The 71892-nt window shown below is 42.7% G+C and overlaps 2 protein-coding genes across 4 annotated transcripts in view; one reads left to right on the forward strand and one right to left on the reverse strand.

Annotated features, from left to right (window-relative positions):
- Positions 1–4474, forward strand: part of DPP8 (dipeptidyl peptidase 8) — a 30595-nt gene extending 26121 nt beyond the window's left edge. For all 3 annotated transcript variants that reach the window (XM_087941852.1, XM_087941850.1, XM_087941851.1), the window contains 4 exons: positions 130–282; positions 754–896; positions 2057–2168; positions 4125–4474. In XM_087941852.1, the coding sequence (XP_087797978.1) occupies positions 130–282; positions 754–896; positions 2057–2168; positions 4125–4250 (534 nt within the window). In that variant the 3' untranslated portion in view covers positions 4251–4474. The remainder of the gene's footprint in view (positions 1–129; positions 283–753; positions 897–2056; positions 2169–4124) is intronic.
- A 15818-nt stretch (positions 4475–20292) lies between these two features.
- Positions 20293–47823, reverse strand: SYNM (synemin). The gene is made up of 4 exons (XM_026709285.2): positions 46888–47823; positions 37536–37660; positions 28619–28692; positions 20293–28141 (listed from the first exon to the last, which is right to left on the reverse strand). The coding sequence occupies exons 1-4, from the start codon at positions 47656–47658 to the stop codon at positions 24375–24377; spliced, it is 4737 nt and encodes a 1578-aa protein (XP_026565070.2). The 5' UTR covers positions 47659–47823; the 3' UTR covers positions 20293–24374.
- Between the last annotated feature and the right edge of the window lie 24069 nt (positions 47824–71892).

The following is a 71892-nucleotide window of genomic DNA, read 5'->3' on the forward strand; positions in this document are numbered from 1 at the left end:
TGCTTGAGCAAGGGGTTTGGATTAGAAGAACTCTCAAGGTCCCTCCTAACGCTATTATTCTGTCATTTATACACTTGGTGATATTTTCTTCCATGCCTGCTTTTATTTTTTTTCTCTCCCTCCCAACAGGGACAAATTGAAATCAGTGACCAAGTGGAGGGCTTGCAGTATTTGGCTTCCCAATACGAGTTCATTGATTTAGACCGGGTTGGCATTCATGGTTGGTCCTATGGTGGATTTCTTTCACTGATGGCCTTGCTTCAGAAGCCGGAGATCTTCAAGGTTGGTTCCCCTGCCACGGCCCATTCACTTCCTTTGGGCACGTGTGTGACGTGGATGTACAGAAGAATCAGGGGGTGACACAAGAGCAATATTCCAGTATTTGAGGGGCTGCCACAAAGACGAGGGAGGATCCCCCTGTTTTCCAAAACACCAGAAGGCCGGGACAAGAAGCAATAGATACGGTTAGGCTTTGATCAGGGGTGGGATGCAAATATTTTTACTACCAGTTCTGTGGGCATGGCTAGGTGGGCGTGGCTAGGTGGGTGTGGCCATGTGACAGGGGGTGGAGAGGGGTGAGGCCAGCCAGGGGCACGGTTTGCCAATTCTTCGAACTGGGCAGAATCGTAACAACCGGTTCTACAGAACCAGTCTGAACCGGTAGAATAACCACCCCTGGCTTTGATCTAGTCGAGATAATTCTGCCCAAGGCTTACAGCCAATTTGCCTTTGTGTGTGTGTGTGTGTGTGTAGGTTGCAGTTGCGGGTGCTCCAGTCACATTGTGGCTTTTCTACGACACGGGTTACACCGAGCGTTACATGGGACACCCAGACAACAACGAACAGGCCTATTATTTGGGCTCCGTAGCTATGCAGGCAGAGAAATTCCCTTCACAGTAAGTAGACGTGACACTTAAATAAAGAATATAAAAATGTTTTTCTTATTACAAAAAAAAAAAAAGGAAACATACGGTATATATCTCTAATAAAGGTAGTCTTCAACTTACAACGGTTCACAGTGACCATTCAAAATTACAACAGCACTGAAAAAAGTGACTTATGACCATTTTTCACACTTATGACCATTACAGCTTCCCCATCAGAGGGGGTGAATTCAGCCGGTTCTTTCCAGCTCTGGAGAAATTTTGAGTCATTTGGAGAACCGGCAAATCCCACCTCTGACTGGCCCCGCCAATCCCAATCTCTTCTCTGCCTCCTGAGTCCCAGCTTATTGGCTGGGTCTCCTTTGGTCGCCCTGCCCAGGAGAACGGAGCTGGAAAGCAGGTTAGCGGGGTGGGGAGGGGAGGAGGATTTTGCAGTAACCTTCCCCTGCCACACCCACCAAGCCACGCCCACCAAACCACGCCACGCCCACCAAGCCATGCCCACAGAACTGGGAGTAAAAAAAATTTGAATCCCACCACTGATTCCTGTGGTCACATGGTCAAAATTCAGGTGCTTGGCCATTGGTTCATCTTTATGACGGTAAAAGTTGCAGTGTCCCAGGGTCATCTGATCCACTTTTGCGACCTTCTGAAAGCAAAGTCAATGGGAAACTTAACAATTGTGCTCCTAACTTAACAGCTATAATGATTCACTTAACACCTGTGGCAAGGAAGGTCGTAAAATGAGACAAAGCTGACTTAACAAATGTTTCACTTAGCAAAATAAAGTTTGGGCTCAGTTGTGGCTGTAAGTTGAGGACTACCTGAAATGAGATATATATATATATATATATATATTTAAGTGATGGCTTTGACAAATGATTAATCTGAGTATGCCTTAGAAGCTGAGGCCCAAATATATGTGCTTGAGCAATGAAATTATTGGAAAAGAACCAGTTCTACTGTTATTGCTGGATTTAGCTTTTTTTATTTTCATCCCAGTTGCTAACTTTGAGTAGCTTTTGTTTGTTTTTTGGGTCATTCAGTGGTTTTATAAAATACTGCATTCCTGGAGCGGATGAAAAATTCTGCAGGAAAATCTAATAGTTAATTTCTATGAAGGATTGTCTTTCTAATTACATTTTTTCTCCTTTTTTTGTCGGTTTCTTCAGGCCCAACCGATTATTGCTACTACATGGATTCCTGGATGAAAATGTTCATTTTGCACATACTAGTATTTTGCTGAGCTTCCTGGTCAGGGCTGGAAAACCCTACGACCTCCAGGTAGCAGAGAAATTTGTGCAGCTCTAAAATGCAAGGGCTAAAAAGGCAGTTGGGTCTGGTTTGGGCTGGGTGTCACAGAGGGAGCAAGGCTGAGGCAGGATCAGGACCATGGAGAGCTCCTGGCTAACTCTCAAGAGAGATGTTGTTCTTCTACCCCCGATAAAATGAATCCAGCCAGGTCAACCTTTTTCCTCCTGCGGCTCTTTCAGACTCTCAGAATCTTGTAGAACTGAGAAATTACAAAAGGAATTTAGGATGAATAAAGTTGTTGTACAGTGGTAGTCCTTACCGCTGTTTCTTAGCAACTTTTTGAAGTTGCGATGTACCTGGAACAAGGGAGTTACCACCCAGCTCTGAGGGTTATTTCCTCATGGTCACGCGACCACTCTTTTTACGTCCCTGTTCTGACCTCGGCTTCCCCCAATGGCACAAAGCTGAGCCTTCGTCCCAATAAACCCCTTTTATTTAATTTACAATGAATTCCTCTCCAGCAATGTTTGTTGGCCAATAGTCTTTCAAGATAGTTCCCAATTGCAGACTTTTTTTATATAATTTTTTTTTGTTTTTCAAGACAAACTTATACAGACAAAACATAAAACCATCTTCCAGTTATATACATACAGTGTGTCAGTTGGTTACAGATCTTTTGTGCTATCCTTTCATAGTCCTTACAGACTTTTATCAAGCTTGGAAAGTGGCCAGGCCGATATCTTTCATAAGCGCAATACTTGGCAAGAATGCAGGAATGAAGTAATTGTCTCCTACAAACACCCCTCCCCTTTCGTGCCTTTTTGTATTCCCTAGGGGAGGCGCCATTCACCGTCGACTCCCAAGTCGACCCTTGTTCCTTAGCTGTTCCCTTCGTCTGGCAGCTCTGCGCCTGCACACACTGGGAACAGGCTCCAGCTGTTCTTCTGCCTCACTGATCTCCGACTCTGAGGGCAGCTGATAACTGTCAGGCGGCCCTGGCCCCATCTCTGCCTCAGACGCAGAGCCCTCGTCAACGCCTTCCCTAGACTCCAGGACTGGCCCATGCGCCTCCCCAACCTCCTCACTGTCCACTCAGCTAGCTGCTGATGGTCCACAACAGTGTCTCAGGGGTCACATGACCACACTTCAAGTGCTAGGCAGCACAGCCGTGTTTAGTGGCATTTGCAGAGTCCCTCGGTGTTCTGACCCAAAACCTCTTCCAATAAAACAAACACGAACCAAAGGGAACAAACCTTTTATTGATTCTTACGAATCCCCAGTTAAAAGACTGCTGCAAATGAATAAACTTTGATAAGCACGAGCCTCGCCAAAACTGTGCGTGGCTGCCAAGAATAACAGATTAGGTTACCTAGAAATATTTCCCAACACAAGAGTCTTCAAATACCAACTAAGATACTGCAATGTCCACGAGGCTGAGTTTCAAAACTTCTTTGCTTCCTGCAAAGAACGTCCTATTCACAGCTGGCTTTTATCTTCTTGAGGGAGGGGCCATTACTTTGCAGCCTTACTCCCGAGTCACCCGTGCTGCTGCAGCTGCTCTTGCCTGTGAGCAATCCTGCATGCACACGCACTTGACACAGGCTCCTCAGGAACCTCCTCATCATTGCTGCCAGCCCCCACAATCTCTGAAGGCAGCAGTCCGCTCCCTAATGGTCCTGGCCCCTCATCCGAGTTCTCGCTTTCCTCAGCCGTCCGCACCTGCTGCCGGCTAACCACACCACTCGGTCATGTAACCAGATTTTACAACAGTTTGAGGGGGGGAAAGCGGGCCTTGTTTTCCCTTCTTTTCAAAAATTGGCCTCCAACCACGCGGCTTTCCTTAGCTCCAGGTGGAAAGAAACAGTCTAAATTTCCTTGAGGTGGGTGAACACCTGACACCCTCTTCCCCAGAGATCCTGAGGATTGGATCCCATCCTTCTGCATCCCAGTCACAGCTGGATTTCTTTCGCTTTCTTCCTCCCCCAGATTTATCCGCAGGAGAGGCACAGTATCCGGGTCCCTGAATCCGGAGAACACTACGAACTCCACCTCTTGTACTACCTCCAGGAGAATCTGGGATCGCGCATGGCCACGCTGAAGGCAATGCCCTGATGGCGTCTCAGCACGATGCGCCCACAGCTGCTTAACCAAATACGAGTGTTTGAATGGTGCCTTCCTTCCTGGGGCCTGCTTTTAACCGAGAGAGGAATCAATTCGCTGCCCGGCTGGATTGGTGATCATCCTCCTTTTTCACCCCGGTCCGGCCATACAGGAGATTGCTGTACAGCAAATGAATAATTTTAAATGTAAATAATAAAACGGATTGTTGTACGGTCTCTTGGATTCTGGGTTTCCTCCCTAAACGGTGTAATATTGCTTACAGAACAATAGCAATAGCCCTTAGTGCTTATAAGCAGATTACAGAGTCAGAGCCTGTTGCCCCGCCAATTATCGGGGTCTTCATTTAACCGATTTCAGAGTGATTAAAGGTTGAGTCAACCTTGTGCCAGTCAGGATCGAACTGCTGGCAGTGAGCAGAGTCAGCCTGAAGTACCGCATTCTGATAGATGGTAGAGATAGATGATGGACAGACAAGACAGACACAGTGGGAGACAGAGAGATAAAAACTGAGAGAGCGCCAGCACTTAGACTTATATACCACTTCACAGTGCTTTTACAGACCTCTTCTAAGCGGTTTACAGAGTCAGAGCTCGGAAGGATGGAAGGCTGAGTCCACCTTGAGCTGGTCGGGATCGAACTCCTGGCAGTCAGCAGAATTAGCCTGCAAAATACTGCATTCTTACCGCTGCGCCACCACAGCAACAAAGGTTAACTGAGGTTACATTGAACGATGAACGATTGGGAGAATTTGGCATGTCTGGCCTATCGAAGAGAAGGCATAGGGGCAAGGGGGGAATTCTCCAGGTTTAATAACCAGTTCAGTCATCGCGCGATTCAGGGGACCCTACACCATTTCTGACAAACGGCAGTCCAATCTCTTCTTGAAAGCCACCAGGGAGGAAGGTCCATGTATCGTAATTGAATGCCACTTTCAAACGAGATTGTATAACAACAAGAACATGACCAGTACTTGTTTCTTTTATTGTCTCGTTGTCAGTACAGCTAGTATTACAATTAGTCATATCCAAGAGCTTTTGCACACAGTGAAAATGAGATAATCTTAAGTACACACATTGGTGCTTACACTGTGACTGAAATCAAGCCAAGGTCAACAAACACATCCGATCCGAGTTCTCGTATCAGTTAAGTCACTTCTCGCCCTAATTCAGAAGCTGGTTGGCTGAAATAGGTATGGAGCAGTTGATTTCCAGCAGAGTACCAACTCATAAAATATTTCTTTGGTCTTTTTAGAGTTGCCAACAGAAAGGGAGGGGGGAGCAGTGAGCCGCTTGCAATCCATAAATGCTTTCAAAGATAGTTTCTTGGTGGCTGAGGTTTCTGCTGGCGAAATTCTAACTGGAAAGCACGATTGATGACTCTGGACTATGGATGTGTCCCATTGGAGAATATGAATTACGAAACACCCAGAGGGTGGGGGTAAAACCAGTGTCAGGGCTCCAACAAATCCACCCTCATTCAAATCGAAAGTTTATAACCACATCTCAGAAAAAGTAAATTGGTTTATTAGAAATTGCGATGTTGGGGTTAGATGGGTGCAGCCGATACTACATCACATCATACATTTCCGCCTTGACCCTGGTCTTTCCCCCAGCTCCTAGATGTGACTTCTCCAATGGGACACATCCGTCTCCAAGAGTCATCCATCATGCTTCCAAAAACCTTCCTATGCTCTGACAACTATGGGCTGCCAAGTTGATTATCTAGGCATTTCAAGAATGCCTTGTTTTCCCTCACTCCCTTTTTCTGGCAGCCTAAAAGACCAAAGGAGTATCTCTTTAGTTGACAACCAGGGTCAAGGGTGACAATGAATGATGTGTCTCAGGGTAGGCTACACCCAGGCAGTGCCAGCATGTTTACTCCTAATAAATCTTTAAGTTTTGTAAGTTCGGCAAGAGACTCATGATTTAAAAAGGGGTAACTGCCGGAACACTGACACGGACCTTTTGGAGTTTTCCTAAAAATTATGGGAAAAGTACAGGTACTCCTCGACCTAAAACCACAACTGAGCCCAAAATTTATGCTGCTAAGGGAGACATTTTGCTCCATTTTACAGCCTTTCTTGCCACTGTTGTTAAGTGAATCACTACAAGCATCACTGAGATTACATCTGTACGGAGATGTGATAACCTGGAATCATGCTGCTCTCAAAAAAGATATTTTATTTGTATTATGTTTTGTGAATAAAACTTTTACAAAAAAAATTGCAAGGGGGCCATTTCATTTAAACAACAAGAAACTGGTGTTACTTTATGAAGAGCCCTAATAGTATTTCCTAACTGAGCATGTGAAGACGAAGTGTAATTAAAGGCTTTGGGAATGTTCCACTCCATCGTACAATCTGGTTTTAAAAGACTTATGACTTCCAAAATAGTTCTGGAATGGGGCACAACTTCTCTTTGGTGCCTGGAACGATTTACGAGGTGCTCTGGATCTTGACGTATAAGGTAGTCCTTGACATATGACCATAATTGGAACTGGAATCTAGATTGTAAGTGGTGTGGTCATCCGGAAGCCATAGTTAGATTGGAGAAGGAATCCGTATGATTCCCCAGGAAAGAAAACATGAAGACAGTATTGGAATAAGAATGTATTGTGGCCTGTCAGCCACCGGCCCCTCCAGCAACCAAATCAGAGGAGGAGGAGGAGGAGGAGGAGGGGGAGGAGGAGGAGGAGGTGGTGGTAGTGTGGGAGTCAGAGCTAAGAGCAAGGCAACCTGGGAGCTCCGAGGAGGAAGAGGGAATGGAGCCGTCAGAGAGAGAGAGAGAGAGACAGAGGCAGAGACTGGATCATCCGTCCATCAGCCCTCAGATGGAGAGTCAACAGCCCCCAGGTCTGGAGGTGGCTGATGAGGAAGAGGAGGAACACCTGGTCACAGTGTTCCTCCACGCACGGATGAACAGAAGGCAGAGGAGAGGAGAGCACTGGAAATCTATGGGCCGGTCTTTGGGACAGAAGAGCTACTGCTGCTAGCAAAGCCCCACCCAAGCTCATCTCCCAGCTGGATGGACTTGTTAGCCTGTGGTAAGAGAGGGACCTTTTGCCCAGGGCTGTTGGCGCTCCTAATAAAGGCATCTTTTGAGTTCACTTCAAAGGGTTGGTCGTGTTTGAGGAGCTGGGTCAGAACAGAATGCATGTTTTGGCTCTTGACACTGAAGGAGGAAAGATTTAAATTTGCTGAAAAGGGAATCTCATCACACACGGGTTGGGCAATCTATTGTGGCACTCTTCGATGGGCTTCTGCTTCTATTACTCCTAGTTCTCTTCACTTGGTACCTTCGTATGTATTTGTCACATCCAGATTATTTTGTTTATCAATGCAAGATGGCTGAAGTGTACATAAAAGCATCAAACTATCAAAGCGGGTGTTTCCACTGATTCTTGCATGTCTTTCTTACAGGTTCAGAAAGCACTTGAGGCTGTCCAGGAGAGGGTGCTCTTGTATATCTAATCGCCAGCATCCAGCATTTGGAGCGCACTTGCAGTGTTGTCGGTCTCCACAACTTAAAGCTGAGTGGACTTCAACTCCCAGAATTCCATAGCTTGCTTTCTAGGGAATCTTGGGAGTTGAAGCCCAAATAGCTTTAAAGCTGCTAAGATGGAGAAACTGTAGGGTTGACAGTCAGACGAAAACCTTGAAGAACCATTAGATATAAGGATATGTGGGATAGGGATTAGATAGGAGGACTATGGGAGACATGATAGCAGGGTTCCAATATTTGAGGTGCTATCGCAAAGAAAAGGGGGGTCAACCTATTTTCAAAGACGGCAAGACAAGAAGCAACGGATGGACGCTAATCAAGGAGAGAAGCAACCTGGAATTAAGAAGGAACTTCCTAACTGTGAGAACAATTGGCCAGTGGAAGTTGTGGGTGCTTCATCACTGGAGGCTTTTAAGAAGACATCGAACAACCATTTGTCTGAGACCATTTGTCTCCTGCTTGACCAGGGGTTTGGACTCAAAAACCTTCAAGGTCCTTTCCAACTCTTATCATATAATATGATCGTGCTTGTTATAAAATAGAATAACAGAGTTGGAAGGGACCTTGGAGGTCTTCTAGTCCAACCCTCTGCTTTAGGCAGGAAACCCTACAGCATTTCGGACAAATGTTGTCCAATCTCTTCTTCAAAACTTCCATGACAAAGCACCCACAACTTGTGGAGAAAAGTTGTTTCAATGATTAACTGTTCCAACTGTCAGGAAATTTCTCCTTCGTTCTAAGTTGATTCTCTCCTTGATTAGTTTTCATCCATTGCTTCTTATCCTGCTTTGGAGGCGCTTTGGAGAATAAGTTCTCCCTTCTTCTTTGTGGCAGTCCCTGAGATATTGGAAGATGATATTATGTCTCCTCTGGCTCTTCTCTTCCCTGGACTAGCCATGGCCAGTTCCTGCAACCATTCATCGTATGTTTTAGCCTCCAGCCCCCTAATCCTCTTCGTTGCTCTTCTCTGCACTCTTTCCAGAGCCTCAACATCTTTTTTACATCGTGGGGACCAAAACTGGATGCAGTATTCCAAGTGTGGCCTTACCAAGGCCTCATAAAATGGTATTAACGCTTCACGTAAACTTGATTCTATCTCTCTGTTTAATAGAGTAACACGTATTATGGTAGTAACAGTATTAGAACCTCTTATATACCTTCTAGTAAACTAGGGATTTGTCCAGGAAGCCTCTAAGAATCAGACAAGATTGAATGGAAGAAGAAGAAGAAGAAGAAGAAGAAGAAGAAGAAGAAGAAGAAGAAGAAGAAGAAGAAGAAGAAGAAGAAGAAGAAGAAGAAGAAGAAGAAGAAGAAGAAGAAGAAGAAGAAGAAGAAGAAGAAGAAGAAGAAGAAGAAGAAGAAGAAGAAGAAGAAGAAGAAGAAGAAGAAGAACCTTATAGACACTTCCTTAAAGATTCACACTCTAGTAGATCCCTCTTTCTCAATCAATTTGAAGATATGTGGGCTTCGAGTCCCAGAATTCCCCAGCCAGCATCATTCTGGGGGTCAGAAGCCACTACACCTGAGTCCTTCCACCTGGTCATCCTCTTCTTTTTCCTTCTACCTTTTCCCAGAGTTCTGGGTCTTTGCATAATATGTCCAAAGTTTAGATAATTTAAGCCAGGTCATTTGTGTAACAGTGAACATGCTGAGTTGTCAAATGGTAAAATTAGTTTGTTTTCTTGGCTGTCCCCAGTCTTCTCAGGTAGTCTTCCCCGACATCAAAATTCAAAGAGATCAATAATCTTCCTGTCCTACTTCTCGGATCAACACAGGAATCTCCAAATGTAGCAACTTTAAGACTTGTGGACTTCAACTCCCAGAATTCCCCAGCCAGCCATGCATGGCTGGCTGGGGAATTCTGGGAGTTGAAGTCCACAAGTCTTAAAGTTGTCACATTTGAAGGCCCCTGGATTAACACATAGCAAATGCGACTTCTGATAATATTTCTGAAGAAAGAAAAAAAATGCTAAGTGTTTCTGTAGTTTGCCCTTTGATACAGTTGATATTTTTCTCAGGTTGCCTACTCAAACTTCCTAAAAATATTCTGTCCGCGCCATTCTCACGTTCTAAAGGGAGTGGTGTGGTGGCCTAGAGGCGGACCTCCCACCTCAGAATCAGGAGGCTGAGTTTGATCCCAGATAGAGGCAAATATTTCTTTCTCTCTGGGCACACTGAGAATATTATCTGCCGAACAAAACTCCGCACTGGTGACCAGAAGGGCATCTGGCCATTAAAACACGCTCCATTCAGTTGTCCAGACTCCACCTTTCAACGGATGCAGAGGTGGTATACAACAGGTTTTCTTTGGTTGCCCTGCACAGGAGAACGGAGCTGGAAAGCAGGTTAGTGGGGTGGGGAGCGAATGCAGATTTTGCAGCAACCTTCCTCTGCCACACCCACCCAGCCACGCCCACCCAGCCACGCCCACAGAACCGGTGGTAAACAATTTTGAATCCCACCACTGTAAGGATGGGGTCATTAAAGGGAGATGGTTCTCATGCTCTAAATTTTAAAAACTTATTCATATGATTCGGTCATTCTTTTCCTACTTGATCCTTTCCTACTTTCAAGTCTACTTTGTACAATCTATTATTGCCTCTAGTTATAATAAACCACAGTTTATTTGATTTCCACTAAGGAATGTAAAGTGTTATTAGCAAACTGCACTAGTTAGATTCAGAGATCACACTAAGAGCCACGATCAACATGTTTGAACAACATGTATAAATGCAATCCATGGAATTTACTTATTAAAACGGTTTGCATTAAGAATGCATTCCAGGGTCCCTTCAATAATTCCTTCTTAACTTGTTGGCTGCAAAAGGAAAATAATTTTTCAAGCTCCGTGAACTTGAAAAAACAGTTACTTTCGGTCCTATGCTAACATTTTCCCCCAGCACAGAAGCATGTGAGGCATTCAGTTTTGTTTACAGATGGTGCATAAATTATATTCCGTCAGAATCTCTTTGAACGGCAGCAGTGTAAACCTTTAAAGGGCAACATGTAAAAAGGGATGGAAATTGGCAGCCTTGTTAGGAATTGTTTTGCTCTCTGCAGTCCACGGCTTTCATGGCTGACTGCTATTAAAAATATCTGAATATGAACTCCACAGTGAAAACTAGAAGGGTCTTTATCTAACAGTGCATTCCTGCCACCCTTTGCAGGAGTAATAATAGAGTTGACAATAAATTATTATTCTAAATACTTTATATTTATTTTCTAGGACTCATTTTGCCACTGCCAAAGAGTAGTTCTTGATTGGTCCAGATGTAAGACCAATTTCCGGATTAATTTTTATCTCTTTTTTTTCTTTCTTTCTTTCTTTCTTTCTTTCTTTCTTTCTTTCTTTCTTTCTTTCTTTCTTTCTTTCTTTCTCTTTCTTCCTTCCTTCCTTTTTCTTTATTTCTTTTCTTTCTTTCTTTCTTTCTTTCTTTCTTTCTTTCTTTCTTTCTTTCTTTCTTTCTTTCTTTCTTTCTTCTTTCTCTCTCCTTCCTTCCTTTCTTTCTATTTCTTTCTTGCCTTTATTATTTTTATAAATAACTCAAGGCAATGGATATACGAGCTGCGGCAGCGCAGTGGTTAGAATGCAGTACTACAGGCTACTTCTGCTGCCTGCCGGCTGCCTGCAATTTGGCAGTTCAAATCTCAGAGGCTCAAGGTTGACTCAGCCTTCCATCCTCCAAAGATCAGTAAAATGAGGACCCAGATTGTTGGGGGAAAGAAGCTGACTCTGTAAACCATTCAGAGAGAGTTATAAAGCACTGTGAAGCAGTATATAAGTCTAAGTGCTATTGCTAGTCCTATATTCAACACAACTTCCTCCTTTCTTTTCCCCATAACAACAACCCTGTGAGGTGGGTTGGGCTGAGAGGGTGTGACTGGCCTCAAATCACCCAGGAGATTTTCCTGCCTAAGGCGGGACTAGAACTCACCGACTCTGTCTGATTGGCCCCAAATCACCCTATTGTCTTTCATAGTAAAGTCAGGACTTGAACTCACGTTCTCTTGTTTTCTAGCCTGGTCCAGTGGTGGGCTTCCAATTTTTTTCCTACTGGTTCTATGCGCGTGTGCGCTTAGTCTGGTCAAAATTTCCGCAAAGCCACCCTCCATTTCTGGTAATAAGTTCCAAGAATGTTATCTCTCATAGAAGAATATTTCTATAATATTTCTATAAAAGAATATTTTTATAATGAGCAATTAATTCTGTTCTGCAGGATGGATGATGTACATTTTTCCCATGTCCTTTCAAAAACAAAAAAAAAGCACAGTGACACAAACATTACAGTTGTGTTAGAAGAGGGCAGCTTGTGATACAGCATAAACTTTGCAGCTGAAAATTTTACACGTACCACAAAATATAACATTATCTCAAAGGCCAGATGGCGTCTTTGATGTACAGAGACCCCAACTGTAAAACGTGAAGAGGCTGCTGTATCAGCTCCATTACACTTCTATTTTGAGGGCAATGTTAGCAATTTCTTATTAAATGGGATACCCTGGATGTATTAAATGAAATGTGCTAATTGTCCTTGCTTGGATCTTTCAGTTACTAAATTAACCCATGACCTTTTAGTGAAAATATGGAGCAACAGATGGAAGCTCTTAAATGAAACTGTCCTAAAGACCAGAGTCCGACACTGTGTTCATTTTGTGCCGATTTACAAGCTAAAGATGACAGCAAAGTTATGCTTTGCATACAGTGAGTGGAATTAAATTAAATAACAGGATAACAGAGTTGGAAGGGACCTTGGAGGTCTTCTAGTCCAACCTCTTGCTCATGCAGGAGATCCTATACTATTCCAGACAAATCAAACATCACACATCCACATCAGCCTGGGAAAGACTCGATAGGTGAATAAAAATGACAAATCCAGTTTAAACATTTTGCTGACTGTGTGACCAAGCATAATAATATTTATCTATCACCTATTTGTCATCTATCAATCATCTATCATCTATCTTAGATACATATTATCTACCTTCCTATCATCTCTGTCTGTTTATCTCTATCTCCATCTATCTATCTATCTATCTATCTATCTATCTATCTATCTATCTATCTATCTATCTATCCATCCAGCTATCATCAACTATATCTATCTACTATCTGTCATCTATATCTATCTATCATCTACTCTATCTATCTATCTATCTATCTATCTATCTACCATCTTTCTATTATCTATTTAGCTATCTACTATCTCTATCTACCATCTATCTATCTATCTTTCTATCTATTTATCTATCTATCTATCTATCATCTATCTATCATCTATCTATCATCTATCATCTATTTAGCTATCTACTATATTTATCTACCATCTATCATATCTGTCTGTCTGTCTGTCTGTCTGTCTGTCTTGTCTGTCTGTCTGTCTGTCTATCTATCTATCTATCTATCTATCTATCTATCTACCTATCATCATCATCCAGCTAGCTATCATCTAGCTAGCTAGCTATCATCTCACTAGCTAGCTGTCATCAACTATATTTATCTTCTATCTATCTATCTATCTATCTATCTATCTATCTATCTATCTATCTATCTATCTATCTATCTATCTATCTATCTATCTATCTATCTATCTATCTATCTATCTATCTATCATCTATCTATCTATCATATCTAGTTAGCTACCGGTAGCTATCATCTACTATATCTAAGACTTTAAGTCCACAAGTCTTAAAGCTGTCAAGTTTGAAGACCTCTGGACTAGAGATTTACCGGTTACAGAAAGGGGAAAAGGTTGCTGTTAGATGCAAATGTTGGTGCCCAAGATATTTAATCTCCACCTATGCCTGGCAGAACTGGGTGGAAAACATCTTTATGGAGATAAATTACATTCAGAGAGAGTTGCTTGGTGAGTAGAAGCACTTCTATAAAATGAGGCAAGTGAGGGAATATCCCAAATTCCCAGAAGTGATGTGCCTGAAAACATTGAATTGTGTCACTTCAAAATTCCTCTTCCCGATGTTAGAAAAGTGTTTAGCATTTAATGCTTCAGCTGTTCTTAAAACATGTCTGAAAACCAGTTAAATCCCTCATTATCCATTGAGTCCCATGAGATTTGTTTTTAAAAAAACTAATTATATGTATGCCTGTTTAAAAAAACCAGAAGATTGAGGAAAATTCAAAATAGACACTTCTTGACTTGTAACTATTCCTTTAGTGAATGTTTGAAGGTACAACATCCCTGATAAAAGTGACTTATGACCACTATTCACACTTATGACCGTTGCAGCATCCCCACAGTCACATCTTCAAAATCCAAATGGCTCATATTTATGATGGTCGCAGTGATTCCTTTTTGCAACTTTCTGACAAGCAAAAATCAACGGGGAAGCCAGATTCAACTTAACCATCGTGTTACGAACTTAACAACTGTGGCAAGAAAGGTCATAAAATGAGGCAAAACTAACCGAACAATTGTTTCACTTAGGAGCAGAAATGTTGGGCTCAATTGTAAGTCGAGGGCTTCTTGTACTTGGGAGTCAGCTGTAAAACTAAATTTGTGCAAGACAGCTACCGTTCCAGTGGTATTTTTGAAGCCTGCCCTTATCTAGTAGTTCAAAAATGTTGCCTCGCGTTGCTTCTCATAAGAAAAGAGAGGGCGGAATTTGCAGGGCAGTTTGCCTAAAGCGGAGTAAACTTGGTTGCTTGGAAAGCCTTTTAAAGTATTAAGCTGTCTGTGCAGCTCCCTTGTCAAAGTTTACTCTTCTGGAGCTGCGTGTCTATTTTTATATTTTTCTCCTCATTTCCCATCCTAAAAACTTCTGCAAAATGAAGTTAGGCCTCTTTCTGCTGCTTAAGGGTAAGAATTTGGGGTGGTACAATTTATTTTATTTTATTTTATTTATTTATTTACGTGTCAAGCAAGTATTAGATAACAGGTATAAGTATAAATGAATACATGAAATGGATATGAATAAAAAAAAAAGAAACAATAGGACCTCTTAGGGAAGGGGTAAGGTCAATAGTAGACAGTCTAAGGTTAAAGTTTTTGGGGTTTGGGGAATAGGAAATTAGGAATAGAAATAATAGGAATAATAATATAAATAATAGCAATAAATAAGAAAAGAGACATGATTTCTAAAGTGCATTGCATATTAAAATTGCCCCTCCTTTTTTTTATAATAATATACTATGTTTTTTTTAAAGCATTGGTTTTTTAAAAAAAAAGCTTTTCAAAAGTGCATTGCATATTAAAATTGCCCTTTTCTAAAATAATAATATACTCTGTTTTTAAAAAAAAGCAGATGGAAGTTGAAGTGAACTGCTTTATCCTCATTTTGACTTAGGGTTTTCTCCTTAAGCTGGTCTATCCTCATCATAAAAGTTTTGATAGGATTAATCCCTGCATTATGTATACCGACCCCTGCAATTTCTCCAAATGCGATGATCTCAAATTGCTTTCTGTGGCAAGCCCTTGGTTCTAATTTTAATCACCCAAGGTCTCAATTCACACCCAAAACAGATCGGTTCTAGTAAGCCTCTTTTGCCACGAAACTGGCTTTGGCGTCAAGAAAAGGAATCTTTTCCAATAGGAGTCGCTTTGGACATTAGAACCCTTCCCAACATACATATTAGTCCTATAACCACAAGCGAGCTCCAAATTTGTTGTTAAGCAAGATGCTTGTTCGTTGAGCTTTGCCTCCTTTTGCCACCTTTCTTGCCACACTGCAGTTGTTAAGTGAGTCATTTGGTCATTAAGTGGATCTGGCTTCCCCCATTGACTTTGCTCGTCAGAAACTAGCTGGGAAGGTAACCAATGGGGATCACGTGACCTTGGGACAGTGCAACTTTCATAAGGACATGTCAGTTGCCAAGCATCCGAATTTGGATCCCATGACAACAGGGGATGCGGCAAGGGTTATAATGGTTGTAAGCCAAGGACTATATGTATGGATCATATTGCTCCTAGGTAATTGATCAAATCCGCAAAAGAAACTTCATTTAATGTTGCAATGTGTAGGACATAATTGGAGGAACAGTTGAAGGAACTGGTGCTGGCTTGTCTAGTGAAGAGAAGTACCGCGGAGACATGATAGCAGTCTTCCAATATTTGAGGGGCTGCCCCAGAGAGGAAGCTATTCTCCAAGGTGCCTGAAGGGCAGGCAAGGAACAATTGGATGGAAACTGATCCAGGAGAGATTCAACTTGGAAATGAGGAGGAATTTTCTGGCAGTGAGAATAATCAACCCGTGGAGCAGAAGTTGCCTTCGGAAGTTGTGGGAGCTTCATCACTCGAAGCTGTGATGACCCGGAGCGTGGCACAAAGACAACAAGTCAGATACGCAATAATAGTCCCTTTATTATCTCCACGTTTGCCCCAATGTCCAGGTTACCTTCTGCCTGGAGAAAAACTCTCCCAGGAACAGCCTTTGACTACAAACAATCAAGTCCAAAACATGGTCAACACAAACTGTAATTATAAGTCCAAACAAGCCAAACTGAAGTAATTAGTTTGGCAGGGCAAGAGCGAGAATTTCAGACTTGCAGGCATGGCAAAGCTCACACGGTTGGGAAGATGCCAGGAGCACAGATAAGCCACGACAACACAAGATAAAATCATGTTTGCTTCCAGCAGCCTGCCGCACGCAGTCTGCCTTTCTTATCAACTGTCTTCCCAGCTGTGGCTAATGAAGGGAATCAGAGCCCTTTCCTCCCCCGTAAGCCACGCAACCCACGTTGCTCTCTTCCCTGTTCCTGTTTGCCCTAGGATGAAGAGGGGGTGGGCCTGGGTCTTTCTCTGAACCCCCTCTCCCTTGTTCTACCTCTTCCCTGCTCTGCCCAGCCGGACTTTGCCCTTCCCCAGTTTCTTCCACAGCCAACGGAGCCACACTCCCACTCTCTGTCAGGTGTTTGGCTTCCTCCTCAGATTCAGATTCAGGGGCATGACGGAACCTTTCAAAAAGAAGCTGGACTGCCATCTGTCAAAAATGGTGTAGGGTCTCCTGCTTGGGCGGGGGTGGGCAGTCTAGATGACCTACAAGAACACTTCCAATTCTGTTAATTTTGTGGTCTGTGGAAGCGTAAATGCAACAGAGACCAAGAAGGGGTTTGTTTGTTTTTGACATCTTGCTGTACAGTTGTCCCTGTCAATTTAAGATGTTCCTAAACAAGAGTGACAGGCAACTTATGTCACAAAACCACTGTACGAAATATACATGAGTCATGGTCCTGAAATCAGTCCAAGGTTACCAACTTGTACCGTAATAGATAACTTTTGGATTTTCCCTTTCTCCAACGGCGGCACTGATCTTCTAATTCTGGCCTTGGTGACATTTGAAGAGTCCCTGGGTAGTTTGACACTTGATAGTATTATCACTCTTACCAAAAGCTGAGATGTAAATAATAAGAGGCAAAATGAGCCAATTGTCCAGTTTGCCAAAAACACATCAGAATATTCTGTGTCAGGATTCCAGCAATCACCCTAATTAAAGCATGTTTCTTGAGCCAAACTTCAGAGGACTCACTAGAGGTGACCTACTGACACTGCCCTATATGAAGCCAACTCTGGCACACGTCATTTACACTCACCTGTCACTCTGTTTCCCTCCTCCCCCTCAACACTCCTTCAGGGCAGGTATAAGAAAACACCAGTAGCAGAACGGGTATGTAGATGTGGTAAAGGAGAAATCGAAGATATCTCACATATTTTATTGTACTGGGAGTTGTACAGAGTTTATAGGTCATTGTATATTCTCCCCTTACTAGAGAGATTGCCAGGGAGGGCAGACCATTTTTATGGAGGCTTTCTCCTCCAGGACTCAGACCCAGCTGTTACGCGTGCAGTGGCAAAATTCTGTGTTGCTGAAATGTATGCAAGGAAAAAAAAATTGGTTACAGAATTATAGCTGTCAACGTGTGCCCATTTTTGGAGATAGAACAATCTTTGGAAAATGATATTTACACACACACTTATTGGCTCTCCACTCATATAAACCAGGGAGTGACCCTAACAGTCTGAGAACATGTATTTCCTTAGCAGGGATGTTATTATCCACTATTAATATACTATAATGTGTCAGTACTGTTTTTTAATGTACTGCAAATAGTGATGTCTATTGATGGTCTAAGATCATAATAAAGTTCTATTCTATTCTATTCTATTCTATTCTACTCTACTCTACTCTACTCTACTCTACTCTACTCTACTCTATTCCTTCCAATATTCTATTCTATTCTATTCCATTCCATTCCATTCTATTCTTATTCTATTTTATTCTTATTCTGTTCTATTCTTATTCTATTCCTTCCAATATTCTATTATCTTCCTTCCAATATTCCATTCCATTCCATTCCATTCCAGCTCTGTTCTGTTCCGTTCCGTTCCGTTCCGTTCCGTTCCATTCCATTCCATTCCATTCTATTCTATTCTGCATTCTATTCTATTCCTGAATTATTCTATTCTATTCTATTCTATTCTATTCTATTCTATTCTATTCTATTCTATTCTATTCTATTCTATTCTATTCTCTTCTATTCTTCCCCTCTCCCCCCTGGGCGTCTTATAAACCAGATTCTCCAATTGAGCACGTTCACAGGCTGGGTGTCATCATTCACGTTCTCCAATTAAATATATTCCCGGGCAAAAGCTCTGGTAGTTTAGTTACAATCTTTTAAAGGTTAAGAGTTGGAATGTATTTTCGATTTCAAGCTGCTGCACTGCTCGCCTAGGCTTCCTTCCTTCGCCCTCCCTTTTTTATGGCAACGACTAAAACAGGCATAAAACGGTTTTATGAGTTGACACAGAGGATTATATAGGCAGTCCTTGACTTATGACAGTTCATTTAGTGACTGCTTTTAAGTTACAATGGCACTGAACAAAGGGACGTAGAACCAATTTTCACATTTTTCCCAGCCTCCCTCTGGTCACGCGATCAAAATTCACATGCTTGGCAACAGACTCATATTTATGACGGTGGCAATGTCCTGGGGTCATGTGATCCCTTTTTTGCCTCCTTCAGACGAGCAAAGTCAATGGTGGGAAGCCTGATTCACTTCATGTTACTAACCTTCCAACTGCATTGATTTAGTTAACAATGGTGGCAAGAAAAAGTTGCAAGATGGTGCAAAATTCAATAGTTTGGATTCCAGCTAGTCCTCAACATACAACAGTTCATTTAATGACAGCTTGAAGTGACAATGGCCTTATCAAAACTGACTTACGACCTATACTCACATGTAAGACTGTTGCATCACCCTCATAATCGTGTGACCGCAATTTGGGCACATGGTAACTGGCTCAAACTTGTGAGCATCTGGAGCATCCTGCTGTGCACGATTGCAATTGGTTACCTCTTTTGGGGAAGACAATTTCCAGCAAAAAGAGCCCATGGGATGAACTGGATTCCTTTAACAGCGGATTTGCTTCACAACTATTGTAAAAATTGCTGTAAAATCAGGTCTACCTCACCTTACGTCTTCCATGACCTAAAATGGAATCCAAGAGCCAACTGTGGTCATCAGTTGAGAACTACCCGAGTATGGTTTTGCAGCTGAATCCAATCACCATAGATGAAACCCACTCCACTGCTTCCAGTGGGTCCAAATTAAGAAGAAAGTTAAGGTTTGAAAAATATTTCTGGGGTGTTTTCTTGTTCCACAGCAGACCTTTGGCAATAGAATAGAATAGAATAGAATAGAATAGAATAGAATAGAATAGAATAGAATAGAATAGAATAGAATAAGGAATGGGACAGAATAGAATAGAGAAAGAAGGAAGGAGAATAGAATAGAATGGAATAGGAATAGAATGGAATGGAATGGAATGGAATGAATGGAAATAGAATAAGGAATGGGATGGAATGGAATAGAAAAGAAGGAAGGAAATAGAATAGAATGGAATAGAATAGAAGGAAGGAATAGAATAGAATAGAATAGGATAGAATGGAATGGAATGAGAATGGAATGGAACAGAATGGAATAGGAAAGAATGGAAGGAAATAGAATAAAGAATGGAATGGATAGAATGGAATGAGAAAGAAGGAATGGAGAATAGAATAAAATAGAATAGAATGGAGAATGGAATAGAAAGAAGGAAGGAGAATAGAATAGAATAGAATAGAATAGAATAGAATGAATGAATAGAATAGAATAGAATAGAATGGAATGGAATGAATAGAATAGAACGGAATAGGGTGGGATGGGATGGGATGGGATGGGGATTGGGAATGGAAATGGAAATGGAAATAGGAACAGAATACCATTTTAGATAGGTGACTGTCCAGTCTCTTCTTAAAAACTTCAAGTAATGGAGCACCCACGCTTTCTGGTGGCCAGCTGTTCCACTGGTTCATTGTCCTCACTGTTACGAAGCTTCTCCTTATTCCCAGGTTGCTTCTCTCCTTGGTTAATTTCCATCTGTTGCTTCTTCTCCTGCCTTCTGGTGCTTTGGAGAATAATTTGACCCCCTCTTCTTTGTGGCAGCCCCTCAAATACTGTAGTACTTCTATCCTGTCACCCCTAATTCTTCTTTTCTTCAGACTAGCCAAACTAGCCAAATTAAAAAGGAGAAAGAGACACGTTCTTTTTCAATGTTTAATGCTCAACAGAAAAAAATAGTGTGAAGTTGTAACACTGCTAAACCATCACCAACATTACAATTGTGATTATTTTCAGGGCAAAATGGACCATCAAATCCCATCTGACATTACACACTAGTTAAAACATCTACTACAGCCTTTGTGATCACTTACTACAGCCTTTGTCAGCCTACAATTGTACAGAGCTCTCACTGTAGCTCAAATGTGTTTTCCTCTTAATTTCACTGATGTAACTACAACAACAACCTTACTAGAGTTAAAACAGATGAAACAATTTAGTTACAAGTGCCTCTATTCTTATTGTTTTCAATTAACTTAAATCCTGGCACATTTCTTAGTTTCAGATCCTGCATTTTATTGAGAAGTAAATGCATTCTTATGTGAAAACTTGTGTTAAAAATAAATTTGCTTCCAAATTATGTTTGCAGTTATTATAAAAGTGGAAGACTCTTCCACCCTTTGGAAAAAAAATAAGCAAGCCTATATTTGTATTAAATAAAATATTCCCCTCCAAAACATCATATTGCATACTTTCTTCTGAATAAGACTTACTACTGGTGGAGAAATAGTAATATTTTCTTTAGTGATCAAAGTACACTTTTCAATGGAATAGATTTGTCCTAAGTGCATATTTATTATAAAGATAATTAATAAACTTTCTTCTGTTTTGCTCTTTGTGGACAAAAACTCAAACATCAACCCAAATCTAATTCAGCTGTTGATGTACAAAAAGAAGTGAAATCAGATTAAATTATAAGTGCAATTCCATTCATTTGTGTCTCAATGTAAGCATTCATTAAAAAAAATCTGACGGGAAAAAAAAACTGTCAAATCAGCGTTGAAAAAAAAACGGGGTTAAAATCCTGGCAATGCCACCAACAGATACCCAATACGTCTTTCTAAGATAGCACAAAAAATGACCTAAAGCTTGTACACATTAAGCTTGTACACAAATATTCAAAAATAATTACTGTGACTTGGAGAAATCGTGTCTATCGTATCATGATGGCAAGACTGTGGTTGGTGAGCTATGTGTCTAGCCTCTGAATCCATTTCTCAACCTTGGCAACTTTAACATGGATGGATTTCAACTCCCAGAATTCCCCACACCATGTATAAAGACCAATAGGGGCTCTGCATGGCTGGCTGGAGAATTCTGGGAGTTGAAGTCCACCCATCTTAAAGTTGCCACGGTTGAGAAGCACTGCTCTAGATTCCTACAGTAGATGGACAACATTGGGTGTCTCTACACTTCCTTCTTAAGGTTCTTTTCCTATAAACCCAACTTGAATTATGTCTAAAGTTAAGACCACAAGACTCTTTTATTAATGCAGGCAGTCCTCGACTTACAACAGTTCATTTAGTGACCGTACAGCGGCACTGAAGCAGGAGACTTATGACCGTTTTTCACACTTATGACAGTTGCAGCATCCTCTTGGTCACAAGATCAACAGTCGGATGCTTGGCAACTGGTTCATATTTATGACGGTTGAGTGTCCTGAGGTCATGTGGTTCCCTTTTGTGACCTACTGCCAAGGGGGAAGCCAGATTCATTTAACAACTGCAGTGATTCACTTAACAACAGTGGCAAGACAGAGCGTTAAATGAGGCAAAACTCAATTAGCAAATGTTTCCGTCAGCAACAGAAATGTTGGGCTCATTTGTGATTGTAAGTTGAGGACTACCTGTATATTGTGATTTTATTCTTCTGGTGGATTTCATAATCTGCCCCCATCTAGGGAGGTGTCTGTGTCATAGTATTATCTGCAGCAAGGAGATTATTTTGATCCTGAGCTTGTGGGTTCAGGCATTGGGTTGGTCGCTATTAAAATAAGCATTGTGGGTTGATGGACACTTCTTAATTTAGATCCAAAGCTGTAGGAGTGCTGGCTTTTCTCCACACGGCACAAATTGTAAATCATGTAACTGAATCCATTCTAAGTCATCCATAGCTTATGCTAGGAACATATCTCGATATCGTCTGCATTGCTAGTAGAAAATCGTCTCCTTTTAATGCAGTTTCTCTCTTCATATTTACCTGCCAGCACCCTAGGCTGATACTTTAATTTAAAGTGTTCAACCATAGTCCAACCTCTAGCACCTTTATTTTTTATTTTATTTTTAAAAAGAGGTTAGGGTCACTGGCTCCCAAAACTTTGCAGTCCAGATTCAAGGTGATTTCCTTCTTCTTTGGGACCCAGCCAGTTCCAAAGAACTGCAGTGGGGCAAAAATGGTGCTCCGGGGTAGATCCTGTGAAACACAATAGGGATCTGCTCTGGTGGATTTAATTAAAGCACAACACGTTAATTTAGCAACTGAAGCTTCCCTCATGCTTGTTACCCCATTAAATATGGCAAGGCATCAAAGGTGAGAACCTAATTCCTTACAAAACTGGCATCATTACTAACGTAGCCTCACTGCATTTTCCACTTGCAACAAGAGTGTAGAGTGTGACTGTGTGTGTTTGTGTATGTTTCTCTGTGTGTAAGACAAGAGAGAGAGAGGAAGAGAGGGAGGGAGGGAGTGGGAAAGAGGAAGAGGAGAGGGAAGGAGGGAGAGGAGAGAGAGTGGGAGGGAGAGAGAGGAGGGAGGGGGGAGAAAGAGAGGGAGAAGGAGAGAGAGGGAGAGAAAGAGAGATAACAAACAGCAATGAACTGAAAAGGCCAATGATCTGATATAATATTAGCAGGTCTCTTTTGTTCCTATTTGGTCACTTATTTTTGAAAAATGTAGCTGGATAAGAGTTTAGAATGAGATTATCTGGCAAATTAGCCACAGGTTTTTTGCTAATAGTGTACACAATTTAGACGTGTTTTCCATAAACTGCGATCATAACAAGCTTTCTTCCTTAGATTGTTAATACAGGTAGACCTTGCCATTTGTTGAACGATAGTTCAGAATTACAGCAGGACTGAAAAAAAGTGACTTGTCCTTAGGAGAGTAATACCACACCCGTGATCTGGTGATCACAAGTCCTTCCCAACTTCCAACAAGCAGACCCAACAGGGGGAAAGCTAGATTCACTTAATCACCACAGTAAAAACGGTCATAAAATCAAATGTTATCAAGTAATGCCTCACTTAAAACAAACCGTCCCGCTGAACGAGGAATTTTTTCAGTCCTAGTTGTGATTATAAGTCAGGGACTATCTGTATGTTTCTTCGGAGCCATCCATGTCAATCAGTATGATTTTGACTTAAATGTCATTTTTTTTTAAAAAAATATGGCTACTCTTTTTAAATGGAGTGAAAATGGTATTTTTCCTATATATCCCATTAAATCCTTTCTCAAACAGAAACAAGGAAGCTACAAAAAAAAATAATCGCTTTGAGAGTCCACAGCATCAGTACAATGAAACCTTACATAATATAAGCGAAGACCGGTGCTAAAATATTACTGCATCAGAAAATGTACTCAGTTCCTTGTTTAGGGCAAAACGATGAGATATCATCCCAAGGTTTAAAACTCAATGATGCAGCCATTAAGTATCAGGGTATATAAAGTGTATTTTAGTGTCGGCTGGCTGTCAGGGCTCCAACAAATCCGCCCCCATTCAAATCATAAGTCTCTAGCCACATCTCTCAGAATTAAAAAAAATGATTTATGAGGAGTGGTCATGTTGGCATTAGCTGGGTGCTGCTGACACTAAAATACATCATTCATTTCCCCCTTGACCCTGATCTTCTCCTCATCCCGCAGATGTATATTCTCCAATGGGACACACCCATAGCCAAGAGTCATCAATCAAGCTCTCCCGTAATATTCTTGCACGCTGACAGCTTTGGGCTGCTAAGGCGATTATCTAAGGCATTTGAGGAATGCACTGCTTTTCCCCACTCCCTTTCTGCTGGCAACTAAAAAGACCAAAGGAGTATTTTCTTTTTAGTTGACATTAAGCTTCTGGGCCAGGGATCCCCAAACTTGGCAACTTTAAGATTTGTGGACTTCAACTCCCACAATTCCTCAGGAATTCTGGGAGTTGAAGTCCACAAGTCTTAAAGTTGCCAAGTTTGGGGTCCTCTGTTCTAAGCTTTTAAAAACCATACTTGGAAATGTTACTTTTTAAAACCAGGGTCCCTCATCTTCCTCTTCCCCCTCGTTTTCGTTCAGGTAGAGAAGGGCGATTTTCTTTTCGTCCGAAATCACCGATCGTTGGTCAACCATCCTTTGCAGTTGCACGGTTCGGTCAAACGTGGACTCCTCTGACTTCTGTTCACTTTCTGGGTTCTTCCAAAGCTCTTCCATGCTGCCTTCAGGTTGACCGTTGCCTGCTTCTTGCCTACCTGATACCACTAAGGTAGCTTGTGGTTCTCTCCCACCAGTTTTGCTAATGTCCATCTGGAAGGTAAAGGATGTTTCTTTTTGTCCGATTCGGATTTGCCCAACAGATTTGCTGTTTTCTGAGGGCCCATCTGTGTGGGAAAATTCCATACCGCTGAAGAGTTGAGCATCAGGACTATGGAGCCCTTGCCCAATCTGAATGTGATGTGTTGACCGGCTGGTCTCTGCAGGACTTATTTTTTCCAAGGTGTCTTCTTGTGAAGAACTGATTCCTGGAGATTCCAAAACAATATCTTGGGACATGAAGTCATGGCTCTGGACTTCTTTCTGGCCTAATGTAATACGATGGACTGACCCTTCAGAAGAAAACATCTGCCCCAATTCACTGACCTTTTGGTGCTGTTCAGAAATGGGCTCTGTAAAAACAATTTGCTCACTTACAAACTCCTTCGGGCTTAATTTGATATGTCTGATTGTGGTGTTAACATCCTCACCAAGCTTGACTGAACCATCATCTGATGTCTTGGGGAAGGAACCTTCATAAATGTTTTGGTCGGATGTTGGCGTGTCCTTCTGTCCGAAGGTCATCTTTTTGACTGCTTCTTCAAACAGATCATGGTCTCCAGGGGAAAAAGGCACTTCATATATTTCTCTTTCAACATGTATCTCTTTGGGATCTATTTGGATGTGTCTTATTGATGTACTGATTGCTGTGGGATCTTTCATCTGTGAAAAGATATCCCTTCTATTATCTGATGACAATTCTGAAGCTCCCTCAAACGTGATTTCTTCAACAGTTTGTTTTGAATCCAATGTGATATGTTTGGAAGATCTAATATCACCCGAAACCTGGATCTGAGTAGAATTTTCAGGATTACTCACTTCTTCAAATGTGTAGATAGGACTTCTATAAATTAGTTTTTCTGTGGTTTCTGTCGTTTCGGGACTTGACTTCATTTCCTTCAGGAATTGACCTGCATCTGCTGATACTCCTGTTGTAAAGTCCACTGTTCCAAACTCCAGAGTAGGACCTTCATAAAAGACATGTTCCGTCTTGCGAATTTCAGTTGGACCAACTACAACATGACGGATGTGTCTGTTAATATCAAATGACTCCTTAGCGGGATAGGCATCTTCTCTCTTGTTGGTTTCTTCCATGGTCCAATGTGTGGAGGAAACATCTGTGTGATGTTTTTCATCCTGCCAAGTTTCTGGTTGTTGTTTTATGTATTGATCAAAGCCACCTTCATTTGGCGACTGTTTGGATAATTTTACCTGATCGGTCACAGCTTTCCCAAGCCATTCTGTACCCAGCTGGTCAGAGTCTATTGTCTGGGATAAATTAACTTCTGCAACAATAGTAAATACACCTTCTTTTTCAGGTTGCTCTACTTTTTTAATGTCCACCTCCAAAGTACTAGAGTCAGTTTTGTCCTCTTTGGTGAGTTCACTGAGTTCCTGTTTCACAAGTTCTGGAAGGGTTGCTTCAAGCTTTCCTAGTGCCTCTTTCAACTGGTCTTTAGGGTCCTTTGACTGGTGAGAAAAAACCTCCTTTATTGACTCCTGAAATTCGTGTGGGATTTTAATTTCCTTCTCAATAACTACAGATTCAGCACGGGCCACCTGTTCTTTGGGGGGTTCAGCCTTTGAAATAAAGGGCCCAGCGTCTTCACCCATTACTTGATAAATCAATTCTGGTGAAGCCAGACCCTCCTTTATGTTGGTTTGAGACCCTTCCAGAAATTCATCTTGCCAAGAATATTTCACTGTTGATTCTTCCTCAAAATGGATTTGACCGTAGGTGGAACCTTCTCCTTCCTCATATCCAAACGGGTATTCATCTGGAGTGGAAACAAAGTACTTTTCTTCATCCACAACGTCATCTCCCTCAGATACTTCTTCCACACGAGACACAGTCTCATCAAGTTGTTTTTCCTTAAGGTCTCCAGCAACACCTGTGGTGGCTTTCTCTTTATCACTGTAATACGGATGTTCTTTCATGTTGAGAAACGTATCTTCTGCTTCCTCTACTTCGAATGGGGTTGAAAACTCCACCCTTTCGTCAACTATAGTTGCAGGTTCTTCAATGATCTCAACTTTAATAGTCCTACTCGCCTTGTCTTCCATACCTTTTATCCCAGCATGAATTATATTGTCTAGGACATTTTCATCTAAACTTCCTTTCGTATCCTCCAATACCTTTTTAATATCTTTCTCTAAGAAACTTCCCAATTCAGATTTATTAGACACATCAAGGTCATCTTTTTGAACTGTGGACTGTATGCTGATCTCAGTTTTCACTTTTCCATCCTCAGAGATTTCCTTCTTTTCAAAGGAAGTTATTTTAGCTTCGGGAGGAATACCTTCCCCCGAAGACTTTTGTACGAAACCTTTGAGGATATCAGAAATGATGTTCTCTGCTATGCTCTCCGTGAGCGAAGCATCTCTTTCAGAATTCTCTTCTTTGCTTTTATTACCTTGAGTCATTTCATTGCTGAGTTTAAATTCAGCTTCACCTTTTGACTTTTCTGCAGAAGTTCTGAAGTCTTGCAATGTTATCTCTATGTTGTGATTCTTCTGTAGGATGTCGCCCTCAGTATGTCCTGAAGGAATGGGGATTTCAATAGTTCCTTGGCTTTTTGAAGACGTGCTCACAATTTTCTCCCTTTCAAATATTGCTGGAGGTTTTGGAATTGTCTTCCCTTCTGCCTCCACTTTAATCTGTTCCTCCCATCCTCTAGAAGGCATCTTATCTTTCATTAATTCCTCTTCCTTTCTCTTATATTTAAAGAGACTCTCTTCCACCGTATCCTCTTTGTTCTCCATGCCTTCCTTCATTTCAGTCTTCTTTCGAACAGTTTTTTCTACCCCGTACAATTTCTCAAAGTTCTTCACAGAAGAATCTGTTGCTTCGTTGGCCAATTTTTCCTTCTGCTCAACTCCTTCAACCAAAACGTGTTTTTCTTCTTTTCTTGGTTTGCCTTCTTTGATTAGTTTGTTGGTGTCACCCAAAATTCCTTCCCTCACCTCATATTGGCTTCCTTTAGAAGAAGACGTTGAGCTGTAAGATAGTGGTGGAGAGATAATCATCGTGGCTCTGATGCCTTCAGAACTCATTGGCCTTTTCGTCTGCTTCTGAAGGATGGCGGACTCTTTCAAAGCAGATGCCATACTTCCCATTTTGGTTGTCTCCCTTTCAGGCCTTGGCTGACCGTCACCTTCTCTGCTCATCCGATAAGGTGACGTAAAGCTAGGTCTTTCTCTCTGTCCTATCAGGCTTCTTTCATGAGTCACGTACCTTTCGGTAGCAGTTGAAGGACGCTGCCCCAACCTGAAGGGTTCTTTTGGTAGTGGTTTTTTCTCAGGGAGAACTGTTGGCCTTCCAGCACTTTCTCTCCTAGACGAAGAAACCACAGAGCGGCTAATGTTTGTTTGTGGGAATTTATATCTTAGGTCAACATTTGGGATTGCGGGAAGAGCTCTCTTTCCTTTCTCCTGTTGATAAGCGGAGTATCGGTTGCTATACTCGTAACGCAGATTTCGGCTACCTGCCAGGAGATAAACAAAAATGGCTATTAATTCCATGTACTTATTTATTTATTCATTTATTTCATAACACACTCATTTATTATTTTTAGAAATAACTCAAGGCAGCAAACATATCTAACACACCTTCCTCCTGTTATTTTCCCCACAACAACAATCCTGTGAGGTGAGTCGGGCAGAGAGAGAGAGAGAGAGAGAGAGAGAGAGAGACTGGTTAAAATTCCCCAACTGGTTCTGATGGCTAAGGCGGAACTAGAACTCTCAGTCTCCTGTGAATGGCCCAAAGTCACCCAGTTGTCTTTCATAGTTAAGGCAGAATTAGTGTTGTGTCTTATCATTCTTGATGAATGTATTTTATTTTCCTTTTATGTACACTGAGAGCTTATGCGCTGAAGACAAATTCCTTGTGTGTCCAATCATACTTGGCCAATAAAAGAATTCTATTCTATAAAGAATTCTATTCCATTCATCTTTCGTACCTCGGGGTAATCTTCTTCCATGTTCTTCATTCCACATGAGAATCCATTGGTTGTTCTCTGCTTCTAGCAAAGCTCTGCCATACAGAAAAAACAAAATTGAATTAATAACAAATTTAATTGAGTAGGTCCAGTCCTAATTAAAACATATATATGTTCAGTGCAGTGTTTCTCAATCAGAAATATGAACATGAACCAAGCAACCATCCCAGCAGTGTTTCTCAACTGTTTGCCACTTTAAGATGATGGACTTCAACTCCCAGAATTCCCCAGCCAGCCGTGCTGCCATGTTAAAGTGGCTGAGGTAAGGGCAACAGCCACTTTCCTTAATTTTCACATTAATACTTGAAAGCAAGACTGCTACGAGCTCATATTTCTACTTCATATTTCTTACACTTCCTTCCTCACCTAAAATTTTTCATCTCTTTTCCCTTTTGGAAATTATTATTTTTTTGCCTCGCCCATGAATAGAATCAGTCTTGATTAACTTTAACCAAGCTCTCTAAATAACTTTGGCTAATTGCATTTTTTAAACTGATTTAAATCAAGAACATTCAAGTTAAAGCTTTCACACTATAACATTTGCAAAACCAAGAGGGAACGCATATCACATACAGGGGTGGGATTTAAATTTTTTAACAACTGGTTCTGTGGGTGTGGCTTAGTTGGTGGGCGTGACTTGGTGGTCATGTTATTGGCTGGGTGTGACCAACTCAATATCACTCACATCGAGGCACGCATCTCCTCGCCTGGCCTCTCATGACTGTGGGGATGCTGCAACAGTCGTAAGTGTGAAAAATGGTCATAAGTCACTTTTTTCAGTGCCACTGTAACTTTGAATGGTCACTCCACACAAGCAAAGTACCAGCAAAGGAGGGGAAAACAACTCCAGAGAAGTTCCTGAGACAGGAAGTCTAGTCCTGCCAAGAATGTAATAAGGGTTAACAGAGAGGCAGTTTCTGTAAGCAACACCAGAATGTTTCCTTCCTGCCTTCCTTACAGGATTAGGCCAGTAATTTCTTCTAACAACCAGTTCTCCGAACTGCTTATAAGGTTAACGACCGGTTCTAGCGAATAGGTGCGAACCGGTAGAATCCCACCTCTGATTACATCTCTCTCTATTGACTGAATTAATATGGCATGTAATTGAAATTCAATCTTCTATGTTCAATTTTTTAAAAATAGAATTGGAAAGATAGGAGAATTTTGCATATCGGGATAATAACATTGAAAAAAAGATTGAATACTCTATGGCAGTGATGGCTAACCTTTTTGTTGTTGCGTGCACCCATAATGCAATGCAATGCGTGACCCCCCCGTGCTCCTCCCACCCCCTGCACGTGTGCACTCCCATCCCCCTTCCTGCGCATGCACGCGTGACCCCCATGCTCCCCTGCCCCCCTGCTCATGCATCTCCCGCATGTGCCCTGCTCCCCATGCATGTGCAGCAGATACCCAACAGCTAGCTAGCTGGCGGGAGGTATGCGCGCATGCGCAGTGGAAGTGAGCTGGGGCAACCGCTCGCGTGCTGGCAGAGATGGTTCTGCATGCCACTTTTGGCATGCGTGCCATAGGTTCGCCATCATGGCTCTATGGCATGCAAATTAAGCTTCATGTCATTATTGCAAACTTGGTTAATTCTTGACTTAAGACCATTACTGAGTTCAGAATTTCTGATGATAAGGTGGTTAAGTAAGTTGTACCTGTTTTTAATGACCATTTTTTGCTACCATTGTAAAGGAAATCAATGCAATTTTAAAGAGAATCATATGGCTGTTAAGAGGACACTGCAATTGTCATAAATACACCCAAAGCTTGATCACATGACTGTAGAGAATGCTGTGACGGTCGTATTTTGGGCACTGGTCATAAGTCCCTTTATTCAGTGCCACTGTGACTTCAAACGGTTGCTAAACAAATGATTGTGAGGACTATCAGTATAGGAATTGCCACATGGACTCTATGGAAGGCTTCCTGTTCAATCTACTGCATCTTCAAAGTAGGTGTAGGAGATGACCAGGCTGAGCTGGAGGGAGGGGTCAAATGCATCATCAGTCATGAGTCTCTGCGCCCAAGCAAGAGATCTAAATCCAACCCAGCTTGAATGTCTCTGTTATCTCCCGCTCATTTCCCTTAAGCGTTAGTAGGCCAGATTCTTGTACAGAGCTTCGGCCTGCAATAAATCTTTATATCCATATGAGCTGCCTGGATCTCCTGTTTTTCCCTGGCACATGACAGTAGAATTGGAAAAAGTCACCGGATTCTTCAAGCAATTCAGGTGATTGGTAATGTTAAATAAGAAAATTCAATCGCTCTAATTGACCTAACTCTATTGTTAGGATATCCTTTTCAGTATAATTGTTAACTGACAATTGGCTCCTACTCTGAAACAGAATTTTTGAAAAATATATCCTTTGAGACTTTTTAAAAAATATATTAAATAGCTAATATAGATATAAATAATATCTATATAATCATTAATAAAGATATAAAAGGGTGTTTAACATAGTTAAGGTACAATAAATCAGTTTTAATTGCTGGTAAAAACCTCTTGGTAAGAAATGCTAAAGTTAAAATCATACCAGTAACAATATGGACATTATCCTACAGCTACTATTAAATGCTGGGTTTAAACTGTGTAATCTCTCAAAACAACATTTTCAGTTTTACTCTGCCAACTGCTTTCAGCTGATAATGCAGGACGACTATCTACCCTCTATAAGGAGTTTATTTGGAAACATTTGATAGCAAAGATTCCTGGAAAGCAATGTGAAATTTAAGTCATTTGCCTTAAAAGACCTACAATATTTAAACACTGAGGAAATCTTACTTATTCTGTTCATTCTGAGTTATAAAACAGTAATGCAGACAAGGAATTCCAGAGATTTGTAATCAGTTTAAGTATTGCTACACGAATTGAAATGTCCCATAAGTAAAATAATGCAGTGAATGTAAATAAATGAATAGATATAATTCTGTGTTGAATACAGTGCTTAATTTTATTTGTCCTCTGTGAATTTATATATATTATAGTGCACTTATTTTTAAAGCATTGTAACTGAACTTTTTTTTTTAAAAAAATATTTATTTAGAAGCATTATGATCATTGAAAATAATTCTTTATTCTGTTCCAATCAGACTGCATCCGATATATTATGAGAACTGCTAATAGCCAAGGACTTAGACAAACTATACTGCAAGACTTATAAAAATATTTGGAGGAAAATGTAAAATGTGGAACAGATGTGATCTCTGTTGCTCTAGAATCAGTGGATGAAAATGGCGGGGAAGTAGCGTTTGATTAAATGTTAGGAGCAAATTCTCAGTATTTTAAAAAATGGCCAATAATGAAACAACATCTTGGACAATAAACCTTTACTCTCTGGACATGATTCAGAATGTAAGAGCTTGCTTCCAACAGAAGCTTGCAAACAGGACAAAAACCAACTAAGTTGATTTATTGCAGACAAGGCAGAAGCTGTATAAACACCGATCTACCAAAATTATAACACAGAAATGAATTCCTGTGTGTGTGTGTGTTGGTTGCAGGGTTTAAATTTTAGGCCTTTTCCTCCTGGCTTTTCTAATTAAAGAATAATTTCTTTTCACTTCACAGGCTTTGAGAAAATTACCCGTGTAATGTAGGCATAATCATTTTATCTGCCCTGGGAATCACTAGGACCAGCCTTGGACCAGCTCGTATTTGAGATGTGATGGATTTCCCTCCCATTTCTCCATGTAAGAAGTATTACAATCCAGAAAAACAAATCCGAAGGTCTTCTCTAACTCCTTTAACTATGATGACAGACAGCAGGAATGCAGGAAGTTTGACTAATGATTGTTGGCTACTGATAAAGCAACAGTTTGCAGCAGTTTCCAGAGCAACACTGAAGTCACTAAAAATAAAACCCAAGCTGAAGCACTCACTGTATATGGCAAAAGGCACTTCTTTAAATGTGAGATCTCAGCATGAACTGCTAGAAACAAGCCATTAAATATTGCAAATGAAAACCACTTGATCAACAGAGAAAAGATAAAAGCAGCGGCTGAATTGCTTCTGATCTGTCTTTGGTCCAATTTATGAAACGGACAATTTTAACAGTTATAATCTTGGAGAAAAGCACAAAAGAAATCAGCAGGGGTTTTGGGGTGGCTTGAAGCAACGTTTTGAATCATCGTCTAGTTTTTGGGGCGTGTAAGAAAGAGTGCAAAGAAGAGCAAAAAGATGATAAGGAGTCCAGAGGTGAAACCATACGGTTGTGGGAACTAAGCGTATCTAGCCTAATGAAGAGAAGGACTAGGGTTGGCATGACAGCAGTCTTCCAATATTTGGGGCTGTCATAAAGAAGAGGGGAAAATTTATTCTCCAAAAGAACTGAGGGCGAGACAAGAAGTTAACGGGCAGGAAACTTATCAAACAGAGATTCAACCTAGAACTAAGGAGAGTTTTTTTCTTTCTTTTTAAATACATTTTCTATTTTTAATATAATAATTCCATCTTCAACCGAACAGTGTGTTGTCTGGGTACAAATATCTTTGTTGAACAATAATCAAAATTTGCAACATCGTTCGTTACATTGATATTAATTCTACAATATTAAAATAATAATATTCAACATACTAGACAGAATATTTACTTATCTCTTTTAACATATCTTCTTTATCTAACTTCCATTTTTGTTATTAAACTATCGATAAAATAAATCCCACATCATATAATATTCAGTTTGCTCTTTGTCCTTAATTGCCAACGATAATCTATTCATTCCTGCACATTCTAATATTTTCCTAATTTTCTTAATCACATTCTCATCTGTAGGTATCTCTTCAGTCTTCCAAGTTTGTGCAAATGCAATTCTAGCATAAGGAGAAACAATGAGAACAATTAATCAGTGGAACAAAAGGTTGCCTTCGTAAGGTGTAGGTGCTCCATCCATCACTAGAGGTTTTCAAGAAGAGACTGGACAACCATTTGTGCAGAGGGGCTCCTTCTCAAGCAAGGGATTGGACTAGAAGACCTTTAAGGGTCCCTTCCAACCCTATTATTCTATGTTCTAAGTGCCAAATTAATTTTAAAAAGGCTATTTGAATTCTCCCAGAAGACAAAACAAGAAACAATGGATGGAAACTAACCAAGGAGAGAAGCAACCTGGAATTAAGGAGATACTTCCTAACAGTGAGGATAATTAACCAGTGGAACAGGCTTGCCACCAGAAATCATGGGTGCTCCATCAGTGGAGGTTTTTAAGAAGAGACTAGCCTGGACAGTTATTTATCTAAAATAGTATAGCTTGAGGGGGTTGGACTAGAAGACCTCCAAGGTCCCTTCCAGCTCTGTTCTGATTCTGATTTTTTTTTATTTTGATCAATAAAAAAGCCACACTGAGAACAAATAAAGTGTAATATGTAAAGGGATCCTTTGTTGAAAAGGATCTTTTTACACAATAACACCAGCAGGATGAATACCTTGAAGAATAATTAAAGAAGAACCTGATTTCAGCATTAAGTAGTCCTCAACTTACAAGTTTTTGTTTCGGGACCAGTCAAAGTTACATCGAAAAAGTGGCCTGTGACTGTTTTTCACATTTACAACCGTTGCAGCCTTCCGGTGGTCACATGATCAAAATTCAGATGCTTGGCCTGTATTTATGATGGTTGCTGTGTCCTGGGGGCATGTGGTCCCCTTTTGTGACCTTCCGACAAGTCGATGGGGAAGCCAGATTCACTTAACAACTGTCCCAAAGGGGCTTTTTTCAAGAGGCAACTGGACTTTCTAGTTTTTCCTCTGAAGACGTTCTGCTTCTCATCCCCGAAGCTTCTTCAGCTCTGACTGGATGGTGGGGAAGGGAATTCAACTTCCCCACCATCCAGTCAGAGCTGAAGAAGTTTCTTGGATGATTAACAGATTAACAGAGTTGGAAGGGATCTTGTAGGTCATCTAGTCCAACCCCATACTGCCCAAGCAGGAGACCCTACACCATTTCTGACTGATGGCAGTCCAGTCTCTTCTTGAAGGTCTCCAGTGATGAAGGCAACTTCTGAAGGCAACTTCTGTTCCATGGGTTGATTGTTCTCGTTGTCAGAAAGTTTCTCCTTATTTCCAGGTTGAATCTCTCCTTGTTCAGCTTCCATCTGTTGTTCTTTGTCTGGCCATCGGGTGCCTTGGAAAACAGCTTGACCCCCTCCTCCTCCTCTCTGTGGCAGCCCCTCAAATATTGGAAGGCTTCTATCCTGTCTCCCCTGGTCCTTCTCTTCCCTAGACTAACCAAGCCCAGTTCCTGCAACTGTCCATCGTTTGTTTTAGCCTCCAGTCCCCTCACCATCCTGGCTGCTCTTCTCTGCACTCTTTCTAGATGAGAAGGGAAATGTCTTCAAAGAAAAACAAGATAGTTTGGTGGCCTCTTGAAAAAAGCACCTTTGGGACAACCATGACCTGGATCAGAGGTGGTACTCAGCAGGTTCTGACCAGTTCTGGAGAACCGGTAGTGGAAATTTTGAGTAGTTCAGAGAACCGACAAATACCGCCTCTAACTGGCCCTGCAAACCCCATCTCTTCTCTGCCACCCATTGAGTGCCAGCTGATCGGCTGGGTCTTCTTTGGTTGCCCTGCCCAGGAGAACGGAGCTGGAAAGCAGGTTAGTGGGGTGGGGAGGGAAGGGGGATTTTGCAGTATCCTTCCCCTGCCACGCCCACCAAGCCACGCCCACTGAACCAGTAGTAAAAAAAATCTGAATCCCATCAGTGACCTGGATGACTGAGAATCTCCATAGACACTTAACAGTCATGTTACTAACCTCATAACCTGCAGTAACTCATTGAACCACAAAGGCAAGAAAATGTGGCAAACCTCATTTAATGACTGTCTCACTCAGCAACAAATATTTTGGGCTCAATTGTGATCGTCGAGATCTAATTATATTCTTGAACTGGACTTCTAGCCTATTGTTCTTTTTTTTTTCCTTCACCCATAAGTTTTGGCTGCTTACTGCAACCGTCTCTTATGTGCTTTGAACATGAGTTTTATCACTACTGGCAGGCAAAAAGGGAAGAAGAACTAAATTCTGGGCTTTCCTTGTTTTCTTCCCCATGATGTAATCAGGATTGTGAAATTTATTCTTTTGAAAAAATGAAAGTCTTCCAGAGCTGCATTCAATTCATTCAAAAGGATTAATTGTATTATGAAATCACACCCAGTCGAGGAATTCATTCAATTCAAAGTTATTATTCAAACAAGGCGAAAGCATTAGGACTCTTACGCAAAAGGAAACATGGAAAAAAATGTACTGGCTGTTTCAAAGGGAGCTGAGATGCTTTTAAAATCCCATTTTTTATAGTTGAATGTTTGCAGAGATCATGTTAAGATGTAGCACTGAGCAGAAGTAAATCTGGCAATCTTAACAGGACGATCAACTAGGTTTTGGATTTTTTTTTTCTTTCGTTAGCGAAGCAAAAAAAAAAAATCCCTTCCATTGGGTCAGATTTGATTGGCAAATCAACTTTAACTAGAAATATCATCATTTAACATATTGAGGTTTGTAAGAATTCCAAGTTAACAGGATCAGTTGATTGCCAATCAAGAAACAGATGGATATACCTGGACAACTTTTAAAGAAAACACTTTATTCAAATTTCTTAATCCTAATCCCAGACTAAACCTAATCCTATACTAATCTCTTCAATATAGGTAATAGTTGACATACAACCACATATGACTGCAAAAGTCCTTGTCATACGACCCAAATTTCTGTTGTTAGGTGAGACCATTGTTAAGTGAGTTTAATTTTCTTAAATAAACCCCTAATAAATGTAACAGAAAGAGTGAAATTTTGTTTTCTGTGCTTTGAGCACCAATTAATATGTGGCACAACTAAATAACAATCTAGATAACAATCAAGGCCTTTGGGAGCCCTAACTAAGGTCTACATTCTCCAGAAAAGACCTAACCAACCTTCTCAGCATCTCTGCCATTAATATATTTAAAGACAAGTGCCCAAATACTTCCAAACGTCACACGTGATTGAATTTCCCCAGCCAAATTACCAGAGTCCCAATATTACTTGGATTACACTTCAGCCAGTTTCCATATTGTCCCCTGCACCTTCAGCAGCCTTTGTCTAAATTGTTTTCATGTTTATTCTTAACAATAAGACGTTCTGTTACTCAGCAAAGGCTTTTTATCTTTCCTTCCACTTCTGCAGAAATTTCATTCCAGCAGGAACTTCAAAAAGTTGCTCTGGAATTTGGCCAAGCGTAAAATGAGGTTAAGTGTTCATGCCCCTGTCGGAATCTGATTTGGAGAAGGAGGCCAAACAACTGACAGGGAGTGGGAGGGTGGCTCCGTAGGCTGTGGAGGAAACTCTGCTGGGTAGAGCAGAGGAGCGGAAAAGCAAAGGAGAGGGAGTTTAGAGGAAGACCACTTCATCCTAGGGCATGCAGGGTGGGATGGAGAAGGGAGCAATGTGAGTTGCATGGCTTACCGGGGAGGAAAGGGCCCTGATTCCCTTCATTAGCTGCAGCTGGGAACACAGAGTTTAAAAGGGGAAACTGCGTGCAGCAAGCGGTCGGGAGCAAATCGTGAGTTTATCTTTGAGGCTTATCTGTGTTCCTGGCGTGTGTTTTGCTCTGCTTTCATGTCTGCAATTCCTTCTCGTGCCCTGTCAAGTTAATTACTGCAGTGTGGTTTGTTTGGATGTTTAGTTACAGTTTGTATGCACTTTGTTTTCGGACTGAATTTTCTACAGTTAAAGGCTGATCCTGGGAGAGTTTTTCTCCAGCTGAAGGTAACCTGGACATTGGGGACAAAGTTGGAGATAATTAAAGGGGCTCTTCTTGCTTACTTGACTGTGTTGCCTTTGTGCCACGCCCCTTTGGGTCATCACACTAACCCTTGTGTCTTCCTGCAAGGTGAAAATATTCTTACCTGTAAGTTTCAATTTCAAGGCTAAGGCTGGCTTTCACTTGCAGGAGTTCATGGTAATCCTTCAGGTACCCCGCAATGGCCATGGTTAAGTAGTTCTTCTCTTCTTGAAGAGCTTCAATTATCATCTGGACCAAAACACAGAAATAATCATCAGTGTTGGGTGGTAAAGTTCGTCTACAACTTACAACCACAACGGAACCCAAAATTTCCTGATACTAAGCAAGACAGTTGTTAAAACGAGCTTTTCCCCGTTTTGCGACCTTCCTTGCCACGGTTGTTTAAGGGAATGACTACGGTTGTTAAGTTGGTCACTTGGTTGTTAAGTGAACCTGGATTCCCCATTGACTTTGCATAGCAGAAGGTCGCCAAAGGGGATCTCAACTGTCATGAATTGACCACACGACCATGGGGAAGCAGCACCAACCGTAAGTGTGTGAAAAAGCCACTTGTTTCACTGCCCTTATAACTTCGTCACTAAACGTAAGATTGTAAATCGAGGACACCTGTAGATATGTGACCAAAAGCCCAGCTTGATCAATTCTTAGTTTGCAGCGAGGGGGCCTTTCCACACTAAAGCTTTAAATTGCTTAACACTTGTGCATAGGTTACCTGGAAATGACTCTTTAGAGATTTGCAGATTTCAAATCTCTTTGCAGATTTCAATCTTTTCTTCCATTGTGATAGCCAGGTAGTTGGTTGTTTGATCACAGCCCCCGATCAGTTGATCCCACCAGGTTCTTTACATCTCCCCCCCATTCCAAAAAAGTGAGCATCAATTTCCTTCCTTCCTTCCTTCCTTCCTTCCTCCCTCCCTCCCTCCCTTCCTCTATCTTTCCTTCCTTCTTTCCCATACCACCCATCTCCCCTTCCTTCCTTCCACCCATCTCCCCTTCCTTCCTTCCTTCCTTCCTTCCTTCCTTCCTTCCCTTTTCTCTCTCTATCTTTCCTTCCTTCTTTCCCATACCACCCATCTCCCTTCCTTCCTTCCTTCCTTCCTTCCTTCCTTCCTTCCTTCCTTCCTTCCTTCCTTCCTTCCTTCCTTCCTTTCTCTATCTTTCCTTCCTTCTTCCCATACCACCCATCTCCTTCCTTCCTTCCTTCCTTCCTTCCTTCCTTCCTTCCTTCCCTATTCTTTCCTTCCTTCCTTCCTCTCTTCCTCTCAAACATTTCTCAATTTCCTCCCTCCCTCCCTTATCCTTTCCTTCCTTCCCTATTCTTTCCTTCGTTCCTTCCCTATTCTTTCTTTCTTTCCTTCGTTCCTTCCTTCCTCTATTCTTTCCTTTCTTCCTCTATTGCCTCCTTCCTTCCTTCTTTCTTTCCTCCCTCCCTCCCTAACCGCTGCAGATAATACGGGATGTTGAATAGAATTTTGTCAATTTCCCAATCCTTGTCCATTTAAATCATTTCATTTCGCCTCCTCCCCATGTTTATTCAGCTAATCCAGGGGTTAGGCAACTATGGACCCTTTGGGACCATGCTGACTCAGGAATTCCGGGGGACTGAAGTCCACAGCTCAGAACGGGGGCATACACTGATACCCAGCCCCGAGCCGGTCAGTTTCATTTATCCTGCCTCTCTCCTCCCGGGCATGATTTACCTCCCGCTGTTGATGTGTTTTTCTGGTTCCTCATTATTTCAACTTGGAAGAAGGCCCAAACAGCGGGGGGTTAGGGTGGGCAGGAGAAGGAAGAGCAGATTATGAGTAAAACCCTGGAGCCAGGCTGGCTCCCTCCACTGCAGGATTCTACCTGGCGAGCTCAAACAGCAAAGCCAGCGAAGGAAAAGTCATCACGTTGCCCAGAACAACTGGCACGCTCGTAAATCAATACCGTTGAGTAGCAACTGGGAAAGTCGCAACAGAGGGCAGGGTAGGAAGCGACAGGAAGGCTGGCTAACATCTCGCCAACAACTTTTGCTGACAAGGGAGAGGTGCCTAGTACTTGGACTCAAGAGCTGAGAAAAGTGTTTTGGCTCCCTTACTACTGTTGAGAATTTAGCCAGGGAAATATTAAGGGGAGACCTTATCGAGGTCTTCAAATATCTGAATATCTCCTACAGACGGTGAGAGAAAAGAAAAGACAGGATTGCAACCATCTGCCATCTGACATATGTCAAAGTATCCTGACAACCCAAACAGATATAATTCTGCCTCTTGTCCTTGCAGTGGGTTCTCAGCATTGGCCGTTACTTTTGCTCATCATGCACCTAGGGGCAGTCCTTATTCAGCAACTGTCTCGTTTAAGGACCATTCCTAGTTCTGACGGCGATGAAAAGATCACTTCACAACTAATTTTTGTATTTACAACCTTTACTGTGCAGTGGTGGCTTCATTTAGTGACCACTTCTCTTAATGACTAAATTGCCAGTACCCAACTGTGCTTGCTAAGTAAGGATGATCAGTATTAGTACTTAACGTGAGTAAGAGTATGATTTGCTTAATGCTTCTTCAGTTTTTTAAGTTTGAGAACTTATTTAAGTTAAAAGATTCTGAGAATGTTCTGACCCAAACCTTGTTCCAAGGAAACAAACATGAAACAGAGGTAACAGCAAAGCCTTTTAATGATTCTTTACGAATTCCATTCCTTCACAGTTAAAAGGCTGTTTCAAACTAATTGTCTCTGATAAGAACGACCCTTGCCAAGGTTGTGCAAGGCTGCCAAGAACACTTGATAAAGTTGCCAAGAAATAGTTCAAACACAAAGAATCTCCAAACACCAACCAAGATATTCCGAACATCCACAAGGCTTGAGTGCAAAAACTTATTTGCTTCCTGCAAAGAACTCTAGTTTCTCAGCTGGCTTTTATCCCTTAAGGGAGGGGCCATTACCTTGCAGCCTTACTCCCGAGTTGCCTGTGCTGCTGCAGCTGCTCTTTCCTTCGAGCAGCCCCACCAACATGCTTGCTGGGCACAGGCTCCTCAGGGTGCTCTTCCTCATTGCTGCCAGCCTCCACAATCTCCGAAGGCCGCATTCCACTCCCTGATGGTCCTGGCCCATTCCTGCATCGCACGCAGGCCCCTCATCTGAGTCCTCATTCTCTGAGACCTCAGCCGTCTGTATCTGCTGCCAGTGAACCACAACAGAGAACATAAAACAATAGGGTTGGAAGGGGTCTTTGAGGTCTTCTAGTTCAACCCCCTCTCAAGCAGGGAGACCCTATACCAGTTCAAACAAAAATCCAGCAATGGAGAACCCACAGTTTCTGGAAGGAAGTCGTTCCACTGATTAGTCAGGAAATCTCTCCATCATTCTAGGGTGGAACTCTATGATCTTCCACCCATTATTTTTTATCCCGCCTTCGGGTGCTTTGGAAAATACGCCGACACTCTTTTCTCTGTGACAGACCTTCAAATATTGGAAAACAGCTACCACACCCCACCTTCTCTTCACTAGACTAGCCAAGCCCAGTTCCTGCAACCGTTCATCGCATGTTTTAGCTTCCAGTCCCCTAATCATCTTGGTTGCTCTTCTCTGCACTCTTTCTAGAGCAAGGGTCTTCCAACTTGGCAAGTTTAAGACTTGCGGACTTCAACTCCCAGAATTCTTGAGCTAACATGACTGGAGGAGGAGGACTTCTGGGAGTTGAAGTCCACAAGTCTTAAAGCTGTCAAGTTTGGAGAGCCCTGTTCTAGAGTCTCAATATCCTTTTTATAGTGCGGTGACCAAAACTGCCCGCAATATTCCAAACGTGGTCGTACGAAGGCGTTATAAAGCGGGACTAACAATTCTCAAGATCTTGAAGCTATCCCTATGTTGATGAAGTCGAGGACTGCATTGGCTTTTTAGGCAGCTGCAAAACACTCCTGGCTTCATTCTTCATTGTGCCGTGGTGGCTAAGTGGTTAGAGGCAGTACTGCAGGTTATTTCTGCTGCCTGCCAGTTGCCTGCAATTTGGCAGCCTGAATCTCAGGCTTGAAGTTGACTCAGCCTACCATCCTTCCAAGGTGGGTAAAATGAGGACCCAGATTGTTGGGGACAATAGGCTGACTCTGTAAACCGCTTAGAGAGGGATGTAAAAGCACTGTGAAGCGATCTATAAGTCTGAGTGCTATTACTATCTTCCTTCCTTCCTTCCTTCCTTCCTTCCTTCCTTCCTGCCTTCCTGGCTTCCCTTTCTTCTGTACTGACACAGTGGTTAGAATGCAGGATTTCAGGCTGACTCTGCCCGATGCTAGAAGTTCGATCCTGACTGGCTCAAGGTTGACTCAGCCTTCCATCCTTCCGAGGTTAATAAAATGACGACAGAGATTGTTGGGGGTGATAGGCTGACTCTGTAACCCGCTTAGAAAGGGCTGTAAAGCACTGTGAAGCGGTATATAAGTCAGCGCTATTACCATTAGCGGGAACAAAATATTTGCCGCTGGAATTTGAGATAGAGAGCTGAATTAATTAAGTTTCACCTAAGCCTTATTAAAAACAGCGGCCACAGGAGGGATGAGACTCCTCTCATCCGGGACATCAGCTCTTTGAACTATTATCATCGAGAAGGAGATTCAGGGTATTAAGAACAAGGACGACTAGATTTAAGAACAGTTTTTATCCAAGTGCAGTTTTGAGTTTGAATGCAGGGTCATAAGATTTTGTGGAATTTAATGGCTGAGAGTAATGGGGTATTTACATTTTTAAATTGTATAGAGATTATTGTATGGTCTGTTGTGTTTAATTTTATTTTTCTTTCAATAGTGTTGTCCAGTTTTACTTGTGGAAGAGCACCTCATTTCGTTGCACCCGCTTGCAAGTGTAATGACAAATAAAATTCTTATGTCTTATGTCTTATGAAAGGCCTTACTCACTATAGTAAGGATATCCTAAAGGTTGTTTTTCAGCAGTTTGCATCCTTCCTAAAAGATGAGGAAAAAGTTCAGAGAAACTTTCCTTTCCCTTCTAATACGAAGAAGTCGTAGAGGCCATCTAAGGTAACTGACGGCCTGGAATGCTGGAATGCAAAGCAAAGATGTTCCTTTTGTCATTAATTCCCAAACTCTGCTGCCAAAAAGCATAACAATGGCCATTAGCTTAATGGCGGTAAAACGAGAGGAGCAAATTTCAGCAGAGAAATGTTTGGCTTTTCAGCCCAGAGAATCCAGAGGCAATATAAGTCTAAATGCCAAGGATTTGGGAACAGTGCGAGGGATAATTCTTTCTTTCCCTCCTCTCCTCTTTTGGGGGTTTCTCGGAGACACTTGGTGGGACATCAAAATGTGAAATAAATGGAAGTTTGATGCAGACTCTTGAGACTTTCCATAGGCACAATTAGGTTGTCTCAAGTGCAACAAGAGGCCAAAGTGTATTCAACTGATAGCAGCTGAGGTTCACGCATACCTGGATGAATGACCCTTCCAGCTACCACCTATAGACCCCGTTTGATATCATGGTGAAGGTGCTGAACTAGAGAAATCAGAAGATTGGAAGTTCTAGTCTTCTCCTAGACATGAAAGCTAGCTGAGTGACTTTGGGCCAATCACCAAGAGACGGTGAGTTCTACTCACGGGTGGGATTCAAATTTTTTAACAACCAGTTCTGTGGGTGTGGCTTAGTTGGTGGGCGTGGCTTGGTGGTCATGTGACTGGATGGGCGTGGCTTGGTGGTCATGTTATTGGCTGGGTGTTGGCCAACTCAATATCACTCACATCGAGACACACATCTCGCCTGGCCTCTCATGACTGTGGGATGTTGCAACAGTCATAAGTGGGAAAAATGGTCATAAGTCACTTTTTTTCAGTGCCATTGTAACTTTGAACGGTCACTCCACACAAGCAAAGTACCAGCAAAGGAGGGGGAAAAAACTCCAGAGAAGTTCCTGAGACAGGAAGTCTAATCCTGCCAAGAATGTAATAAGGGTTAACGGAGAGACAGTTTCTGTAAGCAACACCAGAATGTTTCCTTCCTGCCTTCCTGACAGGATTAGCCCTGTAATTTCTTCTAACAACTGCTTCTCCGAACTGCTTAGAATGTTAACAACCGGTTCTAGCGAATAGGTGCGAACTGGAAGAATCCCACCCCTGGTTCTAGCCCTACCTTTGGCATGCAAGCCAATTGGGTGACTTTGGGCCAATCTCTCTCTCTCTTAGAGCAACACACTTCACAGAGTTCTTCTTATGGGGAAAATAGGAATTGTCCCCTTCAGCTGGACAAAATAAAGCTGAGATACAAATATGTCAGAAACTAGCTAGCAAAGTGTAATAAATACTGCAGGATCCAATCTGGGTCACACCGGGAGCAGAGGTTTTGTCTTCTGTTCACATCAGGGGTGGGATGCAAATATTTTTACTACCAGGTCTGTGGGCGTGGCTAGGTGGGCATGGCCATGTGACTGGGTGGGCATGGCTTCTTCTTTTTTTTTTCAGTACCTCCCCACGCTCCATTTTTGGGCCTCCTGGGCCTCAGGAAAGCCTCCTGGGCAAAGCAGTAAGACAGAGAAGGATATCCCGGCACAGCTGATTGTCGGAACAGCTGATCATTGGGAGGAAAAGAAAAAAGAAAAAGAAATGCCGAACAGTAGCCAAATGGTAGAGAAGTTCCCTGAGAATGGGCTTCAGCACAAGTCCGAAATCTCGAAAGATAAAACCTGTGGCCCCCGTGTCTGACCCAGGTCAGATCCCATAACATTATCACGTATATTTGCTTTCATTCGTGTAAGAAATACATATTGCTTATCTAGACCGCCTCAGAGATATATTGATGACATTTTCCTAGCTTCTTTTTAAGAGACACGGTGGCGCAGTGGTCGGAGTGCAGTGCAGTACTACTTCTGCTGACTGCTGGCTGCCTGCAATTTGTAGGTTCAAATCTCACCAGGCTCCAGGTTGACTCAGCCTTCCATCCTTCCGAGGTGGGTAAAATGAGGACCCAGATTGTTGGGGGCAAGAGGCTGACTCTATAAACCGCTTAGAGAGGGCTATAAAAGCACTCTGAAGCGGTATATAAGTCTAAGGGATATTGCTGTTCTTTTTCATTCAATGGTACAGGTGTCATAACACCGGTTTTCCCACATTGAATCCAATGGGTTGTCTGGGGAAAAAAAATATCTGATTGCTGTTCCATCTGAGCACTTTATAGCCTTTTCCTGGAGCCAAAAATCACTGCAGAATAGTTGTGGCAGGCTGCCCTGGGTGAAATTTAAACCTGCCCATGCTATTCTCAACCGGGGAGCTTGGAAAGGGTGACATGTCTTAATTTCTCTCTTCCAGAGAGAACATTTTGTCCTGGGCTTGGACAGCGGAAGCCAAACGGTGAGCCATCCATTTGCTTTTATTTATTTATTTTTGCTTCATGGGGATAAGGTGGAAGTAGTTTCCAAGCTGAATATATTTCTGCATCCTTGGTGGAATAATTACATCTAATCTGGTGTCAAGAAGAATCTACAAGCATCCGCGGCAGCAGCTCCCAACCTTGGCAGCTTTCAGACGGGTGGACTCCACCTCCCAGAATTCACCTGGGAAAGCTGGGGATTCTGGGAGATGGAGTCCACCCGTCTGAAAATCTGCCGAACTTGACAAACGCTGATCTGCAATTAGGTGAGGAGTCTGAAGATTAGAAATGTAGTTAATCCTCACTGCAGTTTACATTTTAAAGGCTGGGAAAGAACATATTTTAAAGTCTCTGCAGAAAGTGGCCCACCTCCTCATGGTCACCACCATCTCCAACCTAATAAGAATTAATCTAGGAGCCCCGGAAGCTGTAGTATAGGGCAGGGGTCTCCAACCGTGGCAACTTTAAGACTTGTGGACTTCAACTCCCAGAATTCCCCTGGGAAAGCTGGGAATTCCGGGAGTTGAAGTCCACAAGTCTTAAAGTTGCCAAGATTGGAGACACCTGGTATAGGGAGAAGATTTAACCATGCTATTTAAGATGCACATGGTTTAAATCAATCCTTCTCAACCTTGGCAGCTTTAAGATGGTGGAGAGTTTTTCTCCAGCCAGAAGGTAACCAGGACATTGGGGGCAAAGTTGGAGCGAATGAAGGGACTCCTACTGATTATTTGACTGTGTTGCCTTTGTGCCACGCCCCTTTGGGTCATCACAGTATGTTTAAAAATAAAATAAAAATTTACCCCCAAAATGCAAATGCTTGGCAGCTGACTCATATTTACGACGGTCGCAGTGTCCCTGGGTCATGTGGTCCCTTTTTGCAACCTCCTGACCATCAAAGTCAATTGGGGGAGCCCTATTCACTTAACAACCGTGTGGCTAACTTGACAACTGCAGTGGTTCCTTTGACCAGGTCATAAAATGGGACAAAACTCACTTAACCACTGCCTCCCTTAGTGAACAGAAATTTTGGGCTCAACTGTGGCCATAAGTCAAGACAAATACTGACAAATGTACTGACAAATATCACAACTATAAGTAAAGACGTCAGAGTATAAACCTGATTTCTTGCTTTACTGAAAGTCTTGGTTAAAATATCAACTGGTTGATGGTCTGGGGGCAAATTACTCTCTCCAGCAGCTCTCTTGAGTTGAAATGGGGAACAACGTTAACCTGTTTTGTCAGGAAGCTGCAAATGTTCCCTGAGATTATATCTAACTATGTGTTGTATCTTATGGTTTATGATGAATGTATTTTTATGATGACTATGATCATCACTTATGGCTTTTATATACAATGAAAGCTTATGCACCAAATATAAATTCCTTGTGTGTCCAATCACACTTGGTCAATAAAGAATTGTATTCCATTCCATTCCAATCTGTATTCTGTTCTGTTCCTTTCCTTTCTATATTTTCTATTCTATGGTCTGTTCTGTTCTATTCCTTTCCTTTCCATCTGTCCTGTCCTGTCCTGTCCTGTCCTGTCCTGTCCTACTCTACTCTACTCTACTCTACTCTACTCTACTCTACTCTACTATTTCTATTCCTATTCCTATTCCTATTCCTATGCGATGCTCTGAGGAATGAAAACATTAGAGAAAAATTAAATTTACTATCAATCAATGGAACTGTTCCTCCAGACATTGTGGGTGCTCCATCACTGGAGGTTTTTAAAAAGAGACTGGAGCACCATTTGTCTGGAAGGATATAGGCCAGGGTCTCCTGCCTTGAGCAGAGGGGTTCGACTAGAAGACCTCCAAGGTCCCTTCCGACTCAGTTATTCTGTATAGTACGGCGAGTTCAGATCGATTCACGGGGTCTGGCAAAGGAAAGGAAAACGGGCAAGTCCGAAGAGGAAGGGCGAGTCACTTTTTCCTACAAAAGAAAAACCCGGAACACGCCAAGTAACTTTTCCGACGTCCAACCGGCTCTCTAAAAAAAGGGCAGCCGGAGCTTCTGAGCGCTTCAACCCTCAACATCTTGGCGAGCCCCACCGGTCTCCGCCCGGCCTCCCTTGCTCGCCCTGCCCGACGGCCTCACCTGGTACTCGGCCAGCTCGGCGCCGTGGCGCTCCTGCTGCGCCAGCTGCTCCTCTTCCAGCCGCTCGCCCAGCGCGCAAAGCTCCTGGCAGCGGCGCCACAGCTCCTCGAGGCGGCGGCGGCTCTCCTGGTTCTGGGCGCGCAGCTTGCGCAGGTCTTCATGGCCGAGGCGGCCCTCCAGCTCCTGCAGCGCCCGCAGCTCGGCCTCGTAGCGCTCCAGGCTCTGCGCGCAGCTCCAGCTCAGCACCAGCGCGTAGTCGGATTCCAGCTGCCGCTTCTCCACGCGCCCAGCCCGGAGGACGCGCGGAGCAGGCAGCAGCGCAGCCGGGCGCTGCTTGCGTGCTTCCTGCAGCCCTTCATGCTCGGCCAGGAGTTGCTCCAGCAGCGCCTCCAGAGCGGCGCAGTCGGCCCACAGCCCGTCCAGCTGCTGCTGCTGCCGGGCCAGCTCGGGTTCCAGGCGGCGGAGGCGCATCTCTCCAAGTTGTGCGCTCAACCTCTCCAAGCTCTCCAACTCTTGGCGCAGCGCATCCCGTTCCAGCTCGGCTTCGCCTTTAGCCCGGCTCAGGTCGGCCACCACCCGTCGCAGCTCGGCCACCTCTTGCTCCGTCTCCTGCCAGCGGCAGGCGCGCCCTTCCCGGCTGCGCAAGGCGGCCAGCTCGTGCGCCAAGCGCCCATTCTCCTGCTCCAAATCCCGCACCTGACGCACGTAGAGCGCCAGGCGGGCGTTGAGCTCCCGCAGCTCGCTCTGCTCGTCCCATTCGTCCCGCTGCATGGCCGGCCGACGGCTCCCTTCTCCGGCTCCCAGCCCAGCCCGAGCGGCTCCTCCGAGGCGTGCTGCCCGCTCTTTGCCCGCCGGCAGCTGCTCCGGCGTTTTGGAGACTGGACGGGACGGAGGGTGGGGAGAGCGCGCCGGGCTCAGGCGGCCGAGCAGCGGCCTCTGCTGGCGGCTTTCGCTCCCGGGGAGGCTTCCACCCCAAGTCCGCTTTCCCGAGAGATTTCTGGCGTGGGCGTGCGAAAAAAAACACAAAAAGGGACGACCCAAAATATCTTGAACGGAGAGGCAGGAAACCCAACTTCGGACAAGATGTTGGATGGAGTTTCCCCTCCTTAGCGGTTTTCTTTTTTAATGTATTTGCATATTAAGTGTTCCTATTACTTTATCTGTGTAATATACAGATAGTCCTCAGTTTATAACCATTCATTTACTGACCGTTTGAACCTACCGCTCTGAAAAAAGTGACAAGCAAAGTCAATAGGGAAGGCCACAATCACTTAACAATTGTGTTACTAACAACCACCCTGGCTTAACAACTGTGACCAGACAGTAAAACGGGGCAAAAGTCACTGTCTCAGTAACGGAAATTTGGGGCTGCATTGTGGGCATAAGTTAAGGATTACGTGTAACCCCTTTATCATCTGTGATATTTTCCTTCATTTCCCCCTCCAATAATTTTATTAAAGTTTCTGTTACACAGATAAAAGTAATAGAAGTGCATAAGACAGAAGTACATTAAAGAGGAAAAGGGTAAAATTATAAAGAGCAGAAAAAAGAATTGGGAAAGAAAAAGGAGTCGCTCTCTTCATCGCCAGCAAGTATAATCAACATTAACAACTTAACCACAACTAACAATTTATCTCGGTCTTAATATCTCTTGCTTGAGCCTGGGGTTGGATAGAAGATCTCCAAGCCCCTTCCAACTCTTAAATTCCTCATCCCATACTCTATAAGCCTGTCTCTAAAACCTCATTTCTCCCTATTAATCAGCAAAAGTAAGGATGATCAGAAACAAGAACCTACTATTAACCTTATCTATTACAATTAGATTGAATTTTTATTTTTATATTTCTATTTAAATAGATTCCTCCCAATTTCCTCTCTTCAAAATAGTCAAAGTCCCAATCAGAAAATCTATTAAAGACCAACTTGTTATTTTAACCTTGGTCTGATAAACCACTGTTTGTAATCTTCCTTCCGATGATCTTTAAATCCCTCAAAGAAAATTCTAACATATTTTTTTTCCCATGTTCTTTTTGTTTCTTTTCCCAAAATTGTTAACCTTGTCAGGCTTCTTTTGTCCTTCCAGTGTGGCAACTCCCAACAGATCCCTTTTGTAAATCCAATAAAAAAAAAAAAATCCATGTTGTGTTTCTGGTTTATTATTTGGATATCTTTTTAAAATTTCAAATCTTCACCAAATTCCATTTGCAAACTCATTTTTCCATACTTTTCTTTTCTTTTCTTTTCTTTTAAAAATCCATCTAAAAGTCAGTTTCAACGTTATTCAATGTGGTTTGTTCCTATTCAATTCCAATACAGAATTAAATAATTACAAAACTTCCTGGGCTTTCCCAATAACACATTTCTTTTCACACTGCCCTCTGATGCCCTCTTGTGTCCAATGTTCACATTTTCATCAGTATCCAAGCATTAACAAGGGGGATTTTCCCAGGAGAAAGGATTAACTTCAAAGTCTTCCATCAAGCTCATCTGAGACAATATTCCATTTAAATCTTTACAGTAATAACTGCAATCATCCTTTTGCTGTATATTTTTTGAGGGGGGAGGTGGAGAGAGAGACTTATAAAACTTGTAATTTTCTGTCTTAACAGACTAAAGAAGAACCCGCTCATTAACACACAACCAGACTTGTGGTTCTGAAGGCAATCTTTAACAAAGCAGCTAAAGAAACAACCAAACAACCAAAGAGATTTAAAAGATCAGCTTTAGTTGAACCCGGAGTCTGTAAAGGTCTACTTTAATAGCTTTGAGCTTGGTGGGGTCCTACAATTCCCAGATGTTTGCAAGAAACCACAAAAAGCATTTATTTTTGCTGTGTACTCACAAAAAAATGCAACAAGAAAAAACAGCTGTCTAGAGTACATATGGGTAATCTCAAATTCTCTCCTAGATCTGGGGGGGAGGGCGGACTCAGCAATCTGGATCCAGCCTAGAGCTAATCCACAGTTTACGAGCATTTGTTTAGTCGCTGTTCAAAATTACAATGGCACTCAAAAAAAGTGATTTGCAACTAGACCTTGCAGTTATGGCTGTTGTTGCAGCATCCCCAGGGTCATATGATTAAAATTCAGGTGCTTGGCAGTTGGCAACCAGTGCAGTGGCCTAGAGGTGGAGGCTGTGAGTGTGTTGTGCTTCGCCGGCATCAGGCGGGGACGGCTGAGGTCTCGGAGAGCGAGGACTCAGATGGGGGACCTCGTGCGAGGCAGGGCATGGAGTCAGGATTCTCAGGGAGTGGGGTGCTGCCTTCGGAGATTGTGGAGTCTGGCAGCAGTGAGGAAGAGGACCCTGAGGAGCCTGTGCCCAGTGCATGTGCAGGCAGGGCTGCTAAAAGGAAAGAGCAGCTGCAGCAGCACAGGCGACTCGGGAGTAAGGCTGCAAAGTGATGGCCCCGCCCATAAGGGATAAAAGCCAGCTGAGAAACTGCAGTTCTTTGCAGAAGGCAAAGAAGCTTTACACTCGAGCCTGGTGGACGTTAGGAATATCTGAGTTGGTGTTTGGAGACTCTTTGTCTTTGAATTATTGCTTAGTAACTTTATCTGGTGTTCTTGGCAGCCTTGCAAAACCTTGGCAAGGCTCTTTTTTATGGGAGCTAATTGGTTTGAAGCGGCCTTTTACCCATGAAGGAATGGGATTCATAAAGAAACATTAAAAGGTTATGCTGTTACCTTTGTCTCGTGTTTGCTTCCTTGGAACCAGGTTTGGGTAAGAATAGAGTTTGATCCTAGGTAGAGGCTAATCTTTGGAACAGACTCTCCTGCTCATGCAGGGGGTTAGATCAGATGACCTCCAAGGTCCCTTCCAAACTCTCTTCTATGTGTTTATAACAGTTGCAGTTGATTGCTATTTTGTGACCTTCCCGGCTGGTTTTCAACAAGCAAACTCAAAGGAGGAAGCCAGATTTACTTAATGGCTGGGTGTGGTTCACTTAACAACTGCCGTGATTCCCTTAACACAAAGTAACCACAACGACAAGGCCAGAGAGCTAAATTGCCTTCTCCCCTTGTGATTAAAGCAAGCATTCGAGACAAAATGGTAGGTACTGACCGTAAGCATAATATTTAGAGCAATTCTTTTAATGGAAAAAGTCGAACGTTTACCATCTGGACACTTTGAAAAAGAGATCTGAAAAGTCCTGAAGAGGGCATATGTAAAAACTTGCTATGGGTTTGCATTCCCCAGTGGAACAAATGGATGGGCTCAGAGGATATTTGGAGCAGCTCAACTCCAACTGGACACCTGTCCCATAATCCAAGGGTGGGGGAACCATGGCCTGGTTATGACTTGTGAACTTCAACTCCCAGAATTCCTGAGCCAGCATGGCCCCTTTACAACCCGTGGACTGTTGTGGCCCACAGGCAGCAGGCAGAGCTGGCAGCAGAGTCGGACAGTAGTGAGGAGGTTGGGGAGGAACCTGGGCCGTTCCTGGAGGCTGAGGAAGACTCGGTCGAAGGTTCTGCCTCAGAGGCAGAGATGGGGCCAGGGCAGTCCGGCAGTCATCAGCTGCCTCGGGGCTCGGACGGCAGTGAGTCAGGGGAAGTTCTGGAACTGGTTCGCAGCCTGCGCATGTCCAAAGCTGCCAAAAGGAAGGCACAATTAAGAACTCAGGGTCAACATGCCACAGGTGGATGGTGAATGGCCCCTCCCATAGGGATTAAAAGAGGAGCAAAAGGGAAGGGGGCTTTTGCAGGAAGCAACTCGCTCATTCGGTCGTTTGTTTGTTCCAGCCTCGTGGAGATTTGTCTGTGCAACCAGGGGTGGGGTTCAAATTTTTAACAATCGGTTCTGTGGGCGTGGCTTAGGTGGTGGGCGTGGCTTGGTGGTCATGTGACTGGGTGGACATGGCTTGGTGGTCATGTTATGGGCCAGGTATGGCCAACTCAATATCACTCACATCGAGATATGCATCTCCATACCTGGCCTCTCAGGGCAACAATCGTAAGTGTGAAAAATGGTCATAAGTCACTTTTTTCAGTGCCATTGTAACTTTAAATGGTCCCTCCACACAAGCAAAGTACCAGCAAAGGAGGGGAACAAACCTCCAGAGAAGTTCCTGAGACAGGAAGTCTAGTCCTGCCAAGAATGTAAAAAGGGTTAACAGAGAGGCAGTTTCTGTAAGCAACACCAGAATGTTTCCTTCCTGCCTTCCTTACAGGATTAGGCCAGTAATTCCTTCTAACAACTGGTTCTCCAAACTGCTTAGAATGTTAACAACCAGTTCTAGCAAATAGGTGCGAACCGGTGTACAACCCAGCCCTTCCCTGCCAGCACTGAGTGTGGAACTATTTACCGGGCAGTGTTCCAAGACTGATAAAGGTCTGAGCTCATTAGTCTACCTTCGCCAGACTGCTTGCTCAGCTGTTGGCTGACTGTGAATGAAATCAATTCACATTAATGTAATAAAAGAGGTTTTTCCTGGGACTCGGAATTGACTTAGGAGGCCTAGGACAGAACATGGACTTCAACTCCCACAATTCTTGAGCCAGCATGGTTAGCTCAGGAATTCTGGGAGTTGAAGTCCAAAAGCCATAAAAGGGCCATGTTACCACACCCGTGCCATAATCCTGTCAGAAAACAGCTAAGGCTGTGCTCTTCTGCAGATCAGTCCGCAAGGAGAGACCTGTTTAAGGCAGGCTGCATTTAGCAGACAGTTGTTGGCTTGGCCATCAGGAGTTGTTGTGGTGATTGTTGCTAACTTGTTTTCATTGCTCTAAAATAGATAAATCGCCTCAGACCTGTTGTGAGTAGGGGAGAGACAAACAAATAAACTGAAATAAAAATAGTTGGCTTTCTTTTTCCCAACTCCATCTTTCTTTCAAGCAAGAGAGTCATGCAGTAGTCTAGATGTTGAGCTCTTGCCTCACAATCAGGAGGCTGTGAGTTCGATCCTAGGTAGAGGCAGGTGTTTCTTTCTCAGGGCACAGAGAGGATATATCCACTGAACAAAACTCTGCATTGGTGACAAGAAGGGCATCCGGCCATGAAACACTCTGCTAACTCCATTCAGTTGCCCAGACTCCACCCGGCAGGGGATTATGGGGTTGTTAAATGATGATGATCTTTCTTCCAAACTAGGTTTCCCATTTTATTCATTAGATCAGGAGTCTCCAAACCTGGCAACTTTAAGATGTGTGGACTTCAACTCCCAGAATCCACCAGCCATACGTCTTAAAGTTGCCAAATTTGGAGACCCCTGTATTAGATTATCCTTTCTTCTATAGTCTCTCTGTGTGTCTGTGCCTGTCTAATTTGTCTGAATCTGACTCTGTCCGTTTGTCTGGGTGTTTATATACGTCTCTCCGTTTGTGTATATGTCAGTTAAGATGTTTGCAGTTCCTGCATTTGCCTCTAGATGGTGTGTTTTATTCATTTTATTCAACAATAACAACAGACGGGAGTGTTATTATTACATAACAATCTGGAAGAATAAGTAACACCTGTGGGAGAAAAATACTAATTAAGAATGAGCAAAATTGATTTCTGAATATCTTATAGTTTGTAGCAATGGAAAAATTCACGGAGTTGCATTTTGAAAAGAGGCTGTACTGTATGTACAGTGCATTTGGGAAGTGAGTTGGTATGTTCTCTTTTTTATCAATCTCAAATGAATCTGTTTTAGAACGTTATAAAATAAGTTTAAAAAAACAATAGAGGATTTACAAACCTGCATTAAAGGATGTTGCGGTAGCAATGCAATCCTGCATAGAAAGCGGGCAGAAGCTTTCCGGGAACAATAGCTAAATTCAAAAATATTTTAATTAACAGAAAATGTTGGCAAGTTTTTTTCTAAAATATGTCCTTCCAAGGACATATTTTAAAAGATGTAGTATCTCAAAAACGTTTGAGATACAGAGTGTGACCCACTTAAAAAGCTGATAGAACTTTGATTGCACTATCACAGCTGCAATGAAACTTGATTTTCCCCTTATCTTCAGGGGTGGGATTCTACCAGTTCACACCTATTCGCTACAACCGGTTGTTAACATTCTAGGTTGTTAACCTTCTAAGCAGTTTGGAGAACCGGTTGTTAGAAGAAATTACTGGCCTAATCCTGTAAGGAAGGCAGGAAGGAAACATTCTGGTGTTGCTTACAGAAATTGCCCCTCCGTTGACCCTTATTACATTCTTGGCAGGACTAGACTTCCTGTCACAGGAATGTCTCTGGAGTTATTTTCCGCTCCTTTGCTGGTACTTTGCTTGTGTGGAGTGACCATTCAAAGTTACAATAGCACTGAAAAAAGTGACTTATGACCGTTTTTCAGACTTACGACAGTTGCAGCATCCCCACAGTCATGAGAGGCCAGGCGAGGAGATGCGTGCCTTGATGTGAGTGATATTGAGTTGGCCACGCCCAGCCAATAACATGACTACCAAGCCATGTCTACCCAGTCACATGACCACCAAGCCATGTCCACCCAGTCACATGACCACCAAGCCATGCCCACCCAGTCACATGACCACCAAGCCATGGCCACCACCTAAGCCATGCCCACAGAGCCAGTTGTTAAAAAATTTGAATCCCACCCCCGCCTATCTTGCAGAGATCCTGAAGTCTTTATTCACTCCTTGTTAGGCAGAATAAAAAAGAACATAGAATTATAAAACTGGAAGAGACTCCAGAGGTCTTTGAATCCAACCCCCTGCTCAAGACTTTATACCATCCTGGTTAAATGATGGTCCAATCTCTCCTTATTCCACCAATTAATTGGTCTCCCCATCATGACATTTCTCCGTGCTTCTAGGTTGGATCTCCCTTTAACCATCTTCTACCCATTACTTCTTGCCATATTTTAAAATTCACTGAAACAATCAGAGGAGCGAATATCTAACCTACGAAGCTAATTAGCAAGTTATATGCAAAGCTGTTATTTTCAGCAAATTGCGCTAAATGTTTAAAGATTCAACTGGCTGAATCCTGCAGCTGAGTGTTCCTTGAGATTAATTTTGAGTTCAGGATTTGCAAAAAAAAAAAAAAAGGACGGTTTTTAAGAGAAATTTATTGCAGCATTTAAAGAGGGAAACCGTTTAGTCTCAGGTGCAGAGAATCGTACCAGCCATAAACAGCCTGCTAGGTAAACTTTAAAATATTCTTTCTTTGAAGAAAGCAGGTTTAAACCATTTGGCAGTTGCCATGTGGAATCTTTCACTCGAGTGTGTAAAATTTCACATTCCTGTATGGGGTTCGCTACAGAAAGGCATCCGGGGGCTATTAGTCTTTTATGTGAGCTTCTTAAGGCATTGTGAAAACTTTTATGGACTTTTCAAGTTTTCTTCTCCCTTCTCAGCTCAGACTCCAAAATCTGGAAAGCTGTAAAGATCAAGGTTATTATTTTTTTTAAGAAAATAACCCGATAAAAGAATGTTTCTAGCTGCAGAACCACATGTGGAGAACATCGGTGTGTGGTGGCAGAAGGGATTCAAATTTCAAGAAGAATTTGAAGCAAAGGACTGTACAGATAGTTCTCGATTTACAGATACAGATTTACAGGTTAACAGAGTTGGAAGGGACCTTGTAGGTCATCTAGTCCAACCCCCCACTGCCCAAGCAGGAGACCCTACATCATTTCTGACAGATGGCCATCCAGTCTCTTCTTGAAAGCCTCCAGGGATTAAACTCCCACCACTTCCGAAGGCAACTTTGGTTCCATGGGTTGATTGTTCTCCCTGTCAGAAAATTCCTCCTTATTTCCAGGTTGAATCTCTCCTTGTTCAGTTTCCATCCATTATTCCTTGTCTGGCCTTTGGGTGCTTTGGAGAATAGCTTGACCCCCTCCTCTCTCTTACAAACAGTTCATTTAGTGACCATTCAAGTTCATTTAGTGACCATTCAAAGAGTGACTTGTGACCAGTTTTCACACTTAAGAACCTTGCAGCATCTCATGGTCACAGGATCAAAATTCAGAGGCTTGACGATTAGTTCGTATTTATGACAGTCACAGTGTCCCGGCCCGGGAATAACCGCTTGTCTGTCTGAGATGCTGTCTATCAAAAGAGCAAAGCCTGACTGGCAAGAAAAGAATCGGAATTTTAGTGTATCTCATCTTTAGCCTCTTTAAGATGCATGGACTTCAACTCTCAGAATTCCCAGGCTGCCTGGGCAATTCTGGGAGTTGAAGTTCACCAGTCTTAGGTTGCTAAGGTGAGCCGCAGTGGTGCAGTGGAAAAGTGCACTACTGCAGGCTACTTCTGCTGGCTGCCTGCAATTTGGCAGTTTGAATCTCACCGGGCTCCAAGTTGACTCAGCCTTCCATCTTTCTGAAGTGGGTAAAATAAGGACCCAGATGTTGGGGGCCATTTGCTGACTCTGTAAACTGCTAAGAGAAGGCTGTAAAAGCACTGTGAAGTGGTATATGTCTAAATGCTATTGGGAAGGGAAGGGGGGGAAGGAAGGAAGGAAGGAAGGAAGGAAGGAAGGAAGGAAGGAAGGAAGGAAGGAAGGAAGGAAGGAAGGAAGGAAGGAAGGAAGGAGCCGGGGTTACAATAAAGTATTTCAGGGCTAATTCACTGCTCATTGCCAGGAGTTTGATCCTGACTGGCTCCAGGCTACCTTCCGAGGTGGGTAAAATGAGGACCCAGATTGTTGGGGGCAACAGGCTGACTCTGTAAACTGCTTAGAGAGGGCTGGAAAGCACTGCGAAACATTATATAAGTCTAAGTGCTATTGCTATTGCTCTGCTGTCTTAGATCCTCCAGGTTTTATTTTTTTTTAATTTTTATTTGCAGACAGCCTCTGGCAAACCTGTGAGGAATTCTAGATACATGTATGTCTCAATCACATATTTTTAATCCAACCTGTTCCCGCTTTTAAAAAGAGAGAGAGAGAGAGAGAAGCCTTAATATACATATTTTAATCAGTGGTGCCATGTAGACCAGACTCTTTGGAACAACTCCAGAGCCAAAGCTTAAGGGTGCCCCAATTCCAGCTTCATGCTTTTTTAAAAATGCTAAAGTCATCAACCCCTTCTCCTTCTCCCCTCCTCTTCTTCTTCCTCCGCCTCCTCTTCTCCCCTGACAATCCTTTGGAGAAGGTAACAAGTGAAATTATAACAACCTTGTTATGTAGCCTACCCCAAGTTAAAGACAACAACAAAGTGTTGAGTGATAATGGGAGAAGGAGGAGAGACAAGAAGAACCAGCGAGAGACCTTGGCGTGAGAATGTTTGAGTGTGTCTGTGTGTGGAACACTTATTTATTTATTTATTTATTTTAATTTTGTCAAGCAATTATAAGATAACAGGTATAAGTATAAACATAGTTATGAATACGTGGACACATATAAGAAAAATAAAAGAAATAAAAATAAAAATAAACAATAGGACAGGGACGGTAGGCACGTTAGTGCACTCATGCACACCCCCTACAGACCTCTTAGGAAAGGGTTGGGGTCAATAGTAGACAGTCTGAGGTTAAAGGTTTTGGGGTTTGGGGAAGAAAACACAGAGTCAGGTAGAGTATTCCAGGCATTGACCACTCTGTGGCTGAAGTCGTATTTCCTGCAATCAAGTTTGGTGCGATTAACCTTGAGTTTGTATCTGTTGTTTGCTCTTGTATTGTTATGGTTGAAGCTGAAGAATTCATTGACAGGTAGGACATTGCAGTGTATGATTTTATATACTATACTTAGAGGACTTCTTTCTGGGAATCATGTCAACTCTAGTAGTAGCACTAGAACACAGAATATAGAATAGGCTTGGAAGAAACATTGGAAGTTTTCTACTCCAACATCTTGATCAAGTTGGAGATCCTATACCAGGGGTCCCCAAACTTGGCAACTTTTAAGACTTCAACTCCCAGAATTCTCCAGCCAGCATAAGCATAATTCTGGGAGTTGAAGTCCACAAGTCTTAAAGTTGCCAAGTTTGGAGACCTCTGTCCTATACCATTCTGGACAAATGGCTGTCCAGTCTCTTCTTAACAGCCTCGAGTGGTGAAGCATCCACAACTTCTGGAGGCAAGTTGTTCCACTTATTATTGTTGTCACTATCAGGAAATTTCTCCTTGTTTCTAGCTTGGATCTCTCTCTCATAATCTTCCATCCTGCCCTCAGGTGCTTTGTTATCAGAGTTGGAAGGGTAGTCATCTAGTCCAACTCCTCCACCCACCCAAGCAGGAGACCCTACACCATTGCTGATAGATGGCAGTCCAGTCTCTTCTTGAACGCTTCCAGTAATGAAGCTCCCATAACTTCTGAAGGCAATTTCTGTTCCTTGGGTTGATTGTTCTCACTGTCAGAAAATTCCTCCTTATTTCCAGGTTGAATCTTTCCTTGTTCAGTTTCCATCCGTCATTCCTTGTCTGGACTTCAGGTGCCTTGGAGAATAGCTTGACCCCTTCCTCCTCAGCCCCTCAAGTATTGGAAGACTGCTATCCTGTCTCCCCTGGTCCTTCTCTTCCCTAGACTAGCCATGCCCAGTTCCTGCAAACTGCTCCTTGTCTGTTTTAATCACCCTGGTTGCTCTTCTCTGCACTTTTTCTAGAGTCTCAACAGGGGTTTGACTTGTTTGGAGAATAAGTTGACCCCCTCTTCTCTGTGACAGACCCTCAAGTATCAGAACGCTGCTGTCGTATCACCCCTAGTCCTTCTCTTCGTTAGACTAGACATACCTCGTTCCCTGAATTGTTCATCGTACTGCTTTTCATATATATTTAAATGCATTTCTCTTGTATATCGAGAATGCCAAGAATTACATCACCGTTCTAAAAAAAGGCACAAAACCTGTTTGATGGCTAAGCTGCAATCGGAAAACGATGCGTGAAAGCGTTTGGGGTAGGGATTTGAAAAGGTCCATCTTCCTAGGGATTTCCCACGAGAAAGTCTCTAGGGAAGGAGTTCCCCGAAGCTAAAATATTTAAATACCACTAGAGGGAAGCCTACCCTGGAATTACCTCAGAGCTGAGGGAGAAAGTCACCCTTGACCAAGATTCTTTCCCAAATCAACAAGTTTTTGTTTGCATTTTAAAAACTTCAGTCGATCCAAAGCCTGAGGACTTACATCTGTATTGTGAGAGTTCCTTGTCCAAGGACCCAAAACAGGGCTGGTTATCCAAAGAGCAACGTGCCCTGTTCCCTCCTTTTTGTAGAATTCTTTCTGCGCAGAAAGAATGGCTACGAAATGCGACGCCTTAAAACTGACTCTCTCCGCAAGAGTTTCGTTTGAAAGCGGAGTAACCATCGGAGTTTTTGTGCTGTATCTACCACCCTCCTTCTGATAAATACTGTACTACTAAAACTATAAATATAAAAAAATTTATATTCCGGGCAATTGAAGCTTGAGTTGTTCAAAGAGATTGATTCACAGGCTTTTCTTTTTTTAAAAAAGGAATCAGTATCTTGGTCCTTTTTTTTCTGCCATTGGAAGTTAAAAGCCACTACTCTCCTAGGAAAATGAAATATTTTAGGATATACTAATAAGGCAGAATATTTCCCCTTAAAAGAGAAGTAGAAACTCAGAGGCAGAAACTCACGTCGGAAGCAGAAGCTCACCCCCCACCTTTGTTAATGGGAGACTTGGGCCAGACTATTCTACATAACAAAGCCCTTTACCCATCTCACCACTTGGCCTGGGAAGATTGCAGCAGCCAGCACTTTCTTAGACTAGATATAGTCTCTATATTATGGACAACCAGCTAAATATGAGCCAGCAATGTGAGGAGGCAGCCCCAAAAGCCAATGCAATCCTAAATTGCATTAACGGAGCGATTCAATCAAGATCAAGGGAGGTACTAATACCACTCTATAAAGCCTTAGTAAGACCACACCTAGAGTACTGCATCCAGTTTTGGTCCCCACACTGTAAAAAAAATGTTGAGACTCTAGAAAGAGGGCAGAGAAGAGCAATCAAAATTTTTAGAGGACTGGAGGCTGAAACGTACGATGAACGGTTGCAGGAACCGGGCAAGGCTAGTCAAGGGAAGAGAAGGACCAGGGGAAACAAGATAGTCACTTTAAGTCGCCATGGGTGAATAGGCAGCAATATAAATTTAATAAATAAATAAAAATAGCAGTCTTCCAATATTTGAAGGGCTGCCACAGAGAGGAGGGGGTCAAGCTATTTTCCAAAACACCTGAAGGCCGGAAAAGGAATAATCGATGGAAACTGAACAAGAAGAGATTCAACCTGGAAATTAGGAGACATTTTCTGATAGTGAGAACCATCAACCCATGGAACAGAAGTTGCCTTTGGAAATTGTGGGAGCTTCATTCCTGGAGGCTTTCGAGAAGAGACTGGACTGCCATCGGTCAAAAATGGCATAGGGTCTCCTGCTTGGGCGGGGTGTGTGTGTGTTGGACCAGATGACCTAGATGGTCCCTTCCAACTCTGTTAATCTAATCTTATCTATAGTCTATAGTCAGTTTAGCTTCCAAACCCCTTATCATCTTGGTTGCTCTTCTCTGTACACAATCCTACCCTATCAGAGGGAAAATCAGCCCCAAATTACAATCTCCAGGGAGCCTCGGTTCATAATAGATGCCTGGAGGTTTGCAGGAGGAAAATGATTTTTAAACAGTAATTACAATGGCCCAGGAAACAATTAATATGGCAAATGAAAGAGGGGGGGGGGGGAAACCAGTCAGAGAAAATCTCTGCAGGAGCTTTGGTGCCTCCAAAAGAAGCGGGTTGCACCCACAGTTTTAGCACTGACTTTAGACAGTGGTGGACAGATTTCCCCCAGAGAGATAAATCCTTCTAGGCATCAAAAGAAATGACCAGCAGTTGAACCTCTGCTCGGAAAGAAGTGGTTAATCCTGTCGTTCAAATCCTGCATTTAATCCTGGTTCGAACGTAGCAGGCACAGTCTGTACTAACTGCGGCTTGCAAAGCGTCCTGTAAACAACCCCACCTAAGTCATTGTTGTAAAACCATCCGTTAAAATAATGCCTATCAGACTGTGGCTCGTCTAGGAAAAGGCTTGATTTGCGACCCAACTGATGATAGATAAAAACAATTCCGTAAACGGAAACTTTCTCGGCATTAGGGCCAAAGCTGTGTTTTAAGATCACCCTTGTTTTATGGATTCGAAGGAAGCCTGTCCTCATATCAAATAAAGCGGCATCCTATTTGAACCTCATGTATCATCCAGAGAACGGAATGATTAAAAACAGAATTATTTCTGTTAGGCATGATACCTGAGAAATATGATAAAGGGAATGTATATTTGATATTGCCTGTTCTAACAGCAGGAAGAATGGTATTTGCACAACATTGGAAAAGTGAGGAAACACCTACAACAGGGAGAAGAGATAATTAAACAAATATCGGACTGTGCAGAAATGAACAGATTAAGACTGAAGATGAACGAAAGAGAAGACACAGAATATTTTCGAACTTGGGGCTTGTTTTATCAACAGTTGGATAAAGGTAGAAATTAGGAACTTAAGAAGTATTACTATGTAAACGAATTGACCCAGGCTATGATAGATAGATGATAGATAGATGGATGGATGGATGGATGGATAGATAGATAGATAGATAGATAGACAGATAGATAGATAGATAGATAGATAGATAGATAGATAGATGACAGATGTAAATAGAGGTAGCGGTAGAGGTAGATAGATATAGATAGATATAAATAGATAGATGATAGAGATAGAGATAGAGATAGAGAGAGATGTAAATGTAGATATAGATAGATAAGAGATAGATATATAGATAGATCTAAAGAGATAGATAGATAGATAGATAGATAGATAGATAGATAGATAGATAGATAGATAGATAGATAGATAGATGTAAATAGAGGTAGCGGTAGAGGTAGATAGATATAGATAGATATAAATAGATAGATGATAGAGATAGAGATAGAGATAGAGAGAGATGTAAATGTAGATATAGATAGATAAGAGATAGATATATAGATAGATCTAAAGAGATAGATAGATAGATAGATAGATAGATAGATAGATAGATAGATGAGAGAGAGAGAGAGAAATGTAGATAGAGATAGATATAGATAGATATAAAAATAGATAGATAGATATAGATATAGCTATATAGAGAGAGATAGGGATAGTGAGAGATCTCCCTCTGTTCTGTCCCTATCTATCTATCTATCTATCTATCTATCTATCTATCTATCTATCTATCTATCTATCTATTTCTCTATAGCTATCATCTAGCTAGCTATTACCTCTCCCTACCACTATCTCCCTCTGCTCTGTCCCCCGCCCCCTTCTCTAACATATATCTATCTGCATATCTATCCATCCATCCATCCACCCACCCACCGACCAGAGGTGGTATTCAGCCGGTTCTGGCCGGTTCTGGAGAACCAGTAGCGGAAATTATGAGTAGTTCAGAGAACCGGCCAATGCCACCTCTGCCTGACCCCGCCAACCCCATCTCTTCTCTGCCTCCCATTGAGTCCCAGCTGATCGCCTGGGTCTTCTTCGGTTGCCCTGCAGAGGAGAACGGAGCTGGAAAGCAGGTTAGTGGGGTGGGGAGGGGAGGGGGATTTTGCAGTATCCTTCCCCTGCCACCCCACCAAGCCACGCCCACCAAGCCACGCCCACAGAACCGGTAGTAAAAAAAAAAAGAATCCCACCACTGTCCTCAATGAATATTTGCGAGGGTACCTGGCTTAGTTGTATCCCTCCCAATTACCATTGTCCTCCAATAGGTTTTAGGTGGAAAAACATTCGTTTTCCATCCAAACGTTCCATGCAAGTGATTCCGCCCCGCCCCCCCGTCTACCCAGGCAGTCTCAAGTCCATAAATCTTTGTTCTTTTTTGCGGAATTACACCACAGGCTGACAAGTTACTCCAATATTATAAGCTACATGTTTTTGCACACTCCTGGAACAAGCTGGGCTAACCAGTCAAAACAATCCTGAGGCCAGCTGGCCCTTGGCGCTGGACGGCTGCAACGGCCAAGAGATGCTTTCTTTGAAGTCTTTTTTGCTCCCCCGGCCTTCCTGAGACGGAGGAATAAAGTATTCGCTCTTCTTCCTTGCCGAGACAAATTTATTGCCATCTCTAAGGAACGTCATCTGCAGTTCCCGAAAGGGTCTTTAGACTTCGGTAGAAATCTACAGCAACCTATTTGCCGGTTGGTTTAGCAGGGGGGTGTCAAACTCAGTGGTGGGATTCAACTTTTTTTTACTACTGGTTCTGTGGGCGTGGCTTGGTGGGTGTGGCTTGGTGGGTGTGGCAGGGGAAGGATACTGCAAAATCCGCTCCCCACCCCACTAACCTGCTTTCCAGCTCCGTTCTCCTGTGCAGGGCAACCAAAGGAGACCCAGCCCATCAGCTGGGACTCAAAGGGAGGCGGAGAAGAGATGGGGTTGGCGGGGTCAGGCAGAGGTGGCATTGGCTGGTTCTCTGAACTACTCAAAATTTCCACTACCGGTTCTCCAGAACTGGTCAGAACCTGCTGGATACCACCTCTGATCTCCAACCGTGGCAACTTTAAGACTTGTGGACTTCAACTCCCAGAGTTCCTTAGCCAGCTGGCTGAGGAACTCTGGGAGTTGAAGTCCACAAGTCTTAAAGTTGCCAAGGTTGGAGACCCCTGGACTAGAAGACCTCCACGTGTCCCTTCCGCTTCTGTTATTCTGTTATTCCGTTCACTCAATGGATAAAAGACCTGATTACACTTTCCACCTCTGAGAGGATTGCCAGTAGAGGTAGTCTTCGACTTACAACCATTTGTTTAGTGACTGTTTAAAGTTACAATGAAAAAAATGAGATGTGTGACCATCTTTCACTCTTATTCTCCAAAGCATCTGAAGGCAGGACAAGAAATAACGGATGGAAACTTATGAAGGAGAGATCAAGCCTAAAATTAAGGAGAAATTCCCTGACAGTGCAAGCAATTAATCAGCGGGACGGTTTATCTCCAGAAGTTGTGGGAGCTCCGTTACTGGAAGCTTTTTAGAAGAGACTGGTCACCATTGGTCCAGAGTGGTATAAGGTTTCCTGCAGGAGGGTTGTCATGCTCCTGTCAGAATCCGACTCGGAGGAGGAAGCCAAGAAACTGACAGGGACTGTGGCTCCGTTGGCTGTGGAAGAAACTGGGGAAGGGCAAAGTCTGGCTGGGCAGAGCAGGGGAGAGGAAGAGCAAGGGAGAGGAAGAGCAAGGGAGAGGGAATTCAGAGGAAGACCCAGGCCCACCCCCTCTTCATCCTAGGGCACACAGGGAGGAACGGAGAAGGGAGCAATGTGAGTTGCATGGCTTACAGGGGAGGAAAGGGCCCTGATTTCCTTCATTAGCTGCAGCTGGGAACACAGTGTTTAAAAAGGGAGGCTGCGCACAGCAAGCTGTTGAGAGCAAATCATGAATTTATCTGGTATTGTCGAGGCTTATCTGGGTTCCTGGCGTCTTCTCACTGTGTGTGTATTGTTGGCCTTTCAAGTCTGCAATTCCTTCTCCTGCCCTGTCCAGTTAATTACTGCAGCGTGGTTTGTGTGGATTTTTATTTACAATATGTATGTTTTTGGACAGAATTTCCTCCATTTAAAGACTGTTCTAGAGAGATTTTTCTCCAGCCGAAGGTAACCTGGACGTTGGGGGCAAAGTTGGAGGTACTAAAAGAACTCTTCTTACTTAAGTGACGGTGTTGCCTTTGTGCCACGCCCCTTTGGGTCATCACGGGGTTGGACTAGAAGACCTCCAATGTTTTTTCTACCCCTGTTATTCTATGTTCTGTTTTATTCTGTATTCTGAGCCATGGCGTGTGATCTGGTCGGCTTCACCTCCTTAGGTGAAAATGTTCCTCGCCTGATTACGCAGACTTCAGTGAGGCTGAAGATGCAGAGAGTCCCTGGAGAATTCAAACCAGGACATGATGACAATGACTGGTGAAGAGTCCAAGATCAAGATCACAGCAAGGTGTGTGTGTGTGTGTGTGTGTGTGTGTGCATTAAATCTTTTCTTTATGTCATGGCCTGTATGATTCAATATAGAATAGAATAATAACAGAGTTGGAAGAAACCTCTAGTCCAAACCTCTACTCAAGCAAGAGACCAGATACCACATAAATGGTTGTCCAGCCTCTTTTGAAAAGCCTCCAGAGATGGGAGCACCCACCAATTCTATTCCATTGATTGATTGCTCTCACTGTTAGGAAATTCCTCCTTATTTCTAGGTTTCTTCTCTCTTATTGGTTAGTTTCCATCCATTGTTTCTTGTCTTGCTTTTTGGTGTTTTGGAAAATAGGCAGGGGTGGGATTCACATTTTTTAACAACCGATTCTGTGGGCATGGCTAGGTGGGCATGGCTTCTTCTTCTTCTTCTTCTTCTTCTTCTTCTTCTTCTTCTTCTTCTTCTTCTTCTTCTTCTTCTTCTTCTTCTTCTTCTTCCTCCTCCTCCTCCTCCTCCTCCTCCTCCTCCTCCTCCTCCTCCTCCTCCTCCTCCTCCTCTTCTTCTTCTTCTTCTTCTTCTTCTTCTTCTTCTTCTTCTTCTTCTTCTTCTTCTTCTTCTTCTCCTCCTCCTCCTCCTCCTCCTCCTGCAGCACCCTCCTGTTTTTTTTTTTGGCCTCTGTTTTTGGGCCTCCTAGGCCTCAGGGAAGCCACCTGGGAGACATTTTTGCTGCTGGGAGGCTTCCTTGGGGCACAGGAAGGCAAAAAAATGGAGCAATGGGGGGGGGCACACAATACCACCTCTCCCTGCACCCCTCTTTGCCTCCTGGGCCTCAGGGAAGCCTCTTGGGCAAAGCAGTAAGACAGCAAGAGGGATCCCAGCACAGCTAATCATCGGAACAGCTGATTGTCAGGAGGGGGGGAAATATCTTAAGGAGCAACTGGGTGGGGGAGAATGCAGTCAGCAATGTCGCGCATCCATGATAAGGACTGACGGGGAGGGGAGGGCGGAGAGGGCGGAGAGGGGCGGGGCCAGCCAGGGGCACAATTTGCTGGTTCTCTAAACTGCACAGAATCATAACAACCGGGTCTGTAGAACCAGCCCGAACCGGTAGAATCTCACCCCTGACAATAGGTTAACCCTCCTTTTCTTTGTAGGAGCCCCTTAAATATTGCAACTCTGCTACCATCTCACTCCTGGTCCTTCTTTTCCCTAGACTAGCCGTACCCAACTCCTGCGACATAAAATATTCCTTCATGTATTTTAGCCTCCACCCCATAATCATCTTTATTGCTCTCCTCTGCACTCTTCTCAGAGTTTCAACATCCTTTTTCTATCCAGACCCAAACTGGATGCGGTATTCCAAGGGTGGTCTTACTAAGGCTTTGTAAATCAGCACTAGAACTTCACACGATCTTGATTATTGAGATGATAAATTGCTCCCCACTATGATACAATAGGTAAGAGATCCCCTTCGCTGCATCTGAATTGGACGTTGGTTGGAAAGAAGTGGAAATTTAGGGGTCAAGAATGAAATTTTGTAACTTTTTAAAAACATCGGACGTGATGTAACCATCCCAACAATCCTGGTTGTCCTACATATTATGGCATAAGGTACGTACTTTAAATACATTTATACAGCTATACATTTCTAGGGTATTTCCCAATTTTAGTCATCCGTTCTGGCATCCCTATTCTCTTTTGATTTTAGATCCTTCCTTTTTTCCCACCACTGATAGAATTTATCCCATACTTTATAGTGTACTATCTCATCTTTGTTTTTCATTTCCCAGGCTAATTTGTCCATCTCAGCGCAAGTCCATATCTTTTTTATTGCGTCATTTCCATCGGGAATTTCTTTGTTTTTCCACATTTGGGCAAAGGCTAACCTTGCTACCATAATCATGTGTATTATTAAACACATCTCCTCTTTATTGTATTTATCTGTTATAATTCCAAGTGGGAAAAATTCTGGTTTGAATTCTATTTTATGACCTAGTATCTCCTCAAAGCCATTTCTGGATTCTCTGCCAAAACTCCTTAGTTTTCCTACATTTCCACCATACATTTTAAATAATTTACTTAATAAAGTTTTGTAAAAATAATATTTTAAAAAAGAATGAGACTTTGGACCTAACTGCCAGAGAACAGCTGGACTGGGAAGGTGAAACCCGAATCCAAGACATCAAAGAATAGGAGGCTGGAGAAAGCTGATTTATCGCGCAGAAAAGAGTCGAAGAAACAAAGCTGTGTGGTCATAACAGGAAGCTTTGCAAAGGTTATTTATGGGAATCTACAAACCATAACTACTTTCCCTCTTTTCTCTTCCTCCTCCTTGTTTAAGCAGCACACCAATTACGTGTCCTTGTGGCCAAATTACCGGGGTTTCATTATCATTAACATTCGGAGGGCGGTAAACAAGTTTATTTATGGTTGAGTAGAAGAAACAAGTCCCACAGAAGAAGGGAAGCTGGAGTAGGTGGCCCAGATTTTTCCGTTTGGACTTGTTTGTATCCTTCTCTCACTCGGCCTCTGCCCTGCCAGAGCAGCTCTCACAAAGTCTGCTGTTCTACAAGCCATCCTGGGTTAAGGAAAGGACTGGCTGTCCCTTATTAAAAAAGGAATAGGGTGATGATTTGCTCAAAGCAGTCCTGGGTGGTCAAGTTTTAATGGGATAATTGGCTACCCTTTGCTCCTTCCAACGTTTCTCTTTTTAACCCTTTCCTCCTTTTTTTTTTTATTAAAAAAAAGCATTGTTGAGAACCTCCTGTGTTCTTCTCCAAGGATGGGCCATGAAATCTGGTATCCATTCTGAAAGCAGTGACCAAAAATCAGGACTTTAGAAGCCGCGGTGGCGCAGTGGTTGGAGTGTGGTACTGCAAGCTCCTTCTGCTGACTGCCAGCTGACTGCAATTTGGCAGTTCGAGTCTCACCAGGCTCAAGTCTTCCTTCCTTCGGAGGTAGGTAAAATGAGGACCCAGATTGTTGGGGCGGGGGGTGTTTAATAGGCTGACTCTGTAAATTGCTTAGAGAGGGTTGTGAAGCACTGCTAAAGCGGTATATAAGTCTATTGCCTTCCTTGCTGCCTTCCTTAACTCTCCCCACTGCCAGCAGTTCGATCCTGACCAGCTCAAGGTTGACTCAGCCTTCTGTCCTTCCGAGGTGGGTAAAAGGAGGACCCAGATTTTTGGTGGGGGGGGAGGTAATAGGCTGACTCTGTAAACTGCTTAGAGAGGGCTGCAAAGCACTGGGAAGTGGGATATAAGTCTATTGTTATTTAGCATCAAATCAGCATCAATGCAAACAGGAAATGTCTGTACATGTAGTCCTTGACTTACAACCATTCCTTTAGGGATTGTTTGATCCTTGCAATGGCACTGGAAAAAAAGTGACTTAGGACCTGTTCTCACGTGGCCATTGCAGCATCCTCATGGTCATGGGATCGACACTTGGACGCTTGGCAGCTGACTCGTACTTCAGGCTGCCTATCACGCAGCCTGAAACACGGGAGATGGCCTCTCCCTGCTCATCCCTGGATTCAGAGTGTGGGTGGAAGATTAAGGAAGAGCCTTCCACCATAGGCCTGGATGCTGGGAGTAGGTGTGAGAGCGTGGCAGAATTCTGATCTCACCTCCGCCCCAGTTTCTTCACCATCCTCTGAGCTCCTGGGCAAGATTCCTCACTTTGCAGCGACTCTTCTCTCCTCAGCCGCAGATAAGAGGAATATAATATATTACGTATGTTACATTCTAAGCTAACAAGCAGCCTTCTTTAGTATGATATCCTTCTGCTTCTCTTCCTTTCTCCTCCTCCTCCTCCTCCTCTTCCTGCTCACACATTGCAGTTAGCCATGATTTCATTAACTGTCGTTTACTGAATAAAGCACACTTTCTGCCATCTGTCAGAAATGGTGCAGGGTCTCCTGCTTGGGTGGGGGTTTGGACTAGATGACCTATAAGGTTCCTTACAACTCTGTTAATCTATAAACACTTAGTTTTGTTCCCTCCAGGAACCATCATCCGTGGCTAACTACCACGGATGGGTTCATACATTTATACAAAACCAAGCAAATTCCACTGTGGCTTCATCTTTGATGACTGAGCTTCTACTTTGCACTGTAGTCCGCATGATCGAATAATACATTGTTGGGTTGTATTTACATCCAACACACATCACAGTCCATCTATCTTATAGTTGCCAAGATTGCAAAACATTGCATTAGACCAGGGGGCTTCCAACTTGACATCTTGAAGACTTGTGAACTTCAACTCCCAGAATTCCCCCTCCAGTCATGTTAGCTCAGGAATTCCACACGTCTCAAACTTGCCAAGTTTGAAGACCCTTGCATTAGACTCTGGAAGTTATGGCAACTGGACTTCTGTTCTCCTTTGGTTTGAAGCATTTCATTGCTGCAGATTGAAGAAGCTACTTGGATAAAAAGGCGCAAAACATTTCAAACCAAAAGAAGAAAATAAGTCCGTTTATTTATTTATTTGTCAATAACTTACAAGATAATAAACATAAGTTTAAATACAGGAAATGGGTACGAATAATTTGGAACAATAGGACAGGGATGGTAGGCAGAATTTTGCGCTTATGCATGTCCCTTACAGACCTCTTAGGAATGGGGTGAGATCAATAGTGGTTAGTTTGAGGGGAAAGGAATGGGGGTTAGAGGATGTAACAACAGAGTCAGGTAGAGTATTCCTGGCATTGTCCACTCTTTGCTGAAGTTGTACTTTCTGCAATCAAGTTTGGAATGGTGTACATTAAGTTTATATATATTGTGTGCTCTTGTGTTGTTGAAGTTGAAGGTAAAAAAAGTCACTGATTGGTAGTACATTAAAGCAGATTATTTTATAAACTATACTTAAGTCAAACCATAGACGGCGTACTTCTAGGTTGTCCAAATTCAAAATCTCAAGTCTGGTGGTGTAGGGTATTCTGTTGCAAACAGAGGGGTGTAGTATTCTCATCCCCTCACATCCTGGACATAAACTGTTTCAACTCCTCCCCTCAAAACGACGCTATAGAGCACTGCACACCAAAACAACTAGACATAAGAACAGTTTTTTTCCTGAAAGCCATCACTCTGCTAAACAAATAATTTCCTTAACACTATTCAAGACTCCCATGGGGCTGTGCAGGAGTAACTTTGTAGGTTGTCTTGAGTCCCAGGCTTGGTTGAATCTTGCTGGGTGATGTAAGGAAGGGGTTTGGGGCAATTCTTATTATGTCTTAATGGCTTTGTCATAGTTAGTGGTTGCTCTTGAGTTTTTCCTTCCTGCCTGATGAGCTAAACCTGTTTCAATCTTTTGTCTTTTCCTATTTTAGGAATTAATCTTGTCAGGGGGCAGAAAAAAAGAGAATTTCAGCTTACTTTGGAAAGTTTGTTTTTAGCCTGATTCCCCCTATCTTAAAGGCTCTACTTAAGTATTTTGGTGGTCAACTTTTGTTACTTTTATAACAGCCTGCTCTTTAGCAGGCTGCTCTGAGTTTTTTCTTTCAGCTGGTGATTCTTAGTTTTCTTAAAGCGGGAAGGGCTGGCTTGAGTTTTTCTTGGCACTGTTTTCTGAGGTTTCTGGTGCTGTGACTTTTCTGGCACTGTCCTTTTGGGATATACTTCCCACAAAGGACTAGGGTGACATGACAGCAGTGTTCCAATGTCTAAAGGGTTGTCATAAAGAAGAGGGGGTCAACCCCTCCAAAGGACCTGAGGGGCCGGCAAGAAACAATGGATGGAAACTAATCATGGAGAGATCCAAGGAGAAATTTTCTCTCCGTGAGAACAATTAATCAGTGGAACAGTTTACCTCCTGAGGTTGTGGGTGCTCTATCACTAGAGCTATTTAAGAAACAATTAGACAACATTTGTCCTGAATTGTAGAGGGTTTCCTGCTTGATTAGGGGTTGGACTAGAAGACCTCCAAGATCCCTCCTAATCCAATTCTATGTTCTGTGTTTTAATTTTCTCTCATTGTACAAGAGCAAGAAGAATGAACCCGGAACCTCTATGCCTGCCCCTATAACAGTAAAGCAAGGCTTAAGCTCACTATTTCACGTTACAAATTTAACTTGTTTTATAATTTGCACTTTCAGATGTTAAGTTTTGTTTAAGAAATTGAATGGGGGGTGGGGGGTTGCGCTCAACATAATGCTGAAATAAAATATTCATGTTCTGTTCTTTTTATTAAGACCTTCAAAACCACCCACACCCACCTACACCCAAACTCTACAAACAAACTTCTGAAAAATGTGTTCAGATTTCCTCACTTCTTCATTATTAAACTTGGATTTCAGTTCTCAAAATGAATTTGTTTTTAATTGGGCAATGCTATATAAGTCCTAAATATGAACTGGGCCTACAGAAATCTTTTTAACATATTGAAATTATATTAATATAGTCATAACACTTTTCCTTATTGAAAACTCTTATGATAGAAGTATGAGGAGCATTGTTGGCCGTGGTAGATTTTTTTTATGTGTGCTTGTAAGTCTCAATCTTTACCGTGAAGACACGGAGGCCTAAATATAATTCCAGAAAGATAAAAATGAGGAAAACAAACACACATTCAAAGATTGTGAGAGTTATGGATTGCTATAGACCAATGCTTTTCACCCTTGGCAACTGTCAGATGGATGAATTTCAACTCACAGAATTCCCCAGCCAGCATGCTGGCTATCTATCATGCTGGCTATCTATCATGCTGACTGGGGAGTTCTGGGAGTTGAAGTCCACCAATCTGAAAGTTGCCAACTTTGAAAATCACAGCTGTGAACCATAGAAAGTAGAACGTCTTCTTCTTCTTTTGGTTTGTTTAAAAACCACCCAGCTATGGATTGCATAATTGCATACCAAGTATTTTAGGGACCTCTGGATGCCTCTGGATTTCTGTAATAAACCTTAATGACATCGGTTTATTTTTGGTTAACATTGCACCAGAAAGTTGGGGGGAAAAGTAGTTTAACCAAAAGATGCTTGTCTGGACTGTTCTTTGACATCTGATTTGGCCCAATGTAGCTTCACAAAAGAGTGGACTGGCCACCTAATATACTATACCCATGTTGGTGAACCTATGCCACGCGTGCCGGAAGTGGCACGTAAGAAGTTGTGTGTGCTACCGCTAGACAGCTGATTGTCAGGTATGGAATGCAAGCTGTCCACTGCTTGCCCCTCCCTTTCTGTTG

The sequence above is a fragment of the Pseudonaja textilis genome, chromosome 13 (genome assembly GCF_049901715.1).
Source record: "Pseudonaja textilis isolate UNSWEBS1 chromosome 13, rPseTex1.2, whole genome shotgun sequence".
Lineage (NCBI taxonomy): Eukaryota > Metazoa > Chordata > Lepidosauria > Squamata > Elapidae > Pseudonaja > Pseudonaja textilis.

Bases quoted from the DNA above. Each gene is read 5' to 3' on its own strand.
- SYNM (XM_026709285.2), bottom strand. From the start codon at position 47,658: ATGCAGCGGGACGAATGGGACGAGCAGAGCGAGCTGCGGGAGCTCAAC. The intron at 28,693-37,535 runs GTAAGAATATTT...TCTGTATGGCAG, and splicing joins CTTGAAATTGAAACTTACAG to AGCTTTGCTAGAAGCAGAGA. The intron at 28,142-28,618 runs GTACGAAAGATG...ATCTCCTGGCAG, and splicing joins TGGAAGAAGATTACCCCGAG to GTAGCCGAAATCTGCGTTAC.